The 69929-nt window shown below is 33.4% G+C and overlaps 7 protein-coding genes and 1 long non-coding RNA gene across 12 annotated transcripts; 6 read left to right on the plus strand and 2 right to left on the minus strand.

Moving 5' to 3' along the window:
• The first annotated feature begins 2037 nt into the window (after positions 1-2037).
• On the plus strand, positions 2038-4859 carry LOC101204646 (trichohyalin). Its single transcript, XM_011658783.2, has one exon. The coding sequence runs from the start codon at positions 2167-2169 to the stop codon at positions 4585-4587; it is 2421 nt and encodes an 806-aa protein (XP_011657085.2). The 5' UTR covers positions 2038-2166; the 3' UTR covers positions 4588-4859.
• Positions 4860-5512: 653 nt separating this feature from the next.
• Positions 5513-11173, plus strand: LOC101221794 (probable plastidic glucose transporter 1). The gene is made up of 12 exons (XM_004149225.3): positions 5513-6020; positions 6102-6225; positions 6435-6635; positions 6717-6816; positions 7256-7368; positions 8014-8107; positions 8180-8336; positions 8569-8715; positions 8809-8882; positions 9451-9539; positions 10371-10485; positions 10669-11173. The coding sequence occupies exons 1-12, from the start codon at positions 5810-5812 to the stop codon at positions 10864-10866; spliced, it is 1623 nt and encodes a 540-aa protein (XP_004149273.1). The 5' UTR covers positions 5513-5809; the 3' UTR covers positions 10867-11173.
• A 5835-nt stretch (positions 11174-17008) lies between these two features.
• Positions 17009-21715, plus strand: LOC101222029 (nucleobase-ascorbate transporter 1). 2 transcript variants are annotated; one of them, XM_004149226.3, is made up of 14 exons: positions 17042-17420; positions 18337-18434; positions 18607-18783; positions 19203-19303; positions 19386-19461; positions 19688-19747; positions 19830-20017; positions 20105-20201; positions 20294-20380; positions 20455-20513; positions 20612-20703; positions 20788-20865; positions 20956-21116; positions 21206-21715. In XM_004149226.3, the coding sequence occupies exons 1-14, from the start codon at positions 17345-17347 to the stop codon at positions 21416-21418; spliced, it is 1563 nt and encodes a 520-aa protein (XP_004149274.1). In that variant the 5' UTR covers positions 17042-17344; the 3' UTR covers positions 21419-21715. The 2 variants fall into 2 exon arrangements, 1 of the variants encoding a protein (XP_004149274.1); XR_004217853.1 differs by lacking the exons at positions 20788-20865; positions 21206-21715 and having other exon boundaries at positions 17009-17420; positions 20612-20787; positions 20956-21088.
• A 6239-nt stretch (positions 21716-27954) lies between these two features.
• Positions 27955-30313, plus strand: LOC101222269 (reticulon-like protein B17). 2 transcript variants are annotated; one of them, XM_004149227.3, is made up of 8 exons: positions 27959-28621; positions 28704-28857; positions 28951-29025; positions 29174-29318; positions 29429-29498; positions 29588-29653; positions 29763-29885; positions 29984-30313. In XM_004149227.3, exons 1-8 carry the CDS (start codon positions 28141-28143, stop codon positions 30148-30150), a joined length of 1281 nt encoding a protein of 426 aa, XP_004149275.1. In that variant the 5' UTR covers positions 27959-28140; the 3' UTR covers positions 30151-30313. The 2 variants fall into 2 exon arrangements, with proteins under 2 accessions (XP_031742473.1, XP_004149275.1); XM_031886613.1 differs by lacking the exons at positions 29763-29885; positions 29984-30313 and having other exon boundaries at positions 27955-28621; positions 29588-29661.
• Positions 30314-33713: 3400 nt separating this feature from the next.
• Positions 33714-39651, minus strand: LOC101222506 (shaggy-related protein kinase zeta). 2 transcript variants are annotated; one of them, XM_031887588.1, is made up of 13 exons: positions 39428-39567; positions 38654-38798; positions 38042-38134; positions 37710-37769; positions 37349-37621; positions 37185-37259; positions 37053-37109; positions 36323-36463; positions 36175-36225; positions 36003-36098; positions 35314-35397; positions 34967-35068; positions 33714-34290 (listed from the first exon to the last, which is right to left on the minus strand). In XM_031887588.1, the coding sequence occupies exons 3-13, from the start codon at positions 38129-38131 to the stop codon at positions 34192-34194; spliced, it is 1128 nt and encodes a 375-aa protein (XP_031743448.1). In that variant the 5' UTR covers positions 38132-38134; positions 38654-38798; positions 39428-39567; the 3' UTR covers positions 33714-34191. The 2 variants fall into 2 exon arrangements, with proteins under 2 accessions (XP_031743448.1, XP_004149276.1); XM_004149228.3 differs by lacking the exon at positions 38654-38798 and having other exon boundaries at positions 39428-39651.
• A 3829-nt stretch (positions 39652-43480) lies between these two features.
• LOC101222984 (multiprotein-bridging factor 1b) lies at positions 43481-45182 on the minus strand. Its single transcript, XM_004149230.3, has 4 exons — positions 44887-45182; positions 44394-44477; positions 44070-44152; positions 43481-43979 (listed from the first exon to the last, which is right to left on the minus strand). The coding sequence occupies exons 1-4, from the start codon at positions 45026-45028 to the stop codon at positions 43860-43862; spliced, it is 429 nt and encodes a 142-aa protein (XP_004149278.1). The 5' UTR covers positions 45029-45182; the 3' UTR covers positions 43481-43859.
• Positions 45183-50615: 5433 nt separating this feature from the next.
• On the plus strand, positions 50616-52040 carry LOC116404384. Its single transcript, XR_004217230.1, has 2 exons — positions 50616-51003; positions 51347-52040. It is a non-coding gene; the product is annotated as an uncharacterized LOC116404384 (long non-coding RNA).
• Positions 52041-54890: 2850 nt separating this feature from the next.
• Positions 54891-65694, plus strand: LOC101222745 (plant cysteine oxidase 5). 2 transcript variants are annotated; one of them, XM_004149229.3, is made up of 6 exons: positions 54891-55056; positions 55683-55987; positions 57743-57888; positions 58048-58195; positions 65037-65240; positions 65336-65694. In XM_004149229.3, the coding sequence occupies exons 2-6, from the start codon at positions 55885-55887 to the stop codon at positions 65464-65466; spliced, it is 732 nt and encodes a 243-aa protein (XP_004149277.1). In that variant the 5' UTR covers positions 54891-55056; positions 55683-55884; the 3' UTR covers positions 65467-65694. The 2 variants fall into 2 exon arrangements, with proteins under 2 accessions (XP_004149277.1, XP_011657088.1); XM_011658786.2 differs by having other exon boundaries at positions 55831-55987; positions 65336-65590.
• Positions 65695-69929: the final 4235 nt, after the last annotated feature.

The following is a 69929-nucleotide window of genomic DNA, read 5'->3' on the forward strand; positions in this document are numbered from 1 at the left end:
CAATAGATTATATTTACAATCTACGAGTTTTAGGATATAAATCTCAACAAACTATATAAGAAGCTTCATCACCACCAAGAAAAGCAGGCTTGTATGAGTCATAAAGGTCTTAATAGACCAAAACCTAGAGAGTTGGTGACAATGATTTTACCATCATCTGTGAAGTACTTCTTCATCTTCTCCGATCAATCTGTGGAGTGAAAGCCCGTAGCCTAAGTGAGGAAGATCTCATTCCCATCTTCTTGCCTATCCTTTGCACGAGCTCCCTTGCAATTTGATAGATTCTTCTTTTATTCATAATCTTGCGTTAAGACATTAAAATTATCGTAAAATAGACATGGAGGCTTATGTAAAGTACATTTCCAAATATTTATGGATTTTCAACATAATATATGTGTTTTGACACTTTTGTTATACGTTTTGGCTTCATTATTCTACCTAAAAGGTCATAATAACTGATATTTCTACAAGTTATCACTCGTCTTCAAGATGATGAGGATGATGCAACTCCGCCTCCTTCTCACCAAGATGACGACGACGAGGCAACTTTGCATCTGGCTCTCCAAGATAATCACAATGGTGCAACTCTACCTCTGCCTCTTCAAGATGATGACAACGATGCAACTTTGCCTCCACCTCTCCAAGATAACGATGATGATGCAACTCTACCCCTGCGCTCTCTAAGATGATGACGAGGATGCAACTTTGCCTCTGCGTCTCCAAGATGACGATGATGGTTCAACTCCTCCTCCCTCTTTCCAAGATGATGACAATATGGTGCGCTTTGTCTTCGCCTCTCCAAGATGATAACGATGGTGCAACTCTACCTCTGTCTCCAAAAAAAAGATGGTACAGTTCCGCCTCTTCAGAATGATGACAAAACAAAAATGTTTGATCATTCATAGTAGAAGTTGCATCGTTGATAGCAGAGTCATCCCTACAAACGGTTGCAAAAAAGAAGAAGAAGAAAGAAAAAGGATCTCACCTTTTGAGAATATGTTTTGAAGCAAAAAAAAAAAAAAAAAACGCGAAAATTCTAGCTCTTGTAAAGAAATAAAGAAGAAGGGGCATAAAGTTAGAAAAAAGAAAAAGAAAAGGAAAAAAATTAAATTAAAAAATAAAAAAAGAAGGAGAGAATGTTTTTTCATACCTCAATTATGCTTAACGAGGGAAGAATGATCGAGGTGTGCTAAATAGAGGAGTTCTCTTCATTTGTGGGGGCCATAAATTTTCTTCTACATAAGGTTTAGAAAGAATATGAAAATTGAAATTCTTTTGAAGATAAAAGCTTTATTCCAAGAGTTTGTGTTATGCTTCCTCAAACGAGAATCAGTAAGAATCTGACCAAAAGAGAATCAGAGGAGGATCAAATAGTAGAGATCGAACCACATCGCATAAAATCAAGTTCAACTTCACAAATTAAACTTCACAAATTAAATTTTTTTGGAAATATCGTGTGAATAATTGCATTATTTAAAATTAGAAATTTTGTCAAATTTACTATTACCGTTATGGTTAACTTTACCTAAGAGGACCAAACCATAACCATAATAGCAACAATGAATCTAAGCGTGTTAAAATTCATTGTTTTCTCTAAAACATTAACAATAATGGTAGCCATAAGCATAATAAACATAAACATAATGGTAATGATAATGATATGACATAATATTTGGATTTAACGAGATTGATCACCTCACTTGTGAATTGGTTTATGCTATTTGTTTATCAACTTGGACGTGAGGCCGTATACAAATGTAGAACACACATAGATAACATCAAATGAAATTCCATTTTCTAAGTTAGTATTGATTTATTAGTGTGGAACATGGATAGCTTAAAACACAATGTAAATTATACCATAAAGAATAATTAAAAAAAGAAAGAAAGAAAAAACTAAAATTGAAGTGCATAATTTGAGTGATGTTTTTGTTTATTTAGGAATTTGTCAATTTGAGAAAAGGAAAAGGAAAAGGAAAAGGAAAAGGAAAAGAGAAGAAAAAGTGCGGGGGGTGATGGAACCAAAACTGGGTCGTCATTTAGAGTGGTAAAATATTTAATGCAAAGCCAATTAATGAATCACTTGACTATTGAGTGTATTGACCTCCACTTTCGTGTTCATCCCAAATTTACCCCATCTTATTTGTCCCTCCAAATTCCTATCTTATGGCGATTCCCGCTCTTTCTCCTTCCCAATCTCATTCTGAAGATCAAGAAGAAGAAGATCCAATCTCTCCTGTTCAAAACCCTAATTCCATGGACCACCAACAACCCGGACAAGCAGCGGAAGCACCAGTTGACGACCCCCAGAACCACTACCATCCTCCTCAATCTTCTGAAACCCTAACCCTAGATTTACCCGATCCCCAACAAAATTCCCCACAACCTGACCCCCAAGATTCAGAACTTCAACTCAATGAAGATTTCATCAATGATCATGATCCTAGTGACCAAGGTGAGCCCACTGCTCTCTCTCCTCGACTCGCCGATATCAATGCGCTTGTTTCTCCCTCCTCTGTTTCTCGACGGGGTCCCAAGCGGAAGAAGTCTTGGATGAAACAGAGATTCTTTCAGGAGAAATCTCAAAAGAAGCTTGAGATTCTGGTTTCTACTTTCAAACCTATTCCTTTTGTGCCTGCTAAAACTCTTGATTTCTCCAGTCACGAGAAGCTTTTGAATCGATTAGGCTTGTGGGATTTTGTTCATACTAAGTTTGATACGCCTTTACGACAAGATCTTCTTATGCAATTGGTTGCGAATTTTAACAACAACAAGAGGTATAGTTATGTTAATGGGAATAGAATTATGGTCAATCGGGCTGATTTGGCTCGTGCGCTGCGGTTGCCAGTGAGGAGAGCGACGTTAGTGGACAATGGTAAGAAAGAGCCTATTGCATCTGAGGAATCGATTGCTTTTATTGAAGATTTTGTGTCCAACTGGTTGCTCTTACATGAAGATACTTGGATGATGCCCAATGAGATAATGCATTGGACGAAGGTGATCAAGGATGGGAAATTTGAGCGAGTTGATTGGGCAGGTTTGATTTGGTTTATGGTGGAAAAGGAGTTGATGCAATCTCCGCAGTTGGTGAATTGTTACTATGCTTCACATTTGCAGTGCCTGATCCGATCACAACGGGAAGATTTATTGAAGGAAGAAGCGCCTAAGGTAGAAGATGTTGAACACGAGGAGAAGGTCGAGCAGGAACAGGAACAGGAGCAGGAGCAGGAGCAGGAGCAAGAACTGGAACAGGAGAGAGAACCGGATGATGAAGATGGAGTTTGTAATGAGAGTCCAAAGCTAGTTGGGAACAATGACTCCATGGTTAAGGAATTGGAGGAACACAATATTGAATTGTGCCTTGGGCAAGACAATGTCGAGAAAGTTGATCATAAGGAGAAAGATAGTCTTGGGGATATGATGGATTTAATGGAAAACAAAGTAGAAGAAGAAGATGAACATGAACAAGAAGAACAAGGTCAGTGGCTTTTGGATGCAAAAGGTAGAGCCCCAGAGCTTCTGTTCAGGAGGTGTAATACAAATGAATTCAAGGAATTTGATTTTGGGGATGAGAAGAAAGCTGAATTAGAAGAAGGGGATGGTCAAGGAAAAGAAGAAGATGAGGAGGAGGAAGAGGAGGAGGAAGAGGAGGAGGAGGAGGAGGTGGAGGAAGAAGAGGAAGAAGAAGAGGAGGAGGAAGAAGAGTTTCGCCTGTTGCCAAGGAGTAATGCCATTGATGGGTTTCCTCCTAGCCAATTTATTCAAGAAATGACAGAGCCAATTAACTTTAACTCAGATTTTGACTTACCTGGTCATTCTTCTGTTGAATTTCTTCCACCTCCCAGAGATGATAACCGAATGAGTTCTGGTGGATGTATACCTTTTGTTAGTAACAACAAGAGAGTGATTGATCCTGATATTGACAACCCAACTCAGTCTCTTAATGGTGGGAACAAGAGGTTAAGGAGCGAAGGTCCTCTTGACTATGATAAGTGTATGGATAACGTACAACAGTGGCTTGATAAAGCAAGGATGATGTACGCAGAGAAAGAACAGGTTCATCAGCAGGCCACTATGAATCAGCAATACTTGCTTCACGAGCTGCAGCAGAGAGAGACCTTTATTGAACATTTGAGAAAGACAAAGTATGAGGAGCAACAGAAGATGCAATCTGATATTTACCGGCTTGAGCGCGAGCTCTATGTTATGGGAAATCTATTGGACGGCTACAGAAAGGCATTGAGGGAAACAAACAAAACGTTTGCAGACTATAGGACCCGATGCCCACAATCCGATGAGCCACTCTACAAAGATGTTGCTGGTTCTGGTGGTCTTGTTCTGAGCACCATGGAACTGGAAAGGATACGTTTGAAGCAGGCAGAGGAAGATAGACTAAACCGCTTAATTATTGAGAAGAAGTTCAAAGCCTTGGAAGACAAGTTTGTTGACATATTTCATGCTCATCTGCAGCAGGTTAGTTCGTTGGATAGTAGGCTGCTTGAATTTGGAAATGAAGTGAAAACTCTGAGGGAATCACTTGCAAATAAGAAAGTTACAGAAACTTCAGAATCCATTTCAAATGAATGATTCGATCCCCAGGACTCAGTTTGTATAGTTTAACTTTGAATCATGACTAGCTTGCTTCCATGGATGGTGTTTACTCTTTTAAGTTTTGTGTCTCTGTTTGTGCAGATTCAAACTGGAAAGGTAGTCCATTTTTATCTTTTCGGTATATAACGGTTATTCTAGAAGTTTTTGACGTAATATGATTCTTATTACATATATGATGATTGTTGAAGGCTTTCCTGTTGATTCTTCTTTAGATCTTTGAAAATCTTACTGATTCTTAAATTTCTAAAGAATCCCTGTTCAACATTCGGGGTGGAAGGTGAAACCATTCCAGTCAATGTTATACTTTGAGTTATTGTTCTAATTATAATTACTTATTTCCTGTAACACATGGTTAAGTATCTGCATTGGAAAGAGTACTAATCAAACAAATATTTGCAATCCACTAATATTAACAAAATATCTCAGAAAAGGTTTAAATAATTGTATTAAATGGGAAGAAAAAAATATTAGAATTAAGAAAAAACCTACAAAATTGTCAAATTCTATGTGTTAAAATAAAAACATTGTTAAATGTGTATTAAATCAAATAAAAAAATGTGTTAAATTGCCAAATTTTATGCAAAATGGCCAAAATTGCCAAATTTCATATTTAAATTAGGACCGATTGATCAATCTCTACAAAAATTTCAAATTTTATGGGATATAGTCCATAATAGTTAATGTTTAGAGTAATAAATGAATTATTAATTTAAAATGAAAATTACAATTAATTAAAAAAAAAATTATTTCTTCTATTTTAACATCATTAATGTCATTTCAACCTAATAATTTTAAACTTAAAAAATATATAAAAGATAAACGAGTTTTAAATTTGATTAATTACGTTCTTAAAATTTAATTTTCCTTTTTAAGGAAGTCGTTTCGAACTAGAATTGTAACATGAGCGAGAAAAATCTATTTGTGTTCATTTGTACAAAAATCCCGCTACTTTCCATCGTGTGTCATTGGATCGATTGTTGGTCGCGGATTGAATCGGAGAAAATCTGTAATCATCGTCAACCCTATCAACCACGTGCACACAAATGGAGTCTTCTTTCAGTGGGTCCTTTTCTGGTTCGCTTCATCTTCAACAAATATCATGAAAATGGGTGAATCCATCATTTTGCTCAAATCCCTGATGTGGGTCTTCTGTACTTCTAAACCATAACTCTCTCACGTTCTTGGCTTTTTTCGTTTCATGAGGGTCATTCCCCTTCTTCATTTCCCGGTTCCACCGGCGCCGGCGATCACCATCGCTCGTCGGCACTCAATACCTCCATCCTACGACCTTTCCGGACATGGGTCATTCCCATTACGTTCCGGTTTCCGTTATATGTTTCGTTCTGTTAGGAAGTTTGAGGTATTGGCTACGAACAAACAGTTGCCGGAGCTGAAGGACGGAAAATCAGGTTCTACTTTTGTTCCATAGAGTTTCCACTAAGCTATTTGGCATGTTGTTACTGAATTTTCAGCACATTGAATCTTTGCAGAGAGTGAAGAAGGTATTTTGTTGCGAGCGGAAGTTGGCGGTAGCTTCGATTTAGGATGGTTGCCTGCTTTTCCTCATGTTCTTGTTGCTTCCATGTCTAATTTCCTATTCGGTTACCACATAGGGTAAGTCTATATTAGGAATATTTGGTTTGTGTTCTGTAGATGGAAATGACGATGGCTCTGCCGTCTGTTAATGTGTAGATAGAATCAAAATCAAGTGTTTATCATGACCCAAATTTTACTTCAAGGCATTTGTGGATCGTGGGGAACTTGAATTCATGATCACATTTGTTTGCTTTAGGCTATTTACCCCTTTGATGAATATTTTGCAGAGTAATGAATGGTCCTATTATTTCTATTGCTCGAGAACTTGGTTTTGAGGGGAACTCAATCCTTGAGGGACTTGTTGTGAGCATTTTTATTGTTGGTGCATTTCTTGGAAGTATAAGCTCTGGTTCGCTGCTTGATAAACTAGGCTTTAGGCGTACTTTTCAACTTGCAACAATACCCTTGATTCTTGGAGCGCTGTTGAGGTATTTAGTCTTGTGTAACTGTATACTGACTGTGTTTTCTTTAGCAGATTATCACTGTTTGACCCGCTGTATTTGTGTCAGCGCTCAAGCATTGACCTTGGATGAAGTACTTTGGGGAAGATTTCTTGTTGGCCTTGGCATTGGAGTTAATACAGTGCTTGTTCCAATTTATATTTCTGAGGTAGTGCGTTACTTCTAAGCTCTCTCTGTACTTTTTTCATTCAAATTTCTGTTTGTTAGCATTACTGCAAATGCTAGATATTTTGAAGAAAATGCTTTAGGGAAGCAATGATGTTTCCGCATTTGCTTCCCACTGCTATAATTGAGGGAGGCATAGACTTAAAAAATGATCAGACGTACAAATTTTGTAAACGTGACTGTCAAAGGTTGTAGAGTCTGGTTAAACCCTTCTTCCCTTTATTTCTATGATTTCATTATATTCATTTTTTTGCCCTTTTCTTTTATCCTGAAAGATCCTAATTTCCTTGGTGCTTCGTTGTTTTCTCTATTATCAATTGAAATAAATGGAAAAGATTGAACCATTCTTCTTTTGAGAAGTATTGTAAAAAGAAGGTTTTCTTTCTCTATTTCTATTTTCTCATTTATAATTGTTGATGTAGGTTGTTCCAACAAAGTATAGAGGAACACTTGGAGGCTTGTGCCAGATTGGAACATGCCTTGGAATTATTGCTTCACTCTTTCTGGGAATTCCATATGAGAACGATCCACATTGGTGCATGCGCTCCTCCCTTTTTGGTTTTGTTTTCGAATAGTACTGAGATAAACATCTTGAGTAACTTCATCATATAACAACTTCCTATTACACAACTTGCTTTAACCATCTTCTTGAGGGATCTATTGGCAACATCTTCCATTTGGGTTCTAAATTTTTTGGAACAGGGAAACTAATACCTTTAAATGTTTGGCATTTGTGATTGTTTGTGCAAATAAATCGTTTTCTAAAAAATGTCTCGTCCACATTTTGTTTAATTGAAAGTAGAGACAAAAAACACATAACTTTACGTAGAAACCCAAGTACCGGGAGAAAAACCACAATATTTTTCTTCGTTATTTTCTGTTAAGGGAGAATAAATAGAATATACAAGGGAATAAAAGAGGAAAAAATTTAGGAATTAGGGAAAATATTCCTATAATCTTTCCATAAATATTCTAAGATTCTAACATCTTTAATAACACCTTTTGGCTCAAGTCTTCACCTCATACTTTAGAGGCAAGGTTGCTTCCTTGGAACTTAAGTTATCCAGCTTCATTGTACTTATGCATGTGAAGAAATTTCAAGTAGGAGAGCTAGAACTTCTTACTCCAGTGGCCTTTCTTGCTGCAATTTGAAATAAATTTTAGCATATCTTGCCTTCAGGTGGAGGACAATGCTCTATATTGCAAGTCTTCCTGGATTCTTTATTGCATTTGGCATGCAGTTTGCAGTTGAAAGTCCACGCTGGCTAAGCAAGGTAGGACATTAAGTTTTTGAAAGACAAGAATTTAATCAGTAGCTTCTTTAGAGGTTCCATATGCTGTTCTAGGCTGGCCGACTGGATGAAACCAGAGTTGTTATTCGCAACCTATGGGGAGAATCTGAAGTTGAAAGAGCAGTTGAAGAGTTCCAGTCTGTAATAAGGAATGATGGAAGTGATTTGAACAGTGGATGGTCAGTGCTTCTCGAAGAACAAAACTTTAGAGGTACCAGAAGGATCCCTTTTAGTAGGGTTTAGTATTTCAGGTGATGTAACTTTATGTCTTTGTTCGAAAAATATTGACAAGCGTATGCATTACCCATTAATAATGATTGCCTTCTATATGGGAGCTTGACTTGGCTGGATTACTTTTAGTAGTTTAGTTAAAAGGTCTAATCATTCACTTTAACAATGTAAGGGTACTTTTATGATCTTCAATTTTCTTTCCTTAATTTCAGTTGCATTCATTGGAGGTGCCCTTTTCTTTCTTCAACAATTTGCTGGCATAAATGGAGTTCTCTATTTCTCATCTTTGACCTTTGAAGACGTTGGAATCACAAATGTTGCTGTAGCCAGTTTAGTTATTGGAATTACCAATTTTTCTGGTAAGCAATAATTTCCTTTTTCGAGAAACTTTCTGTATACAAATTATCTTTCCTTGGAAAATGTATTCATTCTGTTAATCAGGAAGTCAACAGGTGCTCTCTGTGCGTTGTACTTGATGGATAAGCAAGGGAGGCAGAGGCTTTTAATTGGAAGCTATTTGGGCATGGTGAGTTTATTTTTTTTCTTTTTATGATATATGTGAGTGTCCGGGTCAGCTTACGCGCGCACCTTGACTAATCTCACGAGACAACCAGCCTGAACCTAAAATATTTGGTTATTAAGGTAACTCGTAGGAAATTAATTCCTAGGTAGGTCGTAGGTGGTCACCATGGATTGAAACCATGACCTCTTAGTTGGCTATTGAGACTATGTTTCATTTTTTACCACCAGGCTAACCCATGATGGTTTGGGCATAGTAAGTGAATGACAGATATTTCAAGACATGACCACACACGTATAAGGGAAAAGGTTGCTAAAACACATCATAAGTCACAAGATGCATAAATATCTTACGAGTGAAAATGCAATGACATGGCTGTTGCATATTACCGCCTACCCATTCGTTTAAATTGTATTGTTATGTCAAAGAAGATCAACTAGGCTGTTGAATGTTGATTTCTCTCTTTAGAAAGATGGAAGTTATTTTTTTCCTCTACCATCAATGATGAACTAGAGTTCTGGTCTGCTTTTATAACACGGGACCCTAATTCTCTTGAACTTTTATCTCTGTGCAGGCAGTTTCAATGTTACTTATTGTCTCTACCATTGGTTTCCAGTTTGATGAAGAACTAAGTCACAATTTATCGATAGTAGGAACTATTGCGTAAGTATTTGCTTATTCTTTATGATAGAGGCAGAACTCTGCACATTCTTAATTTCATTTTCTTTTGTCTGTTTGATATTGACTGAATTGGCTTTCTTTTTAGAAAACGATTCAATAGCTTGGTGAGACATGGAGGAGAACATTTAAAAGAAAACATAGGCTATCATATTTTTTTAAAAAAATAATAAATGAAAAAAAATGACTTATGTCTTTGTTTTTTTTGTTTCTTCCAAGAAATTTTGAGAGAGAGATTATTGAGAATACGAGGATTTTTCTTTTTATGAGTATCATTGTACTTCTGGTGGTGAAGGGAGATTATGTGGACTGGGAATTTATTGTTTCTGTCTCTGGATTGCAGGAACAAATTTCTTTTGTTTCTAATTGAGTTAAAATAGAATTTCGCTTTACCATCTCTTCACGTTGGTGCACAAATAAATCCGTATTTTTCCTTGAATTTTGCTCGTCTCAACTTATTATTGTAATAAAATGCAACATTTTTGCTACTTCAGAATATGTATTATTTTCCTAACATTTGATCTACTCAAGTTATGAGCCAAGAAAAAATTTAAGTTCTTACTGGATGTTGGAATGACAATACTGTCATATTTTGTTGAGGTCTTCTTTTGTGATGATGGATGTGTTGAAAATGTATTGGTTTCAGAGTATTTCTTGCTTGCTTTGTAAGGTTAAGCTATATGGAAACTAATAATCTTTGATGACGTCAAGGTTGAAGATTAAGCAATTCCTGATTGTTTATCATCTCTAGCATGTGTTGTTGTATGAGTGTACTCTGTATAATTGGTGCTGTCTTTTGTTTGCTCATTTCCGTAGTTATATCTTCTCCTTTGCAATTGGAGCCGGTCCAGTGACTGGTATTATTATACCTGAGCTTAGCAGCACCCGAGCACGAGGAAAGATCATGGCATTTAGCCTTGCAGTCCACTGGGTAAGCAAGTAGTACAACTGATTATTAGCAAAATCAGTGCACCTTTTTCGAAGTTTTGAAACACAAAATGTTCTTGCCTTTTTCCACATTAGTAGTCTCTTTAATATAAACTTTTATGGGTTCTTTCAATGCTGATGCTACTTTGTTTTCATGTTATTCCTCCAACTTATACACTATCCCCAGGTATGCAATTTCTTAGTGGGTCTATTCTTTCTCGACTTGGTCCAAACATTTGGAGTTGCTCCAGTTTATGCTAGCTTTGGTGCATTCTCCTTAGTGGCAGCCATATTTTCCAAGTATTTCTTAGTGGAAACGAAAGGGAGGTCTTTGGAGGAGATCGAAATGACACTGAATACCAACTTCCATGGCAGTGACAAGTAATACAGAGATTGACCTAATCACTTTAATGGGTAACTGTTGCTCTGTTTTATAGATACGAAATAAAAATTGTACATAAATGCCTTGTTGTCGTCGCCCGACTATTTTAGCATATATAGATTTAGGCATATGCCCTCAATGAAAAGGTTAGAGGTTCAAATTTCTCCCATGTCAACCGAAAGGAACGTTACATTGTATAATTAAACTAAACTTCTCATTTCTCTCTGATTCTATATCTCTATGTGGAATTATGTATGGATAACACAAAATACAGTGGGGTCATTTTACATACAAAATTCAAATTTGAAAACCTTCAAGTTTGGACACTGACATTATTTTTAGGATTCAAAATAATGGGTTTTGTTTAGTTCCCCCCGCTTTCCTTGGACAAAAAAATAAAGCTGTTACTATTGTGGTGTCCTTGAGGGCCATATACTGAAGAAAGATAGCCATAAAGTAAAGAAATAAGAAAGAGCGAAAGGCAATACATAAGGATAGAGGAATCCTTTATCCTCTTATTCTTCATCTGTCAACCCTGACTTTATTCCAAAAGATAATTAATGCCTGTACCAATATTCCCTTTAAAAAAAATTCTACTTCTAAAGTTAACACATTTTCTTAAATGCTTCATTAGAGTCAAACTAGTACTTACTAATGTCCTTATCCATAACTCCACATGGTTGTCAATTACATGTAATTTCATTTACAGGCTCCTATTAATAGTTATTACTTCCATGAAAAAAAATGAAACTATTGAAGAAGAAGAAGAAGAAGGGCAGTTTGGTAATTTGGACATTAGAGTAAAGCTCAGCTAAAAGAAGTGAGATTCTCTCTTTTCATTTTTGTATCACAGGATTTTGTGAAATGCAAGCAAAGATGAACACAGTTGGAAGTGGGAGGCTTTTTGAAATGGCTTATTTGGGAAGGCATATGAGAAAGCAGGTGTTTGGATGCAGGTTTGTGATTGAAACAACATAGCATGAATTGAATAGGGTTTGTCCAAACCTGGATAAGGATGGGATTTGTACCGATCTGATATAAATGGGTTGAAAGTTTCAAAATTTGTTGGTGGGTTTTTTGAAAACAGAAATCACAGGTAAGAAAGAGCGACGGTTTTGGAAGCAGAAGAAGACGGGCACTTAGTTCAAGGTGAGAAAGAAGAAGAAGAAACTGAAATTGAGCCATTGGTATTGATATGATCAATGAAGAATATATTGCTGTTTCGAGTTCTTTTTATCTGTCAATGTGAGTCATGAAACTTGCTCCATTTTGCTTTCCTAAAGTCCCCAAAAATTGCCCTTTTAGGTCTTTTGGACCTAAACAAAATGACCCCACCAAGTGGACCCTGGACCCATATCCTGAACCCTCCAAATTAAGGCTAAACCATGATTAAAGTTTAACTCAACTCATCGAGACGATATACTCTTAAAATTAAAGAATTTTAACTCAATTGGTTGAGACATGTCTTTTAGGTCTATCGTGAACATCGGAACAAAGAGACGAAACCTCCAAATTAAGGTTAAATGAGCTCTCGTACCAAAGAAACATGTCTTTTAGTTAAGTTTTTATTTGATAAAATAATTAATAATGCTTTTTTATTATTTATTCTAATGAGCAAAGGTGGATGGCTATAAACTTTCATTTAAATTTTCTAGAATCTTCTACCTTCTTAATCGTTTACTAAAAATTATTATTCTTCCACTTTATTGTACTTTGTCACATCCCTTCTCAAATCACAATTGATATTTAAAGTAAACATTTATCAAATAATGTATAAATTCTAGAATAATTATATTATAACAAATGGTAAATTAAAGAGATTTTTTTAAAAAATATAACAAGTCGTCAAAATATCATAAGCCCACAATAGATAATATAAAAATTGTTTCAGTCAACACGCGATTAATCAACAACATGCTACATGTAATTCTACTAAAACAATCATGATACATAATCGTGTCCCTACACGATCACATAGGTAGTATCAACACCCACCACACGTACGTGCAATTATTCTTCTAAACGATCATAGTATGCGATTATGTAGAAAATGATACATGATTGTTCGGATTTTGGTACACTATCACATGTCAAGACAAACAATTGTGTACCAAATCTAAACGATCTTGGTTCATGATCGTGTACCAAGATCAAATATTTAGCACAAAATTGTGCACCAATATCGTTTAGATTTGGTACACGATCATGTATCAAGATTTAAACGGTTTTTGTTCAAGACTGTGTATCAAGATATTGGCACACAATCCACGGGATCGTTTATCTGAAAGATAAAATATACGAGAGATGACGAAGATTGTTTACCAAGTGAGGATTTGAAGAAGTGAAAAAGAAAAAATATATATGAGAGATGACGAAAAATGAAGAAATTCTAGACGAGGAAATAAATAAATCACGAACAAGAACATGTGAGAATATGAAGAAGAATAAGTAATAATATTAAGAAATTAATAATACAAAGAGAGGGTGAATAAATTGCAAAGAAGAAAAAAAAAGTGAAAAATTATCAAGTGCAAACATGAAATTTATGAAAATATAATGAACTTTTTTATTTTGTTAGTGTGCCGTAAATATTTTGATATTTTGTTATATTTATAAAAATTAACTTAAATTAAATGTCAATATGAAATAAATTACTTTAACTCAATATAATTAAATTATACAAATTCATCATACATTTCTATAACTAAAAATATTATTGTAAACGACAAAGTTAGTAAAAATATTTATACAATATAACAAAATTTTAGATTTTATCAATATAGACACTAATAGTCATTTAATAGTCATTGATAGACTTCTATCGATGTCTATCAATGCGTTGAAGTCTATAAGTAGGAATCAATGTATATAATTTAAAAAACTTTCTATATTTTATAAATATTTTGTTTCATTTTGTTATATTTGAAATACCTATCGTTAGTTTTTGTACTTACACATTATATACATACATATACATACATATATTGACAGTTTATGTGATTGTACAAGAATCGAAACTCTAACATTAAGATGGATAGGAAAAACTATATGTCAATATGTTTATACTCAATTTGGTCATAATTGTATAAAAAAACACACACACACACAACTAACTACAAATATTTTTTGGAAATTTTGAGAAGTAGCACACTTTTGGTTTTACATTTCAAAAGTAGCACAATTTTTAAATCTCGTAATTTTATTTTTTCCAATCCATTTCAACTGCGATTGGCATCGAGATTGTGCATTCATTTTTTAATTTTAAAAAATGGTTTTATCAAATGACCAAATTATCCTTGGAAGCCTGAATGTTCGATATCCTCACAAAACCCTTTTCCCTCAACCTTATGGCTTATTTCGGTCGAAACTACCTCGAGATATTAGTTTCTTTCCCTTTGGATCTCCAATTTTGATATTGCTCCCTAAAATGTCGTATTATTTAACTAATTGATTACAATTATGTTTAACTATTGACCAATTATCATGCTACCAAGAATACGAAATTATGTGTATAAGACCTTATTAATTAGTTTCCTTTGCAACATTTTCGGAGTGATGAACATTTGGTATAGTGTTGATATGACTAATTTGAATTCATTTTGCTATCATTGTGCTGATCTTATATTTCTTCAAATTCTTCCATTCTATCTCTATAATCTTCCTCTTCCTCAGTCTCACCTTGTCTTGATGTTTCTCCATCAAAATTCATGGTGGCTAAGTTAATTTCATGACAAAATTTGAGGATATGAATTGAGGTGGTTGTTGGTTGCTTGTTTGATAGATGCATAGTAAACACTCCATTTAATAGCTAACACTAATATAACGTAGATTATTTTAAATCTCCATTTCTTTGAGGCTGTTCTTGCTGATCTTCCCAAGGAACAAAAGCTTGTAAGCAAAATTATTTTAAAATCCAAAGCCTGCAAAACACACGTAAAATCATAGGCATCTTAACAATAAAAAACACACGCAACAAAGCACAATCAATAACCTATCCTAAAACTTGAACCAATCTTGGGGCTATCTCGGTCGAAAACAACATAACTTGCCAATTCAACTTAGGTAATATTGCACAAGGATGCCACAAGATAAGAGTTTTACATGCATTATGTGATGTATCTCAGTCCAATCTCGAGTGAGATCATTCGTAAGATTACCCCACAAAATAATGCATGTGAAACACAACAATCTTGAGACTTCTTCAACGAATCTCGAGACAATTTAATAGATCTTGGTCGGGATTCCTTATCTACGTGGGCCCATATTGATGAAATGACCGAGATTCATCGAAAAAACCACATGCATTAACTTAACATCCAACTACATCAAAACATCAACTACAAACATTCCCATCCGCCTCATATTTCAAACTAAAAACTAAAAACATAAACTAAATACTAAACCCTAAACTATGGAATCGTTCAAACTAATTCACCTTGAGAGATTTAAGTTCAATGATGCCTTTTTGAAATTTGGTGGAGCAAAAATCAGATAAATTTGTTCGATTTTGGAAGCAAACTCGTTTAGTTTTCGGCCAAAATGAGCATAGTATGGGATTTAGGGTTTTGTGATAATATCTAACATTCTGCCTTTTAAGGGTATTTGGGTCATTTGATAAAACTATTTGTTTTCGTTTTTTTTTAAAACACACTATCTCGGTGTCGATCACCGTTGAAATGGATTCGTAGATTACGTCTATTTTTTTTAAAAAAAAATTTGAATAATCTTGGTGTCGAGATCAAGTGAGAAAAACATAATTACGAATTTGACAAAAGTGTTCAAGTTTGATCAAAATTTCAATATTAATAGAAATATGTTTTCAAGTTAAAATAGTTGGATTTGTATGATTAATATAAATAAATTGGTGAAGGCATGTTTGTTGGAGGAAGAGAATGAGGTGTTGAAATTGTGTAACATATTATATGAAAAGAAATATCATACTAAGCATAAAATGAAACAAAGAGAGATTCTTATCTTGTGAGGAATGAAAATGAAAGATAGAAAGATAGAAGTTACATAGCAGAGTTAGATTAGCATTAGGTTTGGATTTGGAAGCTTTTTTTAAAATATATATATATATAGAAAGAAAAGAAAAGGGCTAAATTCCACTTTTCTTGTATTTTAGTTTTCCGGGGGAATCGGATATTGTGGAGATGCCATGCTGCTAGTGGTAGTGGTAGTGCTAGTGGGGTGGAATTTTTGTTCTTAATTCATTTCTATATTATTGGTTTTAAATCCCAATATTATAATTTATTTATTTTTCTTCTTAGTATTCAAGAGGCCGTTTCACTTCAGCCGAAAGTGCTTCTTCTTCTTCTTCTTCTTTGTATATTTTGACATTCCAATTTTGTTTAATTAGACCATTTTGCCCCTCCAAAGAATTGGAATTTCCCATTAAATTATGACCTAACCCAGCTTAAACGCCCTTTCTTCCTTCCATTCAATGCTTACCATTTACTCTCTTTCCTTCTTCCCTACTTCCATTTGTTTCTCATCTTCCATCTCTATACCCAAAATTCCCCTTCTAATATTTGTTTCAAATACCATTTTTACATTTGGTTTCACAGTCAAACAGCCATAAATGACTGGATTTTAAACTTCTAACTAACCTTCCATCTTTACTTAAAATTAACATGGTTCAAAGGTAAAATATGTGTTACTTCTCTTGAAGTTGGATGCTCAATTTTATCTCATCTCCATTTGTTGTACTATAGAAAGAAACATAATGCGATTTAGTTTTGAGAAAAAAAGAAAAATAACCTGGAAAATAGAAGAAATTAATTATAAAAAAAGAAAGAAAGAAAAGTCCGTTAGAAGAGGCATCAGATTCTTTGAAAAGTAAATCTTAAAGTTGCAATTTTTACAAACCAAGTAATTAAAATATATTATACTCACATAATTGTGATAAAGAATTTTCAGTGTAAAATTTAAAAACTAAATACTGAGTGCAATGGCATTAGACCAAAACCGTTTTTAACCCAAAAGTTACTTTAAATATATTTTATTTTGTAGCATTTTAAGTTGAATCTGGAATTGTTTGAGATGGTTTTGGTAGTGACCGGTGAGGGTTTAAAGAAGATGTATTTGTAGTAGGGTACACCACTATGCAGGCCATTTATTACTTGTATTATCCAATTATGTATATGAAAATTTCGGATGGCTATTTCGTAGTTATGATCATAAATGAGGGTTCTTTCTTGTCTCATCATACTCCAATTGTGTAATTCGTAGGGAAAAAAGAAAAAAAAATGAAAAAGAAAAAACAAGCTTCTCAACTACAGCACAGATAGAGGCTTGGCGTTGGAGGGTTTTTGCTTTGCATATTGTTCTTTTTCATTTTTTTCCTTCTTGCTTTTCCTCTTCACTTTATATCTCTACACTTTACCTTCTTCTTCTTCTTCTCCTTCTCCTCCTTCTGATCTTTTCCTTCACCAAAAACAGCTCTGACTGTGGAGAAAAAAGAGAAGAAAACCCCATTACAATGGCTGACATTACTCACCCTCCCATGGAACAGCTTCAAGACCTTGAGTACTGCATAGACTCTAATCCTCCTTGGGGTATAACCCTTCTCCCCTTTTTCATTTTTCTTTATAGTTTTCTCTTTTCTGACAGTTTTCCATTTCCCTTCTCTCTGTTTCACCTTAGACTCGTTCTTGAAAACCACTCATTGCCTTTCATGTCCTGAAAATGGTCGGTTGGTTTTCACACTGATGATTAGAATGATGGGTTGTTTTTTTTTTCTTTTTATTGACATGAACTGTAGTAGGGAATGGTGGATTTTGCTCTATTCTTATGAGTTTTCTCCCCATTTTTGTATTGGTCTCTGCATTTGCTTGTGTTTGAGAAGTGTACGTATTGTGCAAGTTTCTTCTGTTTAGGTTGTTCGGGAATTTCTTTTGAGGGGGAATGTGGACTTCAAATTTAGGTACATTATTGTTTTGAAAAACAATTGTTTTTCGTCGTTTTGTTGTTGCTGTCGCTGAGATTATTTTAAAAGAATGGAATGGGAATCTGACAGCAGGGTAGGTGATGAGGAATGTCTTATTATTCCAAGTTTCTAAAGGTTCCTTCTTTGCATGCTAAACTATAATCCAGCTTTCATTTTTCAATTTGATACATAAAAACTGCTAACCTATTTGAGGATTTCTGACATACTCTGTTAAATCTTTGCCAAAACTCAGCATTTTTTTTTTCTTGAATGATCTCAATAATAATTGCTTGTTTGTTTTTGTCAGCATTCTGACATTGAAGTGTTTGGGTGGCTATGACTTTTGTTCTTTTACTTTTCTTCTTCATCCCCTATTAAACAAAGCATTGTTTTGTGATGATATTGGAATTTACATCAACAATTCATTTGTGAATGGCTATGGTCCCTGAAACTCAATTATCAGATTTTATGTGTGTTTCTGATGCATTAAAGAAATGCCTGATTTACTTTTCTTTTTGAGTTTATAAAATGGTGATATTTTGCAGCGGAAACCATTCTCCTAGCTTTCCAGAATTACATTCTGATGCTAGGCACCAATGTGATGATTCCATCCTTAATTGTCCCAGCAATGGGTGGAGACAATGTAAGTTTTGTTTTTTCATCCATTTCATTCTGAACTTGTTTTCGAATAAGTTCTCATTTCATATAACCATTCTTTTTAATCTCACATTAGCAAAAATGTGTATAGAATTTGAAGTCATTATCTTCCTTCGTTTGCACTCCAACTCCATTGATCTCATTTTATATTTGTTCAGGGAGACAAAGCACGAGTTATACAGACTCTTCTTTTTGTAGCTGGCTTAAATACACTTCTCCAAGCACTTTTTGGAACTAGATTACCAGCTGTAGTTGGAGGCTCCTTTGCCTATGTTATTCCTATAGCTTACATTGTTGGAGATTCTTCGTTGCAACGGATTAGCGATTCTCATGAAGTAAGTTTCTCATCGTCATCTATCATAATTCATGGGAAGGAAAATAACGTAGTTTGTGCATACATAAGTATTCAATTAGAGTAGTGCAAGAAAGGCCATCCTCATTTTTTTTCTTCAGAACAAAGAAAATGGTGCTAGTGATAAGGGTCATGATGTGACAAGTGAAATCATTGTGCCTTAAAATTGTTTTGAAGGAGAAAATTCATAAGAAAGGTGAGAACAGTGATTGTGTCTACACCCACCAAAAATTGAATGCTTTTCAACATTACATGCTTGTGAGTGTAATAGTTGTGTCACAGCCAAGGTTGCAGCAACAAAACTGCAACTTCAAATTTTCCTTGTTTTCAAACATTTTTCTTGATATTTTTCTTCACTTGATAGGGTATTGAAAGAGATCTTCCCATGTGATTCGTTTGCAGAGATTTTTACATACGATGCGTGCCATTCAAGGAGCTCTAATTGTAGCCTCAAGCATACAAATCATTCTTGGTTACAGCCAAATTTGGGGTTTACTCTCACGGTACATTTTTCAAATGAAATAATTATGTGAATTTCTTTCACTTATCAATGTTGTTAATCATGTCATTGCTTTATGTGTGTAGTTTCTTCAGTCCCTTGGGCATGGCACCTGTTGTTGGGTTGGTTGGTCTCGGGTTGTTTCAACGAGGATTTCCAGTGGTAGGTTAGATTCTATGAGAGGAATTAATTCTAAGCTTTGGTTTACCTCCTGAGTTCTGCTTCCATTAGAATATGGAATCTTACTATCCAACTTCAGTTAGAAGTTATTTTGAAAATTCCTTAAACCTGAACGTGTATCATGTGAGATCAAAATTTGATGTTTGCTTATTTGTAACCAAGACAAGCAAGTGTTCTTAAGATTTAATGAAAAGTTTTTCTTTTTCAGCTGGGGGAGTGTGTGGAAATTGGTTTGCCCATGCTGATACTGGTCATTGGACTATCACAAGTAAACAACATTTGTCTCTTTTGCAGTCGGTACTCTTAGTATATATTGCTTTTTTAACCCTATGGGTATCATGAAATTGCAGTACCTAAAGCATGTGAGACCCTTCAGAGATCTTCCAATTTTTGAGAGATTTCCTGTGTTGATCTGTGTCACAATTGTTTGGATCTATTCAGTTATCTTAACTGCAAGTGGGGCTTATCGAAACAAGCCAATGAAAACCCAAATAAGCTGTCGAACTGACAGAGCAAATCTTATTACTACTGCTCCGTGGTGAGCTGAAACTCCTTCTCTTGATTGTTGGATGTATAAAGTTGCTGATAGTGAAAAAAAGAACATATGAATATGTTGCTGTTTCAGGTTCAAGTTTCCATATCCTTTGCAATGGGGGCCTCCTACATTTTCAGCAGGTCATTCATTTGCTATGATGGCTGCTGTTCTTGTTTCAATGGTTGAGGTATTTCTCCTTCTCAAAGTCTGAGAATAACTTTATAATTAAAACTTGATGCTCCTGAAACTTGTTCTTGACTCTAACACGTTCCATAACAGTCCACTGGTGCATACAAGGCAGCATCTCGCTTGGCAATTGCCACTCCTCCTCCTGCTTATGTACTTAGCCGAGGCATTGGTTGGCAGGTAAGCTGTGGTTTTCTATTGTTGTTTCGTGTATGAACGTGATTGGAATGAGAATTTGGTTTATTTTTTGATAGGGGATTGGTGTCTTGCTGAATGGTCTCTTTGGAACAAGCACTGGTGCAACTGTTGCTGTGTAAGATGGATTTTTATAGTTGATGAGTTTTATTTGTCATCCTCTTCCCTTTTTGGGACAAGAATGAACTTAATCGTTGTTGCCATTGTATATTGCAGGGAAAATGTGGGACTTCTCGGGCTTACCCGTGTAGGAAGTCGAAGGGTTGTTCAAATTTCTGCTGGTTTCATGATATTTTTCTCTACCTTGGGTATGTAATAACTGCATCATGAAACCCAAGTTAGCTGTCACCTTTCATCGTGAGCAATTTTACGACTTGATGGTTCTCTTTCAGGTAAATTTGGAGCTGTCTTTGCATCCATACCTATACCCATCTTTGCTGCAATTTACTGTGTTCTCTTCGGCCTTGTCGGTATGAAATCAAAACATGAACCCCAACGTTCATTCATTCACATAATTAATTAAACTATACCTAACGAAACCTGTTTATGCCATCTCTCAGCTTCAGTTGGATTATCATTTCTCCAGTTCACAAACATGAATTCAATGAGAAACCTCATCATCACAGGACTTTCACTGTTTCTAGGATTATCCATTCCCCAGTTTTTCAATGAGTACTGGAACCCAGCCCGGCGTGGGCTCGTCCATACAAACTCGGAATGGGTAAATTCTTACGCCTACTAAAACATCCAGCCATTTGATTGCTTATTTGTCTATGTGGTAACATTGTGGGGCTTGTTTCGGAACTGCAGTTCAATGCATTTCTTAACACAATATTCTCATCGCCGGTGACGGTGGCGTTGGTAGTGGCAGTGTTTCTTGACAACACATTGGAAGTAGAGAAATCAAAGAAAGACAGAGGAATGCCATGGTGGGTGAAGTTCAGAACCTTTAGAGGAGACAACAGAAATGAAGAGTTTTATACTTTGCCATTCAATCTCAACCGTTTTTTCCCGCCAACTTAGATTTTGAATTTAAATTTAAATTTGAATTTGAATTTCAGTTTAGCTTTAATTTTTAATTTTTTTTTTCCTTTCTCTTCTCTTACTCAAATCAGCTTTAAGAGAGAACCCTTGGGCCAAAGCTTCAATCTTTTTTGTCTTCACATTTTTTTGTGGACCATTTGTAAATGGGTCCTTCATTATTCTAGAGAATTTGATCCATGCTTTTGTAGATGCAATAAAATATGTCGCAAATTAGGGTTCTTCAGTTTCTTTTTTAAAAATACAAAAAAAGTATAATGACGTTATTTTAGTTTGAACCTGTATTCTTACGTTCTTCAAATTCATTATTAATATTCAACTGTTTACATTTTTTTAGTTTGTTTGTCACCGATTATTTTGTTCTCTGTGAAATTGATGAAACACAGTCAAATTAAAATAAAATTTGGTTCCCTAAGGGTAGAGATTTGGGCCTACAATTTTGAGGGATGACAAATTGAAATAAATAATACATTTTAATTTTGTCATTTGGTTAAAAAATATAGTTGGAAAAAAATAGTTCACAACCCTATATTTTTCTTAACAAAAAGTTGCTTTGGTATACATGGATTTTGGATGATTAAAATAAAAAAATACAAACCTCAACGATTCTTACCATTAAATAACTCAATTTTGCAAATTCTCAAATCCATAATAACTTATTTATAGAGTTGGTTTAGATGGACAATCAATTCGTCCAGCCCTAATTTGATGCAAGAAGAATTCCTTGTTTTTTAAAAAGATGAACTACTAAATTTTCCTTTTCCCATCAATATCTCTACGATTTAATAGATTTTGATCTCAACAAAGTTTATTATATCGTAAAAATAGCGAGTAATTTCTTCCTGGATAGAAATTTGGAACGCTAAAACCATCAACTTTTAAATTGAAGCTGGGTGAAGTAGTTAAACAACACGGCCAATAAATTCCATCCAGAAAGCCAAATGGTCAAAGCATTCTTTCTATAAACCAATGGCAAACAGTCCGTTCAAAACCTACATTGTTAGTTAGTTCATAAAGAATTTAAAATCCAGTAACAGATTTTTTTTTTTTTTTGTGGAAAATATCAAACTATTTCCAGTAATGGCGTCGCGGGTAAATCTTCTTTCAACTACCGGCGGTGGAGAACCCACTAACCGAGGTTAAAACCGAAGAAGAGGAGGAATCCCTCAGAGATCCATGTCAAATCATTCACAAAGCGTCATACGGCACTTGCAATTTCAAGGATTTCCTCATTGGGACAAAATCAAAAAGTAGAAAAAACAATTTAAGAAAAATAATAATAACAAAACGCCATGAACCTACTTGGGAAACTGAAACTAAGAAAGAAGATGGAATTAGAGTAGAAGGCAAATGTGAGAATTGAGAAGCAGTAGATTGAGTACATATAGACGTCGAGCAAAAACCCTAATGGGGAACGCTTCCCTTTTTCGGGCTTTTGTATGAAGATTTAAGCCTTTGGGCCTCTCCTCCGGCCCCTAATATTTTCTGTTACACTTTTATAAATTTTGGTTTTTCTTGTAGGAGCCACCGGATAAATACCAAAAAATAATGTTTACTATGTAAAAATAGAAAATTTTATTTTAATTATAAAAATGACAAAAACGAAATAAATAAAATAAGAAATACACCATAAATTTTTTATTTTTTACCAAAAAGAAAACCCAAAATCTTTTCATCTTCAGTGGTGGACCCCTTGAACGTTCAAAACCTTGACAATTGTGACAACAAAACCAAGGGGACTCTGTCCATCATCCCAAACTTGAGATATTTAAAATTAACAAATTGGAAGATATTAGATTATTATAAAGAGGGATACAATTTATAAATAAATATTCATTTATTTTAGGATAATGAATATTAACAGATTTTGACCCTACTTATAGGGAGAATAAAATGTAACTAATCAATATTTAAAAATGATTATCTATCTAATAAATTTAAATAAATATTAAGGATATGAAAAAAAATAGACAAGTGAAGGAAGAAAGGGTAAGTGAACGATTAAGAGTTGTGTTTGAATAAACCGGCTTCAAAAGAACCAATATCTTTGACAAGTGGGGACTAGGTATGCATTCCATCTCTTTTATCAAAAGTAACAAAAGAACTACTGTAATTGTTGTTGGTAAATATAATTTATTGATTGTTATTAATAAAATGTTATTATTATAATAAATGTTATTGATTATATTATTAGTTTTGTCTTAATAACTCAAATCCAATAAACTTACATCCTAAGCTATTTGATAAGTCTTGAACATAATGTAAATATATATGGATCAATATTAACTTAAATGGTATATAGTGTAGGGATAAGGTTGGGTACTTTATCTTGGTAACACTATGGATACGGCTCACTTTGTATTTGATACAAACGTGCAATGATCCAACGTGTTCATGTAGTTTACATGCGAGGTGAGGTTGCTATTGTGATGGGTACTAAAGGAAAGAGAGTTATAAATATGTAAAAGAAAAAATAGTTTTTCTAGAAGCCAATGTTTTTGTTTTCTGCAAAAATAGTTTCCCTCTAAACTTTTTTCCATCCTAATTGGTTCCTACAATCCAATCTCATCCCAAACAATAGGTAGATCTCTGAGGAGTGATGTCCCAATTTAGAGATTTTGTAGATTTAGAAGTGCCAAACTACCTAAGTTTTACATTCTATGTATCTTTTAATTTAAAAGTATGCTTAGTTTTTAAAAATTTGTTTCTAAATATTGTCAATGCTTGGTATTTTGGAATTTCCAAATTAAATGGAATAATAGTTCTATAAAATCTTTCATTGCCTAAGGCATTTATCCCTTCCATGGATATCAGAGTCATCTCAAATTTTAATTAAGAATTTTAAAAAATGCATTACTTAGGTGAGATTTTTGCATTATGAATGTGGCTTGCAATTTGATGTTTTATGTAAAATTTGACCATAGTTTTACAACTTTTTATATGATCATGTAAAGGTCAGTGCATTTTTGGATAATTTTAATTTTAAACTTGTAATTTTGAGTCCAATTTTAAGATTAGTGGTATTTTTTTTGAGAAAAACAGTACCAAATTTGCCTAAAGCGGATCACCGAAAGGCCTTCACTAGGAGGAATTACGTAACTGCACGGAAATCGAGGAGAAAAAAATTTCACACGCGTATGAAAGTAGGACTGACATCAACAACACAACTATCAACAACTTATGTGCACGACATAGATGAATTTTGAACTGACCCATAACAACAAAACTATCAGCAACTTGTACAACAAACTGGAGACAATGATCCGGCTCTCAAATCATGACTTTTTCGGGATGAGATCAAATCAGTGATATTCTCCTTTGACAACAACAAAGTCCCTAGTTCTGATGGCTTCCTTAGGCATTTCTACAAGAATTTCTGGAACATCCTAAAAACAGACATCCTCACACCTTTTCTAATACTATCAACGAGAACCAACTTGCTTTTGTGGAGGGCAGACAAATAACTGATGCAATCCTTATGGTCAATGAAGCAGTTGATTTTTGGAGAGTGAGTAAAAAGAAAGATTTTGTCATCAAGCTGGATATTGAAAAAAGCCTTTGACAAACTTAGTTGGGGCTTCATTGATTATATGCCCAGGGTCAAGAATTACCCATCCACTTGGAGAAAATGGATTTAGGTTTGCATCAGTAATGTCAAATATTCAGTGTTGATCAACGAGAAGGCATACAATCAAGTTCCATCAAATAGGGGTATCAGGCAAGGAGACCCTATTTCTCTTTTTAGCTTTGTGCTGGTAATGGACTATCTTAGTAGGCTCTTGAAGTATTTAGAGAAAACGGATGCGATAAAATGTGTTTTTTTCAACTAGAATTGCATCCTTTCACATATTTTCTTTGCAGACGATATTCTCTTTTAAAACCTCTGTATGGCAATTATTTTCTTTGAAAGAGCCTTAGGTCTCAACATTAGTCATACAAAATTCTCCATTTTTTCTATGAATGTAGCTTCGATCCGAGCCAATGATGTTGCAAACACTTGGAAGATTCCAATCCACAACCTCCCTACCTAATATTTGGGAGTCCCTCTTAGAGGCAACCGTTTATCCAAAGCTTTCTAGGAGAATGTCGAGGAAAAATTCCACAAAAAGCTCAGCAAATGGAAGTACTCACACATATCCAAAGGAGGTAGGCTCACTTTGATCAAATCTTCGTTATGCAGTCTTCCCACTTACCATCTTTCAATGTTTAAGGCTTCAACATTTGTATACAAAAATATAGAAAAACATTGGAAAAATTTTCTTTGGAAGGGGTCCTCTGATAAAAAATTAAAGGCTCGCATCTAATAAAGTGGACTAAAGTCATAAGTCCTCGTGATAAAGGAGGCTTAGGTATCGCTAGCATGAAGATGACCAATTTTGCTTTGCTATGAAAATGGTTATGGATATACCAAATGGAACCAAATACCCTCTGAAGAAAAATTGTTCAAGCTAAGCACCACAACAATTGTATTGGTTCTATCCTTATTGATAGCAAAAGTTGCAGTGCAAAAGCCCCTTGGAAAGTTATTGTTAAAGATCTGAGCTGGTTTGAAAATCACTATGAATGAGAAATCAACAATGGTGAACTCATCTCCTTCTGGCATGGAAACTGGCATCCTCTTAACCCACAATCCATCCAATTCCCACAGTTCTTTGTCCTCTGCCAATCCAAAAATGCTTATTTTAAAGATCTTTGAGACAACTCAAACAACTAGTGGTTATTAAATCCCAGAAGACCATTCAATGCCAGAGAATCACAAACTTGGGATGAGATGAAGAGCATTCTTCCAACACCTTGTGCCAACAAAGGAATAAGCAAACCAATATGGGATCTCAGTAAAGATAGACAATTCTTCATTGCCTATATCAAGAACGCATTAGTTACTGATATTCAATCCATTCTCATGGGCTTTGATCATCATCACTTCTCAAACCTCTGGAAGGCGGTCATTCCAAATAAATGCAATTTTTTCACTTGGTGTATCATTCATGGGGGAATTAATATTATGGAGCTATGGCAAAAGAGAAATTTGAGCACTTGTCTTAACCCTCACTGGTGCTCTCTTTGTCAGTCAAACAACGAGGAGATTGATCACTGCTTTTATTAGTTGCAGGACCACTGCTTTTCTTTGGGACGCTTACTCAATTTTACAAAATCACCCAAAAGAAATGTCATTCTCTTTAGTGCTGCAATCGCTATTCTATGGAGCTCTTGGCTGGAAAAAAAATAACAGGATCTTCAAAGACAAACAAAAAAGTCTTCTAAACCTTTGGGAAGATTGTTGTAATTACATAGGCCTTTGCTGTAGTAGACACAAACTCTTTAAAGACTATAAGGCTCACCCCATACCTCTCAATTTCCAAACTTTTTCTCAACTAATGTTCTTTGGGCTCTCCTTCACCCCTCTGTACTTCTCTCTTAATATTAATAAATTTATGGTGTTTGAGCTTTGCTCTCACTTTGTTTTCTCTTTAAAAAAATCTAAACAATCGAGACTATTTACCAAATCTATTGTACATGAGTGGTCAATTAATCGCATGTCGACCAGAACGTTTTTTTGTGTTTTTCATTATGGGTCTACAGACTTTTTTTCATTTTCAAAATTGTTCTATACAATGTAAATATTTTTCCGATTTATTATATTATTTTTTAAAAAATTTCAAAATAAGTCAACAATTTCGTTTCAATTCTAGATTTAGTAATACTTATGCTCATTTGTGTGTATATTTATGTACATTTTGATTTAATTAAGATCAATTAAGAATTAAATCAAATGATTAAGATTTGTATACTTTTTTTTAAACAGACAAAAATGAACCAAATCAATAAATTTTAAAATGATTCAAATTCAAACATTAAAAAAGAGAGAAAAAAGGAAATAAAACATAATCATTCAAACAAATAAAAAATATTTAATAAAAACCATTACAATATACATATCTCAAATAAATAGAATTAAAATGGAGTTTTTTTCAAACATATTTAATTGGATTCATTCTTGAATTAAAAAAATAACCCAAATATAAGAATTAGATTTAAAATAATAAAGTATATAATATTTTAAAACAATTATAAATATAGCAAAATCTGCAAAAATATATTACGGTAGACTATATTACAAATACTACTGATATACTATAAAAGTTTGTAAACTTTGTTATATTTATATTTTTTTTAAATATTGTTATATACCTAATTAATACCTCTAAAATTACTACTATCGACTTGTAATGAGTTGTAATAAAGAAGTATTTACTCAAGTTTAATAAATCCATAAGAACTAAATTATAAATGGGATCGTAAACAATATGAAAAGAAAAAATTATGTGGGGTGGCCTACTCATATATATATATATATATGAATATTCTAACTTTTCTCTAAACCATTTACAATTTATTATTAAAGAAAAAAGAATCTAAAAAGAATTAAAATGATAAACTCTAAAATGTTGCCGTTGGCTTCCTTTATCAGGCCCCACGTTTTCAGCCACAATCAAAATTTGAAAAGAAGAAGACAAAGGTCAAACGGTGTCGTAAAGGAAGCTTTCTCCCACCCAACGGCTCGATTGGGCATGGGCTTCAGTGGATGGGCACTACCGAAATTTCCTCCTTCAAAAATCAAATTCAAAACCACGACTTGAACTTAAACATTTTCAGAAATCCGATTCTGTACTCTAAGATCTTCCATTAAACCAATCTCCTCCATGGATTTCACTCCTCCTTCTCACCGATCCGACCCTCGATCTCGCACAAAATCATCCTCACGCCTCGCCGTTGAAGCCGACCAAACACCCCATTTCTCAGTCGACGCCATTTCTTCGCCGCGAAGGAAAACCCCTTCCCCTTCCATCCAGGACATCTTGTTTCTTTCTCCTTCCACTGTCGGAAAATCCAGGTCCCGTCTCGTGGATCGCTTCGAAATGAACGACGAAGTTCCGGAGCCCGCCGTCTCACGGAGAAGGTGTAGAAACCGTGGCCCCCAATTGGGTCTTATGGGTTGTGCTTCTCCGAGGAGTATTAGAAGGTCAAGAAGACGATCTGAGGTGGAGACTAGAGAAGAGAGAGATTTGTGTTTAGCGGAAGAGTTTGTGAAGGCTAGAAAGAGGAAACAGAGCGGGAGGTCGAAGAAGGAGAAGCTCAGTTTGGTTCCAGTTCCATCGACGCCTTCGAGTTCAACGACTCCAAGTATATCTAAGATTTCTCTATTTGGTGTTCTTGATTGATTTGGTTTCTATCTGTTCTGATTTGATTTGTATGTGTTTATTAGAACTTGATAATGATGAGAATGGTAGTTTGGATCAAATTGGGCAGCTGATAACTGATCTGATAATGTGGAAAGATGTGGCTAAGTCAAGCCTTTGGTTTGGACTTGGCTCTTTGTTTTTCTTCTCCACTTGCTTCACTCGAGGAGTTAGCTTTAGGTCTGCGTCTTAAACTCGAATAAATCGTTAACCATTGTACATTTCTGCGAATGTTTGATCATCTATTAACAGCTCTAATATTGATAATTACAGCATTTTCTCAGCAATTTCCCAGCTTGGACTTCTGTTTTTGGGTCTTGCATTTGTCTCCAATTCAATCTGTCAAAGGTACAGTTTCTAATGAATCTTTAATCACCTCAAAATCTGTTAAGAGAGTTCCTAATGTTTATAAGATAGATGGTCATTCCTCCCATTATTAATTGGGTTTGATAAAATCCAATTGATTCTTGTTATAAGGTAAAATTTGAAATTGTAGGAACAATGATGAAAAGAAACATAAAGACTTCAAGCTTAAAGAAGATGACATAAAACGCTTGGTGAAACTGGTTCTTCCGGCTGCAAATTTCGCCATTTTCAAGATTCGGGAGCTTTTCTGTGGAGAGGCAGAGATGACCTTGAAAGTAACCATAAAACTCAACATCTATGATCATTGAACAATTTCAATTAACTAATCATATAAACTTCAGTGGTTGGATGTTTAATGGATTTAAGTATTTCTGGGGTTTTTCAGGTAGCTCCATTTCTCATTTTAGGAGCTGAATATGGATATCTTATTACTCTTAGAAGACTCTGTGCAATTGGTATAATACAACAGAAAAATCATTTCAGAACTTGCTTAAAAATCTCTTGTTGATTTATGATCGCTACTTTAATCTTCATTCACTTTCAGGGTTCTTTAGCAGTTTCTCTGTGCCAAAGCTGTATACATGTTACCAGATTCAGATAAACAGCAAAGGTAAATAGGAATTCTAGGAAACACCCACTTAAATATAGCTACTTCTGCATTTTGTATGTAAAATGTGATGCTGAAAAAGAAGAATGATGATGGTGGTGGTATTTTACAGTGGATGCCGTAAAACAATGGATGTTTGAAGCATGGGAAGCTTGCTCACATAAGAAGGTTGTGATAGGATCAGCAGCCACAGCGTTTTGGAACTTTTCTTCCCTGAAGACCCGAATTTTCACAGGTAACAATCATGTTAGATGATCTTAGTTTCTTCAATCTCCATTGTTCTAGCTTAATAAAGGATGATTATTAAGCTCTGTCAGGTTTTGTTTGTTACAGCTTTCATTGTTCTAGTCATAGTTCGATACTGCCGGCAATTTATAGTGTCGTCAGAACCGGAAATTGAAGAAGTACAAGAGGATGAGAAGCAGGCATTGGTTGTGGTAGAAGCAGGCAAGGAGGAGGAGCAGAAGCAAGTTCAAGTGGTGGCGGAACCCCATTGTTAGCTGTGATTTGGCTTTAGAGTTTTTTTTACTGCCAACACTGAAGTGTATAATAAACAAATGGGCTGTTTAGAGCTTTTTTACCTCTTAAATTTAATTGATTGATTTAAAGCTCAAACATCTTTTGGCCAGAAAATCTCAAATTATGAATTGAATTTTGACACCAGTAACTCTCTTTTCAATTGACGTGAAAAGAGTGCTTACAAAAGTTTATTTCGAGTGTTTTCAAATACTTTATAAAAAATTTCAAAATGACTCATTTTTTAAATTAAATCGGAGATAAACCACAATTTCCTACGTCAAATTTACTAGCATGACCTTTGCTGGTTAACCACCACGATAAGTTTGTCTCTTTTTTTTTGAGTATTTTTAGTCTCTTTTTATGTTAAAGAATAAGTTTAAAGGCTACTTTAATCATTATAATTTTAGTTTTGATTCATTTTGGTTTCTAAAAGTTGATGTTCATTTTCTTGAAAGTTCATACTTGATTTATGTTGGTTATTATACTTTAAAAAAGTGTTCATTATATTTTGGAACCAAAATTTGAAGTAGAAGAATCAAAATCAAACATTTTGAAAGTATATGAACCAAAATTAAAAGTATAAGGACTAAAATGACCATTTTAAAAGTACAAGAATGAAAATGAACCAAAGTTAATAGTATAAAAACCAAATTACTATTTAAACAACATTAGGTGGTTCTTAAAAGGTGAAAATAGCAATCAAACGATTTCTTGGTCCTAGGCACATTCAGGTTCTACTGAACTAAGCTCTTGATGACTAATTAAACACGATATTCATAACTTAAAAGACTTGAGTTTTAAAAGTTATATCTTTGAAGCTAAAAAATTCAACTGATTTGTTGTTGGTTCTGGATCACGAACTCAACTTGGACAACCACAAGATCTTCCCTCCAATTCTTATGACTTGGAGTTAGTTGGTGGGAACTAGTTTGATATCAAATTTAAGAACAAGTATGAGAGAACTCTTGGTATTTTGCTTAGTTTTCATAAAATTCCAGCAATTAGCATTAGGAATTAATCTAACTAAATCCATCTAATAAGCATTAGTCATGCAAGTTAAGCATGTAAAAAGCTCACAATAACTTGACACTTCAAATTCGATTAAGCTTAATCAAGCTTAATGAGGCACATTCATGAAGATCACTTAAAAGACGATCTTGGATCATTCAACTGTTTGGAAATTGGAGTATCTTATATACTTATATAATATTTATAATTTAATTAATCAGACTGAATAACTTATAATTTTAATTATATAATAAAGAATAAAAAATAATTTGTGAAAAATACTCGTTTGGTCGAGGTTTTAGGTTTAATTTCTATTTAACCTTATGTTTCCAAATCAAGTACTTATATCCCTAAGATTTGAATAACACTCAATTTTATTCCTTGAGGTAACGAAATCGTTAGTGATTTAAAGAAAAGTTGACTAGAATGATGATTAGACTTATTTGAAATCTATGATGTGGCTATCTTTTATTTTCATGGGACAAGAAAATAAATAGAGTCGGATGGGCGATAGATACATGATTGGAGGAGGTCAAGTGAGCATGGAATACGAGATTGAAGTTGTTGGGAAAATTGTACAAAATAAACTTGTTTCGTCTTCACAATTCAAAAATAAAACATTTTCTAAAAAGTTGTGGATGTGCCTTTCTCGGCCAAGTTCGAGACTAAGATTTTCGTTTAAACGTTTTAAATTCAAAATGAAGTGTGTTGGACAATTATGAAAATATCATTGAAATTAAAATAACTCATCATCTTCACATTTATCCTATGTCCCCAACTATTCACTTAGTTTTTCCCCTGAAATGGGAGGTCTATAGAGTCGCTATTGATGAATTTCCTTCACTATGCAGATCTAAGGACAATCTCATGTGAACATGAATTCATAGTTTCGCTTAGTGTTAAAGTCAAGTTACCTATGTCATCAGTAATAGAAATAGTCAGTTTTAATCCGTTAACAATGTTATAATGTAAAAATGACGATTTTGCGGTTTGGTCTTTATAATCTAATTGCATACGATACCCCCACTCACATGTATCTGCATGAGCATTTTGGGGCACACCACTTGTACTAACTACAAAGTGGGTCGCATCCATAATGTCCCTAAAATAAGTCAAGGTCATTAAAGTCAAAATAGTCAGTTTTAAACAGTAAACAGTGTTATAATGTAAAATTGACTATTTCATGATCCGGCGTATGCAATGCTCTTTTACATAGGATGTCCCCACTCACGTATCTCTACACGAATGATTTGAAATCACATAGCTTATACTAAATACAAAGCAGGTCACACCTATAGTATCTCCAAAAAGTGTATTTATGTGCAAGAAGGAAGTTTGCACACTAGAAACCAAACTGAGTAGTTTAATCAACAAAAGTATGGTAGTAACTATGAAGTTTGTGGTTCAACTCCATAGTTTTAGGTGCCTTTTTCATAGAATTTCAAAATTGCATCATTGTTATCATTTGACTTAATGGGTTGGGGCGTGTCCAAGCTGAATATCCTTGCTTCCACTAGATCCATTTTGGTCTGAAGTAGCACCTGTCGGCTCAAATATTATTTTTTCTTGACTCAACTGTTGATATTAATATTAAGAAATAGGCTTCTAACTTATTTCATGTGATTTCTTGTGCCAAAAAACACCCATTTCTAGAAGATTCGAAACTTTCACCTATCCCAGCTCGTTTTCTTAAATTGTCTGAAAAAAAAATACTATTTTACCTGATTTTTTAAATATGCCGCATTCATCACAAAAAAGAAAGAAAGAAAGAAAGATTGTTACGTTGTTGTTATTATTATAAAGGTAAGGGGGAAAAGTGGCTTCCTGCCAACTTAATATTCCATCAATATAACTTTCCTAGTGCGTTTGGGAAACTTTGGATTATTCTCAAGATGTAATGAATCGGATTGATTGGGAATATAAATATACACTAATACCCCTTGATGTTCTGCACCTTTGTTCGAGATTTCACCAAACTTATTTCGTCAACTAATCAGAAAGAATACATATTTTGGAATTGCTACGGTTGGTAAGTGTTGTGAGGAAGATAAAAAAGTAAAATTACAAATTTTTAAAATATTCATTCGCTTCGTCTCACAACTAAACTGCATCACATGTCTTCTTGCTCCGTTGGCAATGCTCCCTTTTCTATAGTCCACCCTCCAACAACATAAACAATGACAACAAGCGAAGTTATTTCCTCTTTCTCCAACAACGCACAAGGCCGACAGCACCACCATGTAGAGTTCTTTCCACATCAAACCAACTAAACGCTTATGACAAGCGTGAGAAAGTGAAGAAGATAAATACCGACTTAATAACTATCGTCAACAACAGGTTAAAAAGCTGGCCCAATTTCATTTTTGGTTCCTTAAAAGAATAAATCTCATTTCCTCGACTAAATGGATTGATATAGTCAATGTCATACGTTTCAATTCAATCCGTTTAGTTAGACGGTTGTTTCAGGACAGTTTTATATCTTTCTCAAACCAATACATTACACAAAACAAAGTAAAGCCATGAAAGAACAAATGGGTGGAAAAAGGAGGGGAAAAATAACCTTCAACACTAAAATATAACTAGGAAACAAACTAAACAATACATACAGAAAAACTTATCAGGACAAAACAATTCAAATTTGAAGCTACCAATAAGCTCCTATTGAGCTTTTCTTGGAGGCACAGCCTAGCTAGAAACATGAATCATACCTTTTTCAGTCGTACACTTTTCACTTTCTCCAATTTTACGGATCGAGAAACAAAAAAAAAAATCTAGACATTGGGAATACAAAATCAATATGTATTGGCTAAAATAAAGTAGTTGATATCACAATTTCCATGCTAAGCCAAACAGCGAGTGCTATGTGTGTAAATCTTCTCAGGAGCAGAGTTGGGCCAAGATACCCACTTGGTTTTATCTAGACTGCAAGGAGCTTCTTTGTTTGCATTTTATCCATCCATCCATTCATCTACCCAATAAATGGAACTTATACGTTGATTCATGTCTTCAGTTTTTTATGTACTTGCCTGCTGATGTTGAAGACCAAGACCAATCTGTCTTCGCACGTACTCCGGTAGCAGCCTGCTGATCAGTTCAGGGGATGCTCCAGCTAACTGCAATAAGATGAAATGAGAGATTTGAAATGTTAGTTTGAAATTCTTTTCTTTCCTTTCTTTTCTCTTGATAGGTTTTCTTTTTGGACAAATGCTCTTACTTGAACATGCTGTTAGAACCTCATGAAAATTTTCATGAAAAGTAAATAAATTAAATATAAAAATCCCACATCCAGGCTATACCTAAGATTTCCAAGTGCAGAACAAAACAAGTTAGCCGGAAAGGTAAAGGCTCGCCAGTAACCAAACCTAAGTACTGCTCGCCCTTCTCATATGTTACAAGTGGATGTATTTGTATCCTGCTACTCTAAGTTTACCAAAATAGATCCAAAATGTAGACGAGGCACACATGCATATAGCTCAAGTGTCCCCAAGTCCATCAAAAACAATCTGATGGGAGATCATGTTGAAAGGCCAAGCAGAGCAGGGTTTTGGACGGTAGATAACGTTCTTTTTATATGGTAGATAAGGTAAAAGATTAACCAAGATCAAAAGTCTTGCAATTAGACATTCTCCAAGTAAATGATGAATTAGTTTTATGAAATTTAAATGGCATCTTCATGAACAAAGAACAGACTAAATGCCTATCATCTTCATCCCATAAAGAAGTCTGAATTAACCTCTCCAGTATCTTAAGTTTGCTTGCAAAAGGAAAAGAAATAAAAGGTCAACGTACTTCTTGCTTAAAGTTGAATAGAGGGGGCAAAGGACGGTTGTTAGGGAGTCGGACATTGGCCTCCCGTAGCTCATCAAAGAAAGGATGAGCACATGCTTCTAGCTGCAATGAATTGAAAGAAAAGATAAGTAGAAGCCAACAATCATCATCAGCATCATGGTCAGAAATTCCCTTGATAGCCAAAAACAAGTCATGATTGGGCATAGTTTTAGCTAGATAAAAATGTATCAACTGCAGATATTTTCTACACAAAGTACATTATAAGACTGATTTATGATGAGGAAATAAAACATAGCATTGTATGTAACCTAGAATTCAGACAAAGAGTGAAAAAATGTTCAACTCACAGCTGTGCAACGAAGACTTGGAGAATACTGAAGCAGACGTGAAGCAAGATCAATAGCTTCAGGAGGCATTCGCTTGTGGAAAACCTGAACAAAAGAACCATTTCAATTCTAGAAATGCTGCAGCAAAAAAAAAAAAAAAAGCAATGCAATGGTATTCTAGACAATAAAGGCATGAAAAATAGTTCAACACAAAAACCATAACAACAAGAGTCCGTTTGGATTGACTTAAGAAAGAAAATGTTTCTAAAAGAACTCATTCTTATTTAAACACTTTTGGTCAAAACTATTTAAAACACTCCAAAAGCTATTTTTTAATAGTTACCAAGCACTCTAATTTTTTTCCAAAATGATTTATTTTTTAAATTAGACACTTGACATTGTATTCCAAGCACACCCTAAATCAATGATGACATTTACATTCCAAAAAGAGAATAATACAGAATGATAGGAACTTTTTTTGGAAACCGCATCATGCAAGGTTCTAGGGCAATCTCTAAATTACAGTGGAACATGGATAGATAACTAGAGTTGCATGACAGTGCAACTCATATGAAGTTAATTTTTAAAAAGGATTCAAATTTAGCTAATTGACAACCGAGTTTTCTTATGACATTTATGAGCTCACAATTTGCATGCGTATTTTTCTATTCTACCCACTTGACTTAATGGGTCAATATCTAATTGCATACCTTGTACCATGGATGGGCTTTAATCTGAGGGAACCTGAAGTCTGTATAATTTGGATTCATACATCGAATTTCTTCCCGAGTTGGAGTACCAAGAACCTTTAAGAAGTTCAAAAAATAAGAGACGAAGCTTCATTTCAATGGTTTTAGAATCAATGTACAACTAAGGTATCACCTTGATTATCTCCACAAGTTGGTCCACCGCATTTTCTCCAGGAAACAACGGCTGTAACAAATAAAAAAAGATTTAAGCACAGGAGTAAGAGAAGAAATACACCTCTTAGTGGGAAATTATTAGAAATTGAAGCGTCAAAGTCACAGACCTGGCCCAGAAGAAGTTCAGCAAGGACACAACCGGCCGACCAAATATCAATGGAGGTTGTGTATTCTGTTGCACCAAATATGAGCTCTGGAGCTCGATAATAACGAGAGCATATATATGATATATTTGCTTCACCCTTAATCTGAAAACAGAAGAGGCAGGAAAAGTGTCATTTAGGAAAGAATGCTTGAGCGTTTATATTCATATGTATGATACATTAGTAGATTGTTCAAATGCCAGTCTTAAAATTTATTTCACCCTAGTCAGATGGAGGTAAAAAAACCAAACCGATCAATAAAGTTTATGTGAGTTTTCTAAAATTTTATTTTCTACCTCATTCATAAAAGAACAAATTATAAGTTCAAGAGCCTCCATAAGTGCAATTAATGACGTTAATATCGTCATAAGCTATGGTACTCAATGCATAGCTTTTAGAAATCAAGATATCGTTCCTACTTCCTCTAACCTTGGAACTTAACTTTTTAGATGATATTTGTAGATGAGCTCAGTTAATTTTTATTGATATATTTCAAGTTTTATTTTACTCTCTTTCAAGTTTTGTTGAGAAAGCGTAGAGTTAGGTGATGGAATAATTTTCTTTCAAAGAAAAACTGATGGTTAAAAAAACTAGTGGTTTGAACAGAGGACTCAAAGCTATTATTTCCAACCTACAATCCTCTGCATAAAATATATTGAACCAGATAATTTGAAATGATAGATATAGAGCATACCAATACTTTCGCACTTCCAAAGTCGCAAATCTTAACCTGATGAGTTAGAGTATCGACCTGCAGTTTCCATGGCATAGTTTCAGATACATAGTTCCACCAGAGAAATAGAAGAATTACGGGGAAAAGTCATACCAAAAGATTTTGAGGCTTCACATCCCTATGGCAGACCCCAGGAACTGAATGAATATATGCAAGGCCCCTAAAGATCTGAAAATTTTATTTACAACTGGAGTATTAGCATATAAGCAAAATCCACCAGAAGTTCATGCAATCGTAAATGAAATAGTATGCCCTACTTGATATGTATACAGTTTCACGTAGATGAGTGGCATCCTCTGATTCATGCTGTTGTAGTGCTTAAGAACATGATACATATTCTGGGGAACGTATTCCATGACCAAATTCAAGAAAAGCTCATCTTTACTAGTTGTCGAGAAGAAGCAATGCTTTAGAGAAACCACATTTGGGTGATCCATCAGACGCATTAGTTGCAGCTCCCTGTTTTTATAACGTTTATCCTGTAAAACCTTTTTAATGGCAACCGTTTCTCCTGTTTCCAAGCATTTTGCCTGGAAAGAAGGGCATTTAGACTTCAAAAACTGTACAGATAGAACAAACTTTGTCATTGGTGAGATATAAGATATAACCAAGTCTTACCTGGAATACAATTCCAAATGAGCCACTACCCACCACACGCTCAGCCATGTAACTGATTGTCTACATTACAAGCAAGAAAAAATTTAGCATCTCGGTAATTTAAAATTTCAAGGTCAACTATGACAACATGGAAGATTTTTACATTGCTCTAAAGTTCCAAAAAAGCAAATGAATTTTTGGTTAAAAAGGTAGGCTGTTATGGATATACTGTCCCGTAATAAACTTTGTGTTAAACTTCTTTTAAATAAAAAAATGAGACATATTTATTCAACCAATAAATGAAGGAGCAAATCATAGAAAGCAATTGTGAGGTGAGTGGAATGATATTTAACCTGTTTTGGTTCACCATTTTTGCCACCGATTGTAGTGGAAATGATATGACCAGTTACTGCATCATTCCCTTCAATCACTGCAGCTGACATTTCCTGGAATATGCAGCATCAAGCATGGTAAATGAGGCAGAATGTTTAGACGAACAAGTGACATATACGAGATGAATAAGGGCCACATGACAACATTTTATATTGAATAAAACTGAACAGTCTGTAAATAAAACCTTTTAGTTGCTGACAAGTTATAGTATCAAAATGTTTCGTATGATTGTTAGCAGTCAATAAAAGCACACATGATATCAAGAAGCCTGAGTAGAAAGCCCAGGATTAAATCTAGGAAATGGAGTGCTGCTCTGCGGTTCCTAGAATCCCATGTGAGGCTCCTTATCTATTTTAGGAAGTGAAGGATGAAATACACAAATGCATAACTAAATTTACAGTAATTACGTAATTGGTGTGTCCGCTGAAAATTTATGATTGTGTTTTGGAATTTATGACAAGGATCGGAATATCTGAAGGAATTGAAGACGGGTCTTAAAATGTAGGATAGAAGACAAATTAATGAATCCAGAGCAACGTCTTGGCAAAGCAAAATAGATAGATATTGCTTACAAGAAAGCATCACATGCTACGAAGAGGCATCACATGCTAGGAAGAGCTTGCATCTCCACCCAAGGAACTAAGGAGAGAATCAGCGGTTATCGACTTCCCAAAGCAAACTATAAATGTTTTAAAAAAGATTCATGGAGAAGACCAACTGTAATTACAAAAAATAACAATCAAAATTACAGAAGATGAAACAACAACCAAGATTAAACCAGATCGGAACAAATGAAATCACTAGGAAAAGGAGTTTCGGAAACAGCAATTAGATGACTAATAAACAACGCGAAGTCGTTCGACTCGGACGTCCACACAGCACAGTACCAATTAATTTCCGATTTATAAGGTTGAGAGAAGAAAGAAAACGCACCAGTCTCCCTATTTTAAGAGGAATTAAACTAAAAGAAGACGGTTAAACGAAATTGAGGTCAATCTCAGACGCAAGATCTCATCTAAATACTCGATCAAATATTGAACCAACTACTTCACCAAGCAATCGATCAAAGAAAGAAAAATGAACCAGAAAAACATCTCTACTCGGAGACGTAAACAGATTAGTAACCGCCGAATAGAACTTCCGGCTACTTATCAAAACTTTCCAGCAAAGGAAAGGAAGTAGCAAATCACAATAGATCGCTCGTAGCTTAGCAAGAAACGAGGATCACAAGGTGGATCAGGCACAAATAAAGCATGAACAGAAGAAAAAGAAGAGAAGGAGAAGAATCAGCAATCATAGAGAAAGGAGGAGAGACAGAAAGAGAGAAAAAGAGAAAGGAAGAGAACCTTATCGGTGTCCATTGCTGAGGCACGGTGAGAGTTGAGATTTAGACGGTCATTATCAGGTTGAGGCTGTTGAAGCAGCTGTACTTGTGGCTGTGACTGTGGCTGTGGTGGAGGTTGATGGCGAGGCCCTAATGGCAAGGAGGCCATGTGAGAGGAGAGCTCTCTCGTTCTCTCTCTACTTTCTCTCTCTATTTCTATTTCTTTCCGATTTTTTGTTTTGTTTTCTTTATTGTTATTATTTTTTTTTATAAAAAAAAAAAAAATCGTTGCTCTTTATTTAATTATTATCTAAATTTTCTAATAGTCTCGTTAGAGAAATAGATAAGAGTAGACCCACGCGCCAATATTAGGAGGTGAAAGCACCCTCCAATCACACACTTCCATTGCTGTCTTATCTATGTCCCAACCAAATGACAATATCTAATGTATGCCAATCTACTGTAAACTCCCATACACCTCCCCAAATCCCTTTCACAACAATCACATGCAAATCCAACCCTACCCTTAATCACCACCAATCAATCCTCCCAAAACCACTCACTAACAAGCTTATAAATTACTTCTTACTTATTTAATTATTCAAATCACTGATTCTACATTAATATTTATCTTTAAAATACGAATTTTATGTTTAATTATACCAAACAACAAATTTTGAAGAAAAAAAAAAAACTTAAAGTTTATGTCCAGGTTGAATTATTAGTAATCTTAAATAAACTTTGCCTTGCAACAAATTTGAAGATTAAATGAGTCCTCAACAAAAGCTCCTCAACCATCATTCAGTTGGTAGAAATTCTTTAATTCCTTTTGTGGAATTCCTTTCATTCATATTTGTAATTACATCTTTAATACCTTAGTTAGTAGAGTGAAGGGGTGTTCTATAAAACTCACTCCCTTACTAAGATTGATATAGTTTTTTTTTTTCCTTAGCGCTTGAAATTTTGAATTCCACAACCGTGTCCAATTGGTTTTATCAACTCATCCTCAAACTAAAAAGGTTATTTCACAAATTTCAAATACGCACGTCTTCTCAATCGACAAGTTTGTTTGTTTTCATTCTAGATAAGTTATATAATAAAATTTGATCTAACAAAAAGAGTTTATCGTAAATTGATAATTGATGAGTATCATGGTAACCAACTTCACATTTAAGGAGTGGTTCCTGCAAGTCTTCAATTTCCAAAAACTAACAATTTAAGAAAACATTTTAGGCACATTATTTATTTCTTTCATTTTCAATTATTATTTATTTTTAAGTTAAAAATAACAAGACTAAAAAAAGAATCAGGGACCTGTTTTCAATGTATAGTAATTTATGTCTTATACATTAAACTTTCATTTATACGTCGATATTTTCATCGTTTGTTTAAATAAAATTAAATTAAAAATGTTATGTACATGAATATGATATAAATCAGAAACATTTTGAGCATAATATATATAACTCTAAACCAATTTTTTTTGTCATTTTTCATCGACATGCTTCAACATATGTTGTTGATTTAAATCATCTAAGAATTAGCGATTGGATTTAAAAAATGTAACCAATAATCTTGATCATTTTGATATTGTAAAAGGATGATTATTTAATATTTTCCACAAAAAACTATATGATAGACAAATCAGTAGGAGGAATGGAGCACCTGAAATAATTAGATTTTGGATGAAAAAATAATGAAAATATTAGGTGGGAGGAGCCCATTCCATTATGTGTTGCATGTGCCCGATGCATGAAAAATGGACCCATGTGCTACTCTTCTTGGTACCACTTTGTTAGACTTATTAAACATTATGTCAACTCCATATTTTGCTTACCAAAACATTTTGACATTTTCAAACAATGCATATTCTCTAACCCTCTTCTTATGGATTCAATAACTTATTCTAGCCATCAATCAAGACTATAGGATAAAAATATTTTCATCCACAAACCTTAATTGTTTCTTATGAATAATTATATGGTGCTAAACAACTGGATATATCATTTGCATAATAAAAGCCTTGGATATCTTTTGTTCTATGTACATACCTTAGTTTATTTAGATATACAAGTAAGAACATAGTACGGTGTCAAGATCTATTCTAATGAAAATTCCATAGAATTTGATTTAACTTTCTTTAGTTATCAATGACAGATTTGGTCCAAAAACTCATATTACTATTATTATAATTAGTAATATTGATCAAACAAACGGATTATACAAATTATAAATTACCAAAATAAGTCCAACTCACTAGAATATGAATTTGTTAACAACCAAATGCAAATGATTTGTGGTTCAAGCCATTTGTAATAATACATAAATATATGTGTAATCAGAAATCAATAATAATTGATTATGTGGATTTTATTTTGAGGGTTGAGGTTAAAAATAAATCATTTCAGACCTAGCCTATTTTCGACCATTTGCTTTTATACGAAGATTGCCCTCAAGATAGATTCCAAATGATTTCAACCAAGGTGTATGATACACCTTTATTTTTCAATTACAGATAGATTAGTAACAACATGTCAATACAATCAACATACAAGCTGTCCTAATTGTACGAGCACTCTAATTACAAATGAAGCTTATTAGTCTATTGGTTTAACAAGAAAGAAAGAAAGAAAATACGCTTGAGTTTGGTGCCTCTCTACTTTAGCCTCTAAGAGGCAAGATCAATGGCGTAGGTAATTACAAACAATGCCTGCCTTGAATTTCATTCTGTACCATTTGTATGTTAGCTTCATAATGGGCCTTTCTAGCATTCCACGCAACAAGGAAAGAATATCCCAACTAGTAACTTGGGGTAAAACAAGCATCCCTACTCTTTTTCCTTCAATGGCTCAACATGAAAAAAGAGAGGAGAGAGCAAATGACCGATATGTCAGAAGTTCTGATTATTCTGTTTCTTTAATGTCATCTCTAGGTGTCAGAAAAATAACAGAGAACTTATGCCTCCTCAACTCTCTGCTCTTTTCACTTCAACGGAACCAACATAAAGGAGATTTGAAATCATCGAATGGATATCTGTGTTATCCTGTTTTGTTAATGTTATCTCTAGGTGTTAGAAAATGGGAAAGAGAACGCCTGCTCAACTATCCCAGAAGTAGCTTACTTTTCGTTTGAGTTCAGAATAAATCTGCCTATTTCAAGAAGTAATTGTTCAAGCAATCTCTTTAAGATATGAGTATTGAGAACCCTTGTCTGAATTGGTTTGACATAGGGCCAGTTCAGGATCTGGGCAGAATTCTTTTTGCTATAAAAAAAGGAATGGTAAAATGGACTCAACTTTTTAGAGTTGATTCCATACAGGGGAGCGATCAGCCAGTGATCTAACAAGAACCATATGCATTATTTTAAGCCAACAACACCATTCTATTCTCTCCCTCGCACAGTTCTGCTAAAATAGCCACAATTGCTTGAACTTGGACCAAGGCTTAAATCAGAGGGAGGATAGAAAGCGCACTCATTGTCAAATGAGAGATCTCAAAGAAACAGAGGGAGGGAAGGTGAAGGGAGATTTCAGACTAAAGAGATCAGCTTCCATTGATGTCGCAGTAACCGTTTTTGTTATATGTTGGGACAATACTCTATCCAATTCCCATATGCTTAACAGCAATACTTAGCTACAATTACTTCTTCATCAAGTGGAGAGAAGGGAAAAAGAGTTGGTGAAGAGCAGAGTGGTGCATTGGCAGAAGCTCAGAGAGGAGGATTTTTTTCTTTCTTTTTTTTTTTAATGGGGTGGGGTTGGGGGGGGGGGGGTACTACTTAACAAAAAATGTTATTGTTATGGTATTAAATGTCTGGTCAGTCCAAAACTAATCCAAACTGAGCCAATGCGGTTTAGTGTGACCAATTTTTCATGGCCCATTCCACCCAAGAAGAACATAGAGATGCCGACTCAAAACCAACATTGTAGGTCAGTACAGTCAATTTTGTTAGATTTGATCTTTCAGAAACGTTCTTTTGAAAGAAAAACAACCGTACATTTATGTCACTCCAATCCAAAAGACATTGGCCTAAGTGAAGAACCTGTATTCTCAGTCGAACCAATTCAAAGGGGAAATTTTGCAAAGAATTCAAATTGCATCATGGCCATCGATAATAGAAATAATGTTCAGAAACAACTATGAAACGACAACCCTACGCTCTCCATACAAGTTGCTGAATTGTTAATTGTCATGGCTGCAGCCATTAAATTCAAATAAAGCCAAGTTCTGATGTAATAAGTGTAGCCAAAACATCTGGAAACTAACGCAACATGACAGACACAATATTTATTTATTTCCAGGTAAGAACTCACCAAGACACTGCAACAGTGGTTATACAGGAATACGAGGATGGTCGAACATAATTACACATTGAAACCACGGTAGGGTATGAATTTTTTAGCATGGTTCAAACAAAAGCTTACGTAGAACTCATACTTAACTTTCCATATCTCTTTATTTCTTCCCACGCAATTTCGCTCCAAGAGCTCTCTCAAGTTTGGTTATTATTTGTTGATTTGGAATAGCTTTTCCAGATTCGTACTCCTGGATAACTTGAGGCTTCTCATTAATAAGCTACAGGGGAAGAAAAAAATAATTCAAGATCATCATTAACACGTGCACATAATAGAGACCCAGCCAACAGAGAGTGTACAACAAACATACTTGAGCAAGTTGAGACTGTGTAAGCTTCTTCTCTGTTCGAGCATGCATAATTGCTTTCTTCAGCTCAGTTGGAACACGATCATCTAGAATTTAAATAAAACATCCAATTGACAAAAAAGTAATGAATGAAGAAAATACCACAAAAAAGATAAATATAAAGCAGTACAATTCCCATAAGTAATTGAGACGGTAAAGATTTCGTGTCATTGACTGCTTCCATGCTCCTCTGATATGAAAGCAGCGAATCCTCCGATAAATGAAACAAGGGATAAAAAAAAAACCTTATCCAACCATGCTATGCAAATGTAATCGAGAAATACTCACGAGAAAGGTTCTCCGTCTCTTCGTCAAGCTTCCTAGTATTCAAAGTAGTGCTGCTGGAGGCAGATTTGTTCGACCCAGCAGCAGCTGCAAAAGGCAAAAAAAAAGTATCATTGCAACACTAAATTTCACTGGATAAAACAGACTTATGGCCATTTGTGAACAAACATACGCAGAATATAAAGAAATAACAGGTACCCATAGCCCAACTCAGTTAGGACCAACAAGAAGCCCCAAATAATCATTGCCCACTCGATCCAGTAAAAGAATCCGATGGACAGTTGAAAAAAATAAATCAATCTACATGGCTCCTCTATATTAAACATAGATGTATCTTTTTAACTTAAAACCCTCGATTATCATCACCACCGTGCTAAACAGTTATCAATTTACGAATAAATAGAGTCGGAAGTCAAATCAAAAACAAGAAAACAGCGATTGGGGCTTCTTGTAGAGGAAAAAAAAAGGGATAACAGATAAAAGTTAGAGAGCTCACATTTCTTTATGGTTTCAATCTCCGCCCCGGCTCGGCGTGCAGCATTAACAGCCTTCTCATCCTTCTTTGCGGCGGCGTTAGGTGCCTTCTTCCTGATGACAACCGGTTCCCAGTCCTGTGAAAGTGGTCCGATTCCAGCCATTTCAACTTTCTTCGTGTTACCGTTTCTCGTTACAAAGGGGTTCCTGGGTGGGTAATACGGAGAGTCTGAATTAGGGTTTCTAATCGGAGGATATAAAAATGTCCTGATAGCTTGAAGCGCACGCAGTCAATTCACGCCATTACTTATTGCCGTGGGGAACAATAAACAAAAACCTCGGTTTCTCGGGTCCAAATAATCGGGTTTTCGGACTACCCAATCCAACAAATTTTCTTCATTTCATTTTCTAATTTAATAAATAAATACATTGGTTTTCTTTTTAAGAAAAAATTATTGCTCCTCTTTCTAGTTTTTTTCAAAAAAAAAAACTTTAGATTGCTAATTTATTAGTTGTGATTAAATTGGCAAATACATACTCTTGTCAAATTAGGAGTGTAATTTCATTCCAAACAATACGCCAACTTCAACTTTGAGTTAATTTAAAATGCGGGTTGGATTGGATTGAAAATTTTGGTTCAACTCAATTCAAATTAATAATATATTTTTTATTTTTTATTTAATAGAAGTGAAGTTATAAGTATTTTATTAAATGATCGTGTAGGAAGATAAACGATCGTATGGAAAGTTAGCCGATCACGTAAAAAGTAACACAATCATAAAAGTTAACAATAATAAAAATAAATAGATCAAAATGTTTAAGATCGAAACCCTGAAAACGAACCATCAAAAGTAGAAGCAAAATTGAGTCTCCATATGACATGTCACGAGCCTGAGTCTCCATAAGAAAATTTTAATATCTTAATTAATAAAATTAATAATTGACTATCATACAAAAAAAAAATCTCAAATTAACCTACTCAAAATTGAGGTTAAAACCAATTCAACCTTTATAGAAAAAATCTATCATTTAAATCTTTAAGATTTGTCAAATGACTTTGTATGCAACTAACATCAATTTCAATAATAATTTAATTTAGAGCCTCCATTAATTAAATTTTTAATGTGTATTCAAATTCCACAATAAATATCCAAAACACTTGAGTCACCAATCTTAACCAAAACTGGCGAGACGGGGGTGGTTATCTTAACGAAGAAGATGAATAACTTTTATTTTTGCTTTTCTTTTTAATTTAAGCATTTTAATGCTATTTATAAACCCAAATAATAATAATCATTATTATTTCCTTTTCCCTTTTAGAATATATATATGTAATACCAATATATACATATATTTTTATTCACATTCTCTTTCCTCATACAATTCCTTAAATGCATAAAATCTTAGGCATGTGTAACCATTAATAATAATAAGATGCACTTGCACAAATGACAAAACAAGTTATAATAATTAAGTCTACAACACACATATTTTATTATTTGTGAAAATGACAAAGTCAAAGTCAAGTCCACACATGGTTAAGATTTATGTTCTAAAACTCGTAAATTGTAAATATTAATCATTGATCGTTATTAATAAAGTGATTATTATAATTTCAATAAATGTTAATGATTATATTATTAGTTTTGTCTTAATAATCTAAATCAAATAAACTAACATCCTAAGATATTTGATGAGTCTCAAACAGGATGCAGAGACATACATGGATCAATGTTTGAGATCAGCTTATAGGGTTTATAGTATAGAGATAAGACTGAATATTTTATCTCGGTAACATTATGGATACGACTCACTTTATATTTGATACAAACATAATGATCAAACACGTTCGTGTAGGTGACATCCGAGTGAGGGTATCTTATGCAAGACCAAACCACAAAATAGTAACCACTAGATGTAACTTTGTTAACTAATTAGATTTATATTTCATTAGGATGACCTATGTAACTTAATCTTAATTTTAAGTGTATTATGAACTCTTGTTCGCGAGGGATTGTCCTTTGATTTGTACGAATGAGAGTGATTAGATTGCCGACTCAATATGCTTATCATTTTGGGATAAAACCGAGTAAGGAGTTGGGAACATAATCACACAATATGAAATTCACTCATTTCGGACTTTAGGATAAGTAGATGGGTGTTCCCTTAAATTGTGTCTCAAGGACTTGGATGAAGGGTCATACTCTCTTTATGGCACGAGATAGATTTTTGTTTATTGATGTGATCATAAATAGGTTGTTCTTTAGAGGAGCACTAGTATTTAGGACTAGAAGTAACTCAAGAATAAAACGGTAATTTGACTCAACTGGTGTTACAAATACTCGTGAAGGACTAACTTACTATTATTAGGTTATATTTGTGGACACATAAATACAAGCAAAACAAAAACAAAAAACAATGTAAAAAATAAAACAAAATAATTTGAAATCAGATTCAACTCAAAATACACATCGAATAAAGTAAAAAAAATCACAATAAAGTTAAATTAATATAATTAACGACTATTATATTTTATATTACAATTATTGTACTTTTGATATTCCAAAATTAAGATTAAGACAGAAGTAACAAATAATTTTTTAATGATAGTTTACAAATAATAAATAATTAGAGTTTAAAAAGTGGAAGAATAAATAAACAATGAGTAGGACATTAGAAAAAGAAAGAGAAATAAATTATTGAATGATAGTTTACGAATAATAAGAGATTTAAGATAGAGAGTATTTTTATAAGTGAAAATTTTGACATATTTACAAAAATTTAAAGTGCTATATTTTATATATCATTATTCTCAAGATTCTAACGCAAATTTTCTAATAAATAGTAATAATAAACATATATATTTATTTAAATCATTATTTCCCTAATTAAATACATCATCTTTTCTAGTCGGTCAAATCGCCTTTCCCTTCTCACATTAATTATGTTATTTCCTAGCGATTATAATTATATTCTATCATATAATTAATTTTACTTTTCATATTAATTGTTTATACAAAATCAAATAATTAATACAATATTCTACTAAAAATTACAATTCTTAATTAAATATACATATTCATGCACGTATAAATATATTTAATTAATTTCAATTCCACCATAATCGACTTTTCCTTTCAACATCCAAAATTAAGTTAAATCCTCAAATCTTTTAATTAACCAAATCTTCTTCTATAGATCCGTAAATTATAAATTTCAACATGATTTATCTTAATCTAATAATTCAATTTTAGCTCCATAATATTTAAATAATTTAAGATAATTAATAAAAATTTATTTAAAATGTGGGATGCTACATCTTTTTTTCCAATAATTATATTTCAATATATAATTCTCAAATTTTCTTTTAAACAAATCTATTTTTTTTTCCTCTTATCTTATTTACTCAATCATATCAACTTATTTTTACAATAAATATTTACCTTTTTTTCAAAATAATTAATTATCTCCCAAAATAATTAATTTTTCATAAATAAAATTATATTTATTTTTTTCCATAATAATTATATATATAACCTTATATCCATATAATTATCAAATCCCTAACAAAAATTTAGACACTTCAATTTAATTAAATAAGCATCCAAATTATTTAATTAACACGAAAGCTTCAATTATACTAATTAATTAAATATTCAACCAAAAAATATTTAATTAATTTTAATTTCACCTAACGTGGATTCTAAATCAAATATTTAAAATTAACGCTCAATAGTTCCAACATAATAAAATTAAGATAGTTAAATTTAATATTACTTTAAATCTTTTTGGCGTTACAATCTTTCTTTCTTTGAAAAATTTTTGTCCTTCAAAATTACAATACTTGAAAAGCTTGGGAGAGTGGACTCTCATGTCATACTTAATAACATTTTCCACTAAATTCCAAAATCTTTAATTAAATATACATACTCATGTATATATATATTTAATTAATCCAACACACTACACCAAATAAATTTCATAACTTCCAGTTTCATTTAATGTAATACTCATAATAAGTTTTTAAAATTTTTGGGGTGTTACATGGACGTTAAGAAGAAAGGAAGAAAATGAAGACTAGAAAAAGAAAGGCTAGGTGTGAAGAAAGAGGGAAGAGTAAAGAAAACTCGGCTTCGTAAGTGACTTTTTTAAAGAAAAGAACTAAGTCTTACAAATTTTCTTTCCAAAGTCGTCATGTTGATTTTAATGTTATGCAAAGTATAATGCATGTTGTAACGTAATTTCATTTAATATATTGAAAAGCTTGAGTATTGAAAGTTTAATTTACAAGTTAAAGTACGTTTTTTTGTGATGTTTGTATGCTAGTAAACTATTAACTTTATTCATATCGTAAACTAGCTATTATGTGCACATAAGAGCCTTGCGTTGAGTAGTCCACTTGACAGAAGGATGACTGAACGTGTTGAGGTTATGTGATGATACTGATGTGAAAACGAGTCATCATAGCAGTCTACGTATTGAGGAAGTTTAAATGTCAAGGCAATAAGGAAGAAGTAAATACTAACGTGTGCCTAAAGTTTTGGCACGAGATGGGGCCCTTTGAAACGTTCTTGTAAAATGAGTTTGTGTATGATCTTGTATTACTTAAAGTTTTTTTCCTAAAATTGTAACTCACTAAGTATTTGTCTTATAGTTTAAGTTTTCCCTTTCCCCAAGTAAGCAAGACATTGAGGCTGCATTGTGAAGGTTAAGGCAAGTTGTTAAGCGATGAGGTGTTAAAGCAGACGTTAAAAGTGTGCTAAGCGTTGAGAGCCTAAAGTTTTAGATTTAATATATGTTAAACTATAAGTTTTGTATTTGAGATTGAATAAAAGTTGTTAAGTTTCCTCAAGTTTAAGTGTTTTTAAAGTTTTATCGTCTTGCATGCTTTTAAGTTGTTAAAGTCCAAGTTAAGTTTAAGTATTAAAACCCAGACGTTCTGGTGTTTAAAGTCCAAGAGGGTGGCTTTGAGGTTAGGAGCGTGACAACCCATCCTACGTTTGACAAGGTATCTTGTGGGGAAGATCCTTAATTGAAAAAGGTCTTCGCAAACGCATTGACAATGATGACATCCTTGTTTTCGATGCTTTAAATTGATTACCCTGATGCAACCTCATTTTGATAATTTGAGAGACAGATCTTTTGGATGAGAATAATGGATGGGGTTTATTTAAGTTGCAAAAACTTATGAGGAAGAAATAACAAACATTCTTTCAATTCTTGTTCGTCGAACATTGATTTCGGATTTGTGGTGTTGGTATGACACATAATGAAAATTTTACTACGTCTAGGCAGTGTCTACAAGCTGTTTATTCAATCCAACCCATCTCCTTCATCTTTTATAGAGATAGGATTGGACTATAGCGGAAAAGTGTGTAAGGATCTAATCTTCTCTCAATAATCAAAATTTTTCTTAAAAAAGCTTTCCACCTTAATCTTGCATATTAATGTGATTTATTTAAGAGAAGAGTTCCCTATTTAACCATGGTGTATAGGGGTGTAAGAATATGGGTTGAACCCGAATAACCCGGACTACCTAACCCATATAATAAGAGCTGGGTTGGGTTAGGTTAAAATATAGGTTGGGTTGGGTTAAAAAAAATTGATTTTTTCGGGTTGGGTTGGGTCTCGGGTTGGAGGTTGAAAAATTCGGTTCAACCCTACCCAACCCGAATTAATATAATATAATATATAAAAATAAATATATTTATTTAATAAAAAATAAAAAATTAGGTTAATAATATTCTCAAATCTCATCCGTGGTGCCTCCGCCTCTCCCTTCTCAACGTTTCTGCCTTCCGCCTCCTCTCTCCCTCACGCGTCTTCAAGTCTAGACTTCCACCTCCCCTCTCCCTCCGGTGTCTTCAAGTCTTAGGCCGGAGTCTCCTTCGGCGTCTTCTCAAGTTTCCGACTTCTCCTTCTTCGACCTCTTGTCAAGTATCCGGTGTCTCCTTCTCCTTCGTCTCAAGTCTCTGGCGTCTCCTCTTTCGTCCATCTTTGATCAAATACATCCCTTCTGTCCTAATCCAAGACAACGAGACCGGCCTGTAGCTTTCACCCATCTCCGATTTCAACCTTTGCGTCTCAGATTGAGACATCCATTTCGTCCATCTCCAATCTCAAATATTGATCCTCCTCCGTAAGTACATTAACATTTTGTTTCTTGAATTTTTTAATAATTCAAAATATATTTTTTTACAAAATGTTCAATCCATCGCCAAAATGTTCGGTCCATCTCAATTTACAAAATGCTCCGTCCATCTCCATTTACAAAATGTTCAACCCGACCACCCAACCCAATCCATATTTTACTGGTTGGGTTGGGTTGAAAACTAAATTCGGGTTGCCAACCCAAATAACCCGAAAATATGGGTTGGGTTGAGAATGTCTCCCAACCCAACCCGTTTTCACCCCTAGTGGTGTATGTGTACTGCTCATCACATTTCAGAATTGAAAAGAACATGTGCTTTTCTTTGATTTAGGCTAATTTGCTGGTCAATTTGGGAAGACAGAAACAAAAGGACCGTTCACTCCACTGTGGCTTCATTGGAAAAGAAGATGGAGTGGATTGATGAATCTGCCAATGAAATTGAAAACGTGATTGACTCTTTGTCGCTAAGATATCTTGGTAGCGATCTGAGGTAGGTCCTAACCTGGTCGTTCGCGATGCGCATCAGCTCCCCCTCTTTCGTGGTCTCTTTCAGCGAGGGGATGCCTAAAGTTTAATTTTGATGTGCGCTTGACATCTGGATAAATTAGAAACCGACTTGGATATCGTTGTTCGAGATGGTTGAGGTCTGTGGTTGCTGTGATGGTTGTGTTCCTTCCTGAAGTTGCTGAACATTTTGGGTGTTCTTCATGATCTGAAGCTGGCCATCGAAATGGGTAATGCAAATCTAGAGGTTGAGTGTGGTGCAGAGGTGTTGCGAAGAAGAAACAATCTTTGAATTTCACTTTATCCCTCTTCGGCATCATTTATTTGTAGACTCCTACCTTAATCTCTGTTTTAAATGTAAGAGTTTTCGTTATGCCTCCAAGTGTTGCAATTGTGTAGCTCACCAGTTGGCTCATTTTGCTATTTCTTCTCATTCTTCTTGTAATTGGTTTTTGGACTTTCCTAATTGGCTCTTCCAATTTGTGGAGCTTGATAAGAAGGAATGTTTAATTTAATAGTCTTTCTGTTCTTTAAAAAAAAATCAATACCGTGACCATTTCCGATATTTTATTAAAATAACCTGACTTAAAAAACTTACTAGCGGTTTGAAAACTAATTAAAAAGATGATGCATTTAAAAAGAGAGAATAACGACCCTTATTTTAAAAGAAAAAAGAGAAGGGAACTAAGATTTGGTGTTATTTGAAAAAGTATGGTGATTTTAAATTTAAATTGAAAAAAAATATGTGATTTAAAAATAATTTAGGTAAAATGGATGGTTTCTTTTTTCTGAATTGGATTCTTTTTTTATTTAGTTTTTTAAAACATCAATTCACCCATTTTTATTATCTCTCTATGGTTATAGTTTTTAATTTTAATGATTTATTCATCATTATATTCATAATGATTTATTAATCATTATATTCATAATGATTAAAAAAATAAAAATTTTCATATTTACTATTATTTACATAATTATTTTAAACTTAATGACTTTTTAATAGTTTTTGTAATAATTTATCGTTCCTGCTATTTTTTATTATGTACCTCCATATTTTTTTGTAATATGTTTAGTAATTTTTCTTTTATTTTATTATTATATTTTTCTTCTCAATCTATTTAATAGCAATGTTTATAATGTTTTACTATTTTTGCCCATACAGTTTTAGGAAATGATTTTTTTAAAAAAATTATGTAATTAATCTATATGTTTTTCTTTCATTTGTTATTGTTATTTTGGATGTATATACTTCAAAGTTGATATTAAATTAAAATTTTTAATTTTATCTATACAAAAGAAAATTAAAGTATAATAAAGAAATTAAAATTAATATTGAAAACGAAAAAAAGAAAAGAGAAAATGGACAAGTCTTGAAGACTCCGAAAGAGAGAAAAAAATGAAATGAACCCAACAAGAGACGTAGGTTGTGTTATTTTTTTGAATATTTTGAAAATGGTAAGAGAATTTTAAAAGCAGTAAATTTTACAAAATATTTACAACCTATAGTAAATTCTATCATCCATTATTGATATGGTATAGTGATCGAAGACTATCGTGAATAAAATAATTTTTTTTTGTTATAGCCCATAAATATTTAATTTATTTTACTGTTTTAAAAAATGTTCTATTTTAAAAAATATTTTTTCCAATTGCAATATTAATATAAATTTTCCAACAATTTTCCGCTTTATTTATTTATTATTTGTGCACATGGTTTATCTCTTTTGTTCAACGTTGAAGAGCTATGAAGAGGCCTTTTGATGTACTATATGGAAAAAATAGTGGCAATTTAACATTTTTGTTTAATTGTGCTCATCAATTAGGCTGATGTTATTTCATAAAATAATTAATATATAAAAAAAATTAAATTTTTTTTTGTAAATATAACAAAATCTGTCAAAATCTATTAACAATGAAAACATATTACTCATACACCATGGTGTAAATATTGGTCTATCAACAATATAAGTCTATTACTAATAGATTTTGCTATATTTTAAAATCATTGTTATACACTTAATTATTATTTAAAAAATTATCACAAAGAAAAATGGTATATCGTAATTAGAATAGTAAAACTATGTATTCATTGCTTTTAAGTAGGTAAATCAAATAATTATTAAATCGAGTAAATATTACTGATTGAATCATTAACATAAGTTTTGTAAATGTATTTGTTTTTGGAGTACTTTAAATCACTTTTTCGTGTTCTAATAATACTCTAGAATATATATTCAATCACTTCAAAATCAAATTTGTTTTTAATTTTGTACTATTCCATTCATCTTTCTTATAAGTAAAATTAATTGAAAACATTTTTTTTTAAGAGCTTTCAAAAATATAATATTTAACAAAATATTTACACTTCATTGAAAAACAACGTGTGATAAATTATGTATTTGATTTTGTTTTATAAAGTGTAAGTGATTTGTCAATTTTTTAATAAACTCGTTGAAAGAACGGTAAAAATGATTTAAATAATTTTATATTACTGTCTAGTAGAGAAAAGTTATGTTAATTCCCTAGCAAGTTTAATAAAATGATAATATTGGAAAAAACATATCCATGTCTTAACATTATTCTATTGTTGGACTTTATTATTATTATTTTTAAGTCAATAAGTTACTTCTAAAGCTTTTTTTTTCTCTTCATCTTGATATCTCTTTCCTTTTCTCCCCATTTTCATATTTGGCAAAGTGTTGGAGTAGAGAACTTTTCCCCTTCAACCAAAGAGTGATTGTGGTGTTTCATTTGTAACCATACACATGTTGCATTCCAAAAAGAAGCGTGTAACTTATTGTATTATACTAAAAAATACACTGAATTTGATATTGTAATTTTAAACGTGAGAAAATAAAAATTAACTTACAAGTAAGATGTATTTTAACGTATATAGATTTTTTTAAATATTATCCAAGGTAATACATTAAAATCATACTTTTGATTATCAAAATGTTAATACAAAACTTATATTAATTGAATTAGATCCACGTGGGATAAGAAAACACATTATTTAAATATTAAAAATAAGATTAAAATAGAGTTAATAAAACACTAATTAAACCATTTTCTTTCTAGCTACCTGCAAAATTTAAGAATGAATTGATTTGTAATGAGTTGAAATATGTTTAGTTGGGCAACAACCACACACTTCAATCGTTTTGTTTTGTCTATGCTTTCAAAATATTCCAAATGTGTGAAACAAATAATAGCAAGAATTACATATATATATATATATATATATATTATATAAATAAGAGTTTAGGAAAATAAAGAAAAAAAGAGATCTTTTTTGGGTACCGGGCGGTGAGGTAGTCAACAGAGACAACAAAGGAAGAGCTCGCGGATTTCTCAGTCTTCATAGAGAGGCAAAAAAAAAAAAAAAAAAAAAAAAAAAAAACGAAAAAAAAAGAAAACAAAAGGAAAGGTAATAATGACGTAATATAAAGCCGTTCCGTCATCTTCCTTCTTCTTCCCCGTTCTTCCTCTGATTCTAAGCTTGCGTGCGATCCCTCCGCTTCGGTGCAGCTCCCTCAGGTACCAAATCTTCTCATCTCCTAAATCTCTTACTCACTATTTTTCCTTCCGACGCCTTGTTTTCATCGCCACCTCTTTCCGATTATGCTTCTCTAACTTTCTGTTGCTTCCAATTATTCTACTGCTCTTTTGTACACTTTTCACTTCGATTCTTTTTCTTCTTCTTCATCACTAAAATTTTCACATTTTCTTCAACGGCTTAATTGCTATTTACTCTCTATTTCATCGGATATTTGATTTTCTTGCTCGATGAGTTTTTCTAAATTGTCCATTTGGCGAGATGTTTACTAATTTCTACTGCCCTCTGCATCGCACCTGTATTAGTTGTTGAGAAATTTCATTTGTGCTTAGGGTGTGGATTTATTGATTTGCTGAAAACGAAAAACACGGGTTTTCTTTCATTTTCTTGCTCTATCTGAGCTAAGCTGCAACAGTGACAATTAATGCAGTGAATAATTCGATTTGATTAGTCTGTTTATAAAGGTATAGATCGAACTGTATTGTTCCTTCATACTTGGAAGAAGTACTGTGTGTGGTTGTTGTTTTAATAACATATTATTGTGCATTGAGGAGGTATTGTTATTTCGAACTTAGTGTCTGTTGTTTTCGTCTGTTATCGTTTTTAGGGGCTGATAAGTTATGTTAAAAGAGAGGATCCACTGCCATGCAGATCTGTTGCTGTTGGCTACATATGCAGAATAAGTTTGAGTTACCATCCTGTTATAGTTTTTATCATCATTACAGTTCATAAACTTATTGTAAAGACGTTATCAGCTTACTGGCTTCGGGCTTCAGTCCTTTCAGTTAAGTTGGTACCGTCTTTGCGTCATGCCATATTACATACAGAGACTTTATAATACTTGCAAAGCTGCATTGTCTCCTAATGGACCTGTGTCAGAAGAAGCCCTTGAGAAAGTTCGTGCCATGTTAGGTATGTTTTTTTCTTTACCCCGTGACTTCAGTTTAGTATTCAATTTTCCTTTTATCCTCCTATCTTGATTTATTTTACCATTAAAGGTCTTGATTAAGATGCTTCATTGTCATGAAATGGATTTTACTTGTCCTCACTGTCTTTCTAACCTTGTTGCAATATTAAAATTTATAGGACAATTAAGTAGGATGTTGGAGGTTATACTGATAATAGTTAGATAATACAAAATATCCCCAAGGAGTAGTTATTTCAGTAAGTACTTTTAAGAGTTTACTTTTATCCTCAAACTTCGAAGTTATTTCAGTAAGTACAACGGGATAGTTATTTCATTGAAATGAAGCACATAAATTGAAGCAACAACTGATTGTTAAAGTTGAAAGATATAAATAACATCATTTACAACCCAATTTCAACTACAAAAGTAATTAAGATTATTGTTACTATTTGTTTTAACATTAAAGATGTTGCTGACATTACAGCATCATTAGCATAATCAATCTTTTACACATTATTTGCAACATCATTTTATATGAATGATACTGTAAATGGCGTTACATATGCATTCATATTTTACACATTTGTTATCATGTCAACTTTTATTCATCATTTTAATGAAAACAAAAATTCAAGGGTATTTTTTGGAACAATTTCATATTTCAATGGTTAAAATCACATCTAGGGGCATAATTGAAACTTAACTCAAAGTTTAGGGGTATTTTATATTTAAGCTGGTTGAAATATTCTACAACTAATTCATATGTTGGTAGACTCTAGTGTAAGTGTTTACAGAAATGCCTTTATAAGTCCAATTAGGTTACATTAACTTCAAGTTGTGGATTGAGTGCTATTGAGCCGTGAACTTCTGCATTTATTTTGAAGAGTACTTGCAGATTCTTGATTCCAATTGAAGAAGTTTTTGCAACTCATTTGGTGCCCCCCCACCCCACACACACACACACACACACTCACACTCACCCATGCACACACTCATTTTGTATCATTTCATATTATCTGTGAAACTGGTTTCCTATCGGAGGGAATAAAAATATGAAAGAAATTCTGCACTTACACATCATATATGGGGAATGCAACACCTTTGTAAGTTCAATTGGCTTAGTTTAACTTCAAGTAGGAGATTGAGTGCCATTGAGCCAAGTGAACTGCATGATTTTGATTTTTTCATGTTATGGAGATTCTTATTTCCAATTAGAGATGTTTTTTGTAACTTCATTTGGATAGGATTTTTCCTGTACTTTGTATCATTTCATCTCATCAATGAAATTGTCTTCTATTAAATGGAGGAAAAAAAGAGAGTCTGCAACCTATAGATCGCATATGCAACACATTTATTGTTTGGTAAAGTAATCTTGTTTATCGTTTAAAAGGGAAAGAGTTATCGGGATATTTTTGAAATACATTTGTGTAAGTAATCTGTTCATGGCTTGAAGTGAAGTGACTACCTGCCTATATTGAAAATACAATGCTGTTATTGGTGGTTCACGTTAATTATTTGCTTTATGGCTTGAAGTGAGGAGGGTAGTGTGACACATTACATGAGATGGTGGAGAAAACAAAGAAATTACAAATAGTGAAGTTTAGAAATACTAACTTTGTGTTATTCTGCCGCAACATTCAAGATATTTTAAAAATATAAAATTCCTTTTCTTTGAACATTGCATCATTCTCTACGTGCTTATCATGTCTTTTTTTTGCTTGGTAGTTTTGCACATTTAATCATAGACAATTTGTTTGCAGAAAAAATCAAGCCCTCTGATGTAGGCCTTGAACAGGAGGCACAGGTAGTTCGTAATTGGTCGGGACCTGTGCAGGAACGTAATGGGAGACGACAATCATTCCCACCAATTAAATACTTGCATTTGCATGAGTGTGATAGCTTCTCTGTAAGCATCTATGTCCTAATCACATTTTATCTCTGGAAAGTAGAACCCTTGATAAATTATTTCTTTGCTGTAGTCGATAGATTTGTTCTACTGGAAACCACTGGACTTAATGTCTTAGATGGTATTAACTAAGTTTTTCTATTACACACTCTTTTGCAGATAGGTATTTTCTGTATGCCTCCAACTTCTATCATACCTTTTCATAATCATCCTGGCATGACCGTGCTGAGCAAACTAATTTATGGTTCCTTACATGTCAAGTCGTATGACTGGGTTGATCTTCCAGGACTTGATGATATTTCAGAAGGTTTGTTACTATACTCATAGCCACCCCATCTTAAATTTTTATTTTGTTGATTTCCTAATTCCATACAAATGCCTAGAGAATTTACATATTTGGAAGATATAATCTCCCTCTTTGTTCTTCCTTCTTAAATAGGAAGTGGCTTTTTTTCTTCTTTTGGGAATATGAAATTGTTGTCAGCTCGAAACCTTAAAATGTATATTTTAGGCTAAACTATAACAAATACCCTTAAACTTTGTACTATATGTCGAAAATATCCTTAAACTTTCAAAAGATTAAAAAGTACCCTTAAACTTCCAAAATGACTTCAACAACAACCTTAAACTCCCAAAATGACTTAAAAAATACTCTTACTGTTAGTTTTGGATGGAAGTTGTTAGTGTTTTGTGTCAAAAATACCCCTAAAGTTTCAAAAATTCCCTAAACTTAAATAAAGGTTAAAAAAATCTTTATTGTTATATGAGCTAAAACTGTTAATATTGTCTTACTTCTCTATTTTTCTTAAATTCACCTATAAAAATTGCTACCCTATTTGATTCAGCAAAGCTCATCCTAATTTCCGTCGCATATCCTACTCTTCAATGTCTTAGGCATCTCAAGTAGCGATTGAGGTACGGAGAGAAAGATCTCTTTTTTATGACTTCCACTTATCGAACAGGGTAGAAAAATCTTTATTGTTATATGAGCTAAAACTGCTAATATTGTCTTACTTCTCTATTTTTCTTAAATTCACCTATAAAATTTTCTACGGTATTTGATTCAGCAAAGCTCATCCTAATTTCCTTTGCATATCCTACTCTTCAATGTCTTAGGCATCTCAATTAGCAATTGAGGTATGAAGAGAAATATCTCTTTTTTATGACTTCCATTTATCGATCCTGACCCGAAAAAGTGACCAACCAGACATGGGATTGCCTTAGTTGTGTCTCTCGGATGGGAAGAAAAGGATTCCGTTCTATTTCCTTTTTTAAGAAAAAGAGGCCGTAGCCCGATCTCAACTGGTTACCAGACGCGTGACCGAGTTCATTCAAGCATGATCTGTAGGTCTTTTTCCCCTATGAGTTAGCGCTTTACTTAGCAACTTCTAATCTAACCTTCCCCTCTCCTCTCCCTTACGATTATTTCCCCTCTTATTCAATATAAAAATAAATAAATAAATGGGTGTTTTCAAATATAGCAAAATAAACCAAAATGTTTACAAAATTTCAAAATCTATCCATGATAGATAGACACCAATAGAAACTTGTATCAGTTTTTATCAATGTCTATCATTGATAGATTTAGAAATTTTGCTATTTTTGTAAATATTTTCAATAGTTTTGTTGTTTGAAATAATTTTTCATCAATAAACTGCACACTTCAACGAGGTATTATATATGGAGTATACTAAGAATAAAGAGAATATTGAAAAGAAGATGAAAACAAGCACAAGGATACATGGAAAACTCTAGTAGAGGGAGAAAAACCACGATAGAAGCCACTCTTATTATTTTTAATAATCTAAAGAATACATATGTGAAGAATATATATAGGCTACAACAAGTCCTAACAAATAAGGAAATAAAACTAGGGTACAATAAAATACAAAAATATCATTGAGGCTATAAACAATCAACTAGCCCCTTGTTTCCAACGTATAGATGTCAATTAGATCCAACTTGCTAACACAAGAGTCAAAGTTTTGTCTAAGTTATCATTTGGTGAGAACGTCAACAATTTGTTGATTGGATGGATCCATACAAATATTTTCATTATCAAGTTTCTCCTTGATGAAATAAATGTTTGTCAATCTCCACATGTTTTGTTATGTCATGTTGAACTGGGTTATTAGCTTTGCTATAGCAACCTTATTATCACATAAGAGCTTCATAGGTAACTCACATTTCTGGTAAGATCAAACAAAACTTTTTGCAGCCAGATCTCTCCACAGACTCCCAAATTTATAGCTATGTATTCAGCTTCAGCATTACTCCTAGTGACAACATTTAGCTTTTTACTCCTCCAAGTAACAAGATTACCCCACACAAAGGTACAGTATCCAGAAGTGGACTTTCTGTCAGTAATCTATCCTGCCCAATCAGAGTTGTTACAAGCCTCCATACATTATCTCTACAGATCAGACCTTTACTTGAAATAGTTTTCAAATACCTCCGAATATGATTCCCAACTTCCATGTGTTCTTTATAGGGTGCCTGCGTAAATTGACTCACAATACTAATTGCATATGTCATGCATTGCCCCACCCCATGACACGTCCAAAAGCTCGCATTGCAGCACAAAAATGCTACCTGAGCAATCCTGTCACCTTAGGATGAAACGCTAGAACCCTCATCTTAAAACCTTGAACATAGCTTCATCGCCTAGTTCTAACTTAATCCTTTAACTACTAATGATAAGCAACCATACCATACAAGATATAAACAAACTTCACTTTATTAACTTAATAACATGCGTTCCAAGTATAGATATTACATGCTTTCTTTACTATGATTTCTGTTAAATTTGGTAGTACGGGGTTCCATCTCAAAACCAATTGGCAATGAGAGGAGTAGTTCATCTACCTTATATGGAGTATGAGTCCCCTTGGTTTTTCCAATGTGGGACTCTCAACTTCTCCAACATGCCCCCTCAAGATGGTGCCTCTTTGGTTTCACCTATCTTGGACCAAATACCCGTTTGGGTTTAATGGGCTCTGATACCATGTTAAATTTGGTAGTACGGGGTTCCATCTCAAAACCAATTGGCAATGAGAGGAGTAGCCCATCTACCTTATATGGAGTATGAGTCCCCTTGGTTTTTCCAATGTGGGACTCTCAACTTCTCCAACAATTTCAAACCATCAACACCTAGTATAGCTCCTTCAAGCTTAAACGCCTGGCTAACGTCTCAACGCGTAACAACTCACCTTATCCACTAATTAAGCACAATTAGCAAATTTCCTCGAAAAATCCTAACTCTCCTGCCTCGCTTCATCTCGCATTGAACTTTAAAACGCCTAGTTATTCTTGACCGCATTTCCCTTCATCTCCCGTCACCTAGCTTCAACGCCAACTAGTACTCAAAACGCCTACTTCAAAATGCTTCCTTTGAGAAATCCTTTTTAATTAAAAACTTGGTTCAAAATGACCCTTCTAATTTGAACACAGGTCTAAAAACATAGGAGATATTTGGTCTGTGTGGGACAGAGAAATCAACTTTCCCACTAGATGATGATACTTCTCAGTCTTCTCTTAATCAACAGGAACTTCGTCAACATAATTTCCTTGTTTTGTGGAGTATTAGCAGGTCTTCATCTAGTCATACTTGTTTCTTTTGTGAAACTAAGATTCCCTCCCTTGATCTTGCCATCTATATCCCAAGGAAGTACTTCAGATTTCCTAGGTCTTTGATTTCAAATTTGCCACCCATTTTCCTTTTTAGCTTGGTTATCTCTGCAATATCGACAGGACAATGTCATCGACATACGCACAACAATTTTCCCATATTCGGGCCTTTTTGTAAACAACGTGTGAGTTGAATGTCCCTGAGTGAAGACTTGAGACTTAACAAAAGTGGTAAATTTGTCAAACTAGGCCCTGAGGGATTGTTTCATACCATAAAGAGATTTTGAAGCTTACACAAGTATACTTCTTGAGGAGGACTAATGTATACTTCTTCCAAATTACCATTTAGGAAAGCATTCATTACATCAAGTTGACCGAGAGGCCACTCTCGGTTGACTGCAACAGACAAAAATCTCTGACTGTGTTTAACTTTGCCACAAGAGAAAAAGTCTAATAATTTACCTCATAAGTTTGAGTTGTTGTACATGTCTAAGGTCCCATCTGATTTGTACTTTAGAGTAATCACCTATTTGTATCTCATTGTCCTGTGCCCTTTAGGAAGAGTGCAAAGATCCCATGTCTTATTCTTCTCAAGTGCTTCCATTTCTTGGCAGGAGTCTTCCACTCAAGGCTCTCCATAGCTTCATGTATGTTCTTTAGTACTCTTGTAGTGAACGCCCTGAACTTAGGCGATAGATTACTGTAAGACATGAATTGAACATAGAATGCTTTGTATAGGACCTAGTATACTTTCTTAAGGCAATGAGCATATCAAGAGAGGGATCATAACTTCCTTATTTGTCTGAGTCATATTGGCTGGTTTCACAAACCTATTCTTTTTTATAGAGTTTCATCACTTCTGGCAACCTTGTTCTCTTCTAGAGATATAATACTAGTCTTGTCCTCCTCAACCATATCAGCAATATCATCCTCAATTCACAAATTATTACTAAGCTTGAGCTTGTGTTGGTTCAGATTCATGGATTGAAGTTGGTGGAGTAGTAAAGTGCACCATTTTCTTTCTAAGATTCTTTTTGTAGTAAGTTATCCAGGGGACATGGTTGGTGGGTAGAACGGTGTCAAGGAGGATGGGTTCATGAGGCTCAATAGAAGCTTAAAGGAATGAAGGGGATGAGCCAGTTAGCCTCTTCACTCACTCTCCCCCTGAAGAGGACTCGCATGAAAGAAGGTTTTTTCTCAAGGAAGGTGACATCCATGTACACAAGTACTTTCAATGAGGATGGTAACACTTATAACCTTTTTTGTGCAAAGGATACCCTACAAAAGCACAGGATTGAACTCGAGGAACAAACTCAGTATGGTTAGGGCCACGACTGGAATGAAGGTAGGGCACCCGAACACACATAGAGGAGCTTCGGGAATAAGCTGTGTGGTAGGGTAGAACTCCTTGAGACATTCAAAAGGTGTTTGAAGGTGGAGGACCTGAGAAGACATTATATTGATAAGATAAGCCGTAGTGAGGACCCCATCCACATAAGTAGGAAGGAAAAGAAGCAGTCAACATGAGTGAGCGAGTAACCTCGAGGAGGCGATGGTTTTTTCATTCAGTCACCCCATTTTGTTGAGGAATATAGGCACATTAACTTTGGTGGACAATCCCTTTAGAAGGCAGAAATTAATGAAGAGCATTATTAAGAACTCACGAATGTTATCACTACACAAATAACAATTTTGGCGTTGATATGTGTCTCAATGGTTGTGTAAAGTTGTTGAAATATTGATGAGACCTCAAATTTACCAGTAAGGAGAAAGATCCATGTGAGACAGGTATGATCATCAATAAAGATCACAAACCAACATTTCTGCGAAGCAGTGGTGATTCATGAGGTCCCCGAAACATCACTATGAAAGAGGGAAAAAGGCTGGGTAGGTCTGTAGGGCTGCGACGGAAATGAGGCTCTATGCTGTTTTGCACAAATACACACATCACATGACAAAGAAGTGACATCCAGTCTAGAAAATGAATGAGGAAATTGATATTTCATATATTGAAAATTTGGGTAGTCAAGACGAAATTGCCATAGCATACCATCTTTTTTAGAAGTAGAAAAATAAAATTACAATAAACTAGTCCTATAACAATCCCTAGAGTCTCATGCTGTGCTCTACAGTGCCAATCAACTTTGTCAATTTGTACACAACACAACAATATGTTGATTCAGTGATCCAAAAACACGACCAGTTTGTCAAAGAAGCTTACAAGATAGGAGGAAGGAATTTTTCAATGCTAATTATTGGACCTATGGATCATTTTCTTGCTATACAAGAAGCTATTATATATCGCTTGGTAGAGCTCCAGCTTGTTGGAACAATTCAAGCGATTAGTCTTGCACAATGAAAAACTTCCTAAAGCTCTTCAAAAGCTTGCACAAAAGCTTAAAGGATTTTTATATTCTCATACTGATTTCCACACTGCTATCAATGACATAAACCACCATCCGACAAACTACGGTATGAAAGAAGGGAAGAGTGGATGCTGTCGAAGTGGGGCATTGAGAGGAAAGGATAGCTGTGGAGGAAAGAAAGGCATGCAAGAATGAGTTATGTGAAAATTCAGAGGAACATGGGCTTTTTGATGCTAAACCATGGAACTGATAGAATATACCAGTGCAATATACCAGTTTACCACTCCTATCAATCTCAAATCCTTATTCATATACCAATGAACCAATATAGTATTGTATTGCACTTGACAGAGGATCCTCTCATTGTTGTTTTATCTTTAGGTTGTACGTCTTTTTATCTTCAATTGTACATTTTTTTTTCTTTTGTTAACTTCTCCTAGTGGATGGGCTTCTTTTATTTTTTTTGGATGTATATCCTTCTTGTTGTTCTCTTTGAATCTTTTCATTCATAGATATAATGTTTCTTTGTCAATAAAAAAAATGGAAGAAAGAAAAATGGAATTGACATATTTCTTTTATTTCCTGTCAACAAAAAAGAAACTAAAAAATTAATTCATATACATTTCAAACGTGGGCCTTTATCACATTTTCAGCCTGATTTATGCAAAGTTGAAAATGCATGACAAATTTACAATGCGAAGTTTTAAAAGATGAGAGTGAGAATGGAGCTTTTGTTCAATAGGATTTGGTCAAAATTCTCATAAACTGTTGAATAGAGAAATCAAAAATAAAAAGTTCATAACATCTGAAGACTAAAATAAACTGAAAACTAGTGAAATTAGGAGTTAAAGTAATGATATAAAATAGCTTCAAGTTACGATTTCAGTTGTAAAAATTGTCCTCAAACTTATACCAGTGTTAAAAATGGACCCACAAACTTTAGTTGATAAACTTTTACGCTTCATGTTGTGCCTTTGTAAAGGTATAGATAACTAGATTGCTTGCTTGACAAAGATGATAAGATTTGAACTTGCAAAATAAATGTATTTGAGTAGTTGGTAAGGTCACTGTTGTATTCTTCTAGAGGTAGATGCCCATAGTAGTTTAATCTTCATTTCTAGATTTATGTGCCAACTGTAATTGGTGTCCTCACAGCTCGACCCGCAATGCTTGTCAAAGATACAGAGATGACAGCACCTACCCCAACGACTGTTCTATATCCCACAAGTGGAGGCAATATTCATAGCTTCAGAGCCATCACACCCTGTGCTATTTTTGACATCCTTTCTCCCCCTTATTCTTCAGAACATGGACGCCACTGTACTTATTTCCGAAAATCTCCAAGAAAGGATCTCCCTGGTAATTCCATTTTCGATTCATTGAGCTATTGGACAATACAATGATTCCCCTCTTAATTCTTGGTGTTGTTGACACTTCTTGTTATTGGAATTTAGGTGATTTTCAATTGGATGGAGATGGAGATGGAGATTCAGTTTCTGAAGTGACTTGGTTAGAGGAATTTCAACCTCCCGACAACTTTGTGATCCGGAGAGGGCAGTACAAGGGACCTGTGATTAGAACTTGATCGATATTCCTGTTTTAGTTGTACCATACAATTTGGAAAACTGCATCTTCTAATTATGAATTATTGAGCGAAATTTCGGTATATGGGTTGTTCATAGTCATTGAAAATAGTGATATTGACTGAATTAGCTGCTCATAATTTGGCTTGCACATATGCTGCATTGCACCTAATTGATCCCTACCTTAGCTTTACTTGCTAATAATAATATATTTTGTGGGAATTGCTTCAGTTTTGGTTGTGGAAGTGGTGTCCCATGTGGGCTTTAGTTTATTCACACCATTGCTTTAAGGAGGCAAAATACCAAGATGCAACTAGGCTATAGGCTTCTTGATGATCATGTGACTCATAAAATCCTCACCTCACTGGAAGATCTCATCTCATCACAATGCTGGCAAATAATCAGAAATTATTTCTTTCAAACCAGTTTGGTTGGGACATGGGAAGAATTGTTTTCGTTATCGACTTTTACCTATCCTTTTTGGTAACTGTTCATGTGCATCGTGTCCTTGATTGTTATTAGCAACGCAAAAACAGAATTTAATAAAAAAAAAAGAAAAAAAAAGGTCCTGTGTAAATGGCTTTCATGTGAACCTTTTAAATTTGCATACAAGTTATATAGTTTAGGAGTTGAATTTATTTTCTTTTGAGTAACCAACCACTCCCAAAAAAGTTATTTTTCTATAATTTGTTCTCAAGGAATGTTTTCTTTTTTCAATTTAAATTGGTTATTGAGTAGTGCAAGTGGCAGAGTGAGTTGGTTTGGTGTAAAGAAGGATGAATTAGAGAAAAAGAAAAAGCAAAAGAATGGTGAAATTGGAGAGGTTAGGGTTTAGTTTTAATATAGTGTTTGGAGTGAGATTTGATTTAGATGAGGAAGTTAAAGAGTTGAATGATGGTTGCTTCCTTAAAACATGGACATGTGATATCTTGAAAGACTGACATTCTAAAATACGAAAGAAGTGAGTCAGTGTGTGTGTATTTTGAGATCTCACAAAATGGCATTGTTTGCGGCGGCTCTTTTGCCAATGCTCACAAAATTAGATTCCTTTTTTATACATATCAATTATCATATTTCATCTTTCTTCTTATATACACACTTTTCAAAATTATTATGCCTCAATCAATAAATCCTTACATCAGATACTATTCCAGCACACATATTATTCCCCCATCAAATTACAATTAGTGCTTTCAATTATTATTCTTCATTTCATACACTGCTTTATTTATTTAATTAACCCAAATTCTTCTTCTTCTTCTTTTTATTTTTTTTTAAAAAACACACCGTTCACTTTGGATGCAAATTCAAAGGTAATCACAATGGGTAGGACTATTTCTACTCTAATGGCTGTTTTTGATAGGTATATGAAAGGATACAACCAAATTTATTCATATTATATCTGTTATTAACTTTCAATTTGATTTTTGTAACTGTCCAATAATTAAATTTAGAATAACTTGACAGTAACCTAAAATGGAGTGGTTAGCTCCAAATTTTCATTGAAGATTTGGGAGCACTATTTCTACTCTAATGGCTGTTTTTGATAGGTATATGAAAGGATACTTTTGAAATAATTGACAAAATTAAGGTTCCTTTTACTCTTTTTAATTTATACTTTTATGGATCTTTTTCAATTCAAACTTTCTCATGATTTTGAAGGAAAATAAATGATATTTGGTTTAATGAATACCAACAATTGAAAATCTTTTTAATTAGATGTTTAGAGTAAGTTTTGGCAGTTTTCCACAGAAACGAACCAGTAGATTTAAATTTGATTAAAAAATATGCATGGGCATGATGTATATTATATATTTATATCATGGATCAAGTCCTCGATTACATTAATAATGATTTAATTTATAGTTATGGCTAATAATTCCAGCTAATCAACGTCGTGTTTAGAATAGAAATTATTGTTTTTTAATCATATAATTTTTTTTTCATAAAAATAGAAATGACTTATTATTATTTTTTTATCTTTTTTAAAAAACGAACTTTGGAGTGTATAATCTTAATTCCAAGTTGGAAGTATATTATATATATTGCCAAAAAACTTATAAGCTTAAGAGTTTGATTCTGAAAAAAGATTCCTTTGTCGCTTTGAAAGTGTGCTGAATTACAACCAAAAATGTCAACTCTTGTATCTTGATAAATCCCCTTAATTACTTAATAATTGTAATTTATTAACATGCTAATTAAATTAATGTCCTCAATATTATTTTTAGAGATAACGATGATATTAATTGAAATTATTCCTTGGTTTTGTTCATCATCATAATCCCACACGAGTCCCAATTCCCTCTTATATATTCTTTCAACTCACCAATTTAATTCTATGAATATTTGTCTTTCATTAATGAAGTACCTAGAAAATGCCCACATCTCCCCTCCACCCCCCACCCCTAACAATATCTATACCAATTAATATTCAAATTTTAAAATTACCCTTTTATATATATATATAGTTAGAAAAATAATATAATAAGCATATTCTTATTAACTATCTCTTCCCACATCACACTCTCTCTTCAAGTAAGCTCACAAAAATCCAAGTCAAAATTAGGTGTCTTGTAGCTAAACCTAATTCTTTTTATAGGAAAATAAAATAGTATTATTATTAATTATTATTTATTATTTTCTCTCTGTGGGTCTCTGCAGACACAGTATTTTTATTTCCAAAGCAAAATAATAAAATAAATAAATAAATAAAATAAGTGGGGGTGGGGGGTTGCACCATATGATATGAGACAAAATATTGAAATTCTTTCGAAGATGCCTTGGAAAGTAAATTCTTGGACAATAGGAAAACTGAAATAAAATAGTTTCTGGGTCATATTTTAGTTCACATATTGGAGGACAAAAATAGTTTCACCCCCTAAGTAAATAAATAAATGAATCAATGTTTTGCCATTCTACTGCTTATTCTATTTACTATCTCACAGTGTTAAAGCTAAGATGGCACATTTCCACTCTAAGTTAATAGAATATATAGCCCCAAGATAAAATAATTGTATAAATAATGCAAAAATTTGTACAAAATCACATCATCTATAAACAGAAATTTAAAAACAAAAAATTCAATAATCAAAGGAGAGTTGTATTTTATGTATTTAGATGTCCTGTGGTAGTTTGAAAATTCAATTCTAATTTATAAAAAGTTTAAATGTGTTTTATATTATATATCTGTTTAGGATTATAATTTATGTTTTAAAAAATGGTTAAACTACAATTTTTTCATATTAAAACATTATGTTGTGAATGAGAACTGAATTCAAAGGCATTTCTGTTATGATGTCATTTTAGGTTAATATCTAACAACACTTTTAAAAAGATTGTAAATATATCAAAAATTATTTTACATTTACTATTCATGCAAATGTTTTAGAACAAATGTAATTATAACAAATTTAATTTTAATTAATGTATCACCATAATATGTGTTAATTGGAAATGGTAACTGGGTTGGTGGATTGTTTTTATCATATCTACTTAAAGAATTTTTTTTGTAAGTAATTTGATTATAATTGAGGTTCTCTCTATATGTCTCTTTCCATTTAAGTTGTAATTGTAATTATGATACATTAATTTTTTTTAGTGTGATAATATACGTAACCATAATGGTATCTAAACGCAAGAAATGAAAATTGTTGAAGAGTATCTGGAAAAATCTAGTAGGCCTCACTTAATTTTTAAATAATGCAATTAGTTAGATCGATCACTCTTATCTTCACAATCAAATTGTGTTTGTTGATTTCAAATGTAATTGTTCCACGTTTCTTTACAATATACAAACATACAGGTAAAAGACAACAAATATAATCAAATAGGGATTATCGTTAATAAATTAAAATTTCAAGGAAATAAATATACACTTTCTTAATGGTGATTATTATACAATTAGAAAACATGTTTATATAGAAACAATTTTGTTGCACCAGTTTGACAAAGTGCTACAAAGGTTTTTACACTGACAACAATTTTTAATGACATAACTAAACCGATGCTATTTATATCGTTGTAACAATTTCTTCATAGCTTTTTTAACGTTAATGACGTGTTAACCTATATTTATTGCAACATTTAAATTGTAATGTGTTTGAATGGAGAGAGGTTCCAACAAAGTATCTTTTAAACCAATCTATTTCCATTGATAACCATTCATATATTTCTATTAGTGGCTTAAATAGAGAGCATTCATTTGTGACTATCATTGATAGAATCTAAAATTTTGTTATAGCTTGTAAATATTTTAATTTATTTTGTTATTTTTTTAAAATTCTTCCCAATATAAAACGACATAAATTTACTTTAATTTTTTAAAAATATAATACGTATTATGTAATATATTATATATTATACATTATATAATACTACAAAATAATAATTATATAAAACTTTTCAATGTAAACCATATAACTAGTTTTATGATCTATAAATGTTTTAAATTGTTTGTTTAAATTAG

The sequence above is a fragment of the Cucumis sativus genome, chromosome 6 (genome assembly GCF_000004075.3).
Source record: "Cucumis sativus cultivar 9930 chromosome 6, Cucumber_9930_V3, whole genome shotgun sequence".
NCBI classification, from domain to species: Eukaryota; Viridiplantae; Streptophyta; class Magnoliopsida; order Cucurbitales; family Cucurbitaceae; genus Cucumis; species Cucumis sativus.

Excerpts from the sequence above, each read along its gene's own strand:
- LOC101222269 (XM_004149227.3), top strand. The coding sequence starts at position 28,141 with ATGGATTTCACTCCTCCTTCTCACCGATCCGACCCTCGATCTCGCACA. Across the intron at positions 29,319-29,428 it reads AGGCAGAGATGACCTTGAAA|GTAGCTCCATTTCTCATTTT; the intron begins GTAACCATAAAA and ends GGGGTTTTTCAG. Across the intron at positions 29,654-29,762 it reads GATTCAGATAAACAGCAAAG|TGGATGCCGTAAAACAATGG; the intron begins GTAAATAGGAAT and ends GGTATTTTACAG.
- LOC101221794 (XM_004149225.3), top strand. The coding sequence starts at position 5,810 with ATGAGGGTCATTCCCCTTCTTCATTTCCCGGTTCCACCGGCGCCGGCG. Across the intron at positions 6,226-6,434 it reads CTATTCGGTTACCACATAGG|AGTAATGAATGGTCCTATTA; the intron begins GTAAGTCTATAT and ends AATATTTTGCAG. Across the intron at positions 9,540-10,370 it reads TCGATAGTAGGAACTATTGC|TTATATCTTCTCCTTTGCAA; the intron begins GTAAGTATTTGC and ends TCATTTCCGTAG.
- LOC101204646 (XM_011658783.2), top strand. The coding sequence starts at position 2,167 with ATGGCGATTCCCGCTCTTTCTCCTTCCCAATCTCATTCTGAAGATCAA.
- LOC101222506 (XM_004149228.3), bottom strand. The coding sequence starts at position 39,574 with ATGGCCTCCTTGCCATTAGGGCCTCGCCATCAACCTCCACCACAGCCA. Across the intron at positions 37,110-37,184 it reads TGAAGCCTCAAAATCTTTTG|GTCGATACTCTAACTCATCA; the intron begins GTATGACTTTTC and ends TGGAAACTGCAG. Across the intron at positions 36,226-36,322 it reads CTGAACTTCTTCTGGGCCAG|CCGTTGTTTCCTGGAGAAAA; the intron begins GTCTGTGACTTT and ends TATTTGTTACAG.
- LOC101222984 (XM_004149230.3), bottom strand. The coding sequence starts at position 45,028 with ATGGCTGGAATCGGACCACTTTCACAGGACTGGGAACCGGTTGTCATC. Across the intron at positions 44,478-44,886 it reads GATTGAAACCATAAAGAAAT|CTGCTGCTGGGTCGAACAAA; the intron begins GTGAGCTCTCTA and ends TGCCTTTTGCAG. Across the intron at positions 43,980-44,069 it reads CACAGTCTCAACTTGCTCAA|CTTATTAATGAGAAGCCTCA; the intron begins GTATGTTTGTTG and ends CTTCCCCTGTAG.
- LOC101222745 (XM_004149229.3), top strand. The coding sequence starts at position 55,885 with ATGCCATATTACATACAGAGACTTTATAATACTTGCAAAGCTGCATTG. Across the intron at positions 55,988-57,742 it reads GAAAGTTCGTGCCATGTTAG|AAAAAATCAAGCCCTCTGAT; the intron begins GTATGTTTTTTT and ends ATTTGTTTGCAG. Across the intron at positions 57,889-58,047 it reads ATGAGTGTGATAGCTTCTCT|ATAGGTATTTTCTGTATGCC; the intron begins GTAAGCATCTAT and ends ACTCTTTTGCAG.
- LOC101222029 (XM_004149226.3), top strand. The coding sequence starts at position 17,345 with ATGGCTGACATTACTCACCCTCCCATGGAACAGCTTCAAGACCTTGAG. Across the intron at positions 19,462-19,687 it reads TTCAACGAGGATTTCCAGTG|CTGGGGGAGTGTGTGGAAAT; the intron begins GTAGGTTAGATT and ends TTTCTTTTTCAG. Across the intron at positions 20,381-20,454 it reads GCCGAGGCATTGGTTGGCAG|GGGATTGGTGTCTTGCTGAA; the intron begins GTAAGCTGTGGT and ends ATTTTTTGATAG.